Raw genomic sequence first — 60948 nt, forward strand, 5'->3', positions numbered from 1 at the left:
ATCAGGTAATGCAACTTCACCACCAGTCATTCAAACTTGGCCACGACACAATGCAACTTCACCACGACAAAATGCAACATCACCACGATCCAATATAACTTCAACACCAGTCATTGTAACTTAATCGCCACTCAATGCAACATCACCTATAGACCATACAACATCCTCACCAGTCAGCATGCTCAGCATCCAGGCAACACGGCCCACCTCCCACCACCATATAGTACTAAAAGGATAGAGACTGAACCGGAGCGACAGCCCGGCCCCCCGCTATTCATTTCAGTGGAAGTTGCTCAGTGGCGTTTTGAAGCATCCAGAAGAACCGTCTACTACCGCGTTTATTTCCTCGTCATAACTCGGTCCGCCTGCAGTCCCCGCTCTTACCACTAGGATTATATTTGTTTGGTGACGTTGATTAATAATTAGGTTTTATTCATCGCAGCCAGCTGGGTTAATGAGACTCAGTGCAACATGACGAAAACCTGACGCTTCTTCAGCTGTGATAATCCGATTGATTTTATAAAATATTTAAGCATATGGCAACTTGGCAAGTTAACTGGTGGTTAGTAGCTCGTTTGGTGTGAAAACCAGAGGGAAACCAGCGGTAGCAAGGCAAGCAAGCAAGTCTCACACCATTCACTGTTCTCTCTACTGTACTGCCTGCGCGCAGTGCAGGACTGCGGGGCAGCCTGCATGATGCTCTGGACTCGTACACACATGCCGGACGGACATGATCTGTTCCGTCTGTGTTTCATGGCCGCCTCAGGCTCAATGCTTTTCCAATGGAAGTCACGTGGTTTGACATGTGTGTACGAGGCCTCTGAGTCTGAAATGCCAGTGCGATGCAACCCCCGTCTCCAGTCCTCCTCCTGTCACAAGTGAATCACCTAGCGCAGCCCTCTTTTTTTTTTTTTTTTTAAGATATGTTTTGCGGCTTACACCTTTTATTGGTTTTTTTTTAAGGACAGACAGTAGGCTGACAGGAAACGGGAGAGAGATGGGGGAAGACATGCAGTAAAGGCCGTGTCGGGCTCGGGAGTCGAACCCGCGGCACACTGCGACTGGATTACCAGTCGGGTGCCCAGACGGTTACGCCACCGCCTGGGCCTAGCGCAGCCCTCTTCATAATAAATACATACACATTCACATTACACAAATATCAGAATTGCTATTTTTATTATAATAACACAAAAAAGAAAGAAAAAATAACAATCGCCAATGTGCCATAATCACCACCTATACTATCATACTAGCCCAGGTAAAACAAATGAAACATTAGTCAAAATAACTTTACCACTAATAATATCATTGAAATGGAGAAAAGTGTGTGTGTGTGTGTGTGTGTGTGTGTGTGTGTGTGTGTGTGTGTGTGTGTGTGTGTGTGTGTGTGTGTGTGTGTGTGTGTGTGTGTGTGTGTGTGTGTGTGTGTGTGTGTGTGTGTGTGTGTGTGTGTGTGTGTTAGCTAAAGCTGAAGGATCTGCTCAATTAATACATGAATGATTTAGTTCCTGTATGGTTATGCCATTACATATTTTTGGGGAAAACAAGCGTATATGTTACCCATTGTTTTTCCTGACACTCTCTCTTATAACACATTTATAAATCAAGGCTTTCCTCGGATTACCTGAAAAACACTACTACTCAAAACTAATGATCTGCAGTACACACAAAACAGCATTCTGGATGAGTAGATGATTGTTCAGAGACTTGAGAAGTTTTTCTGCATTTCTTTGAGACAGGATGTGCCAATTTTTTATGTTATACAGGTTAAAAAGGCATGCAGTTGTTAAAGGAGCATAGTCAAGTGAATACAAAAATAATAATAAAAGTACTACTGTATAATTTTTTGTCACTTATAGAGCTGCATGACTATGGCAAAACGTAATATGGGTCCATAATAAGATCAATTATTAAAATTATTATTTGTTAACAAACAAAATCTTATCATGCAAAAGTATTATTCGTTGACTAAAGAATTCCTGTGAACACATCATCTATTGTTGCCAGTGGTAAGAATTGTTGACTCAACTGATTAAACTCAATCACAATGTGCCTTTGTAATGACATTTTTCTTGTTATCAATTATTGAAGTATTGACATGAACGTTTTATTTTTACAGTGGTTTTGCCACCAACTGTAACGACCGCTCCCCCAACTGCTGTAATGACCGCTCCCCCAACTGCTGTAATGACCGCTCCCCCAACTGCTGTAATGACCGCTCCCCCAACTGTTCCAATGACCACTCCCTCCACTGCAACTGCACCACCAGGTAATACAACTTCACCACCAGGTAATACAACTTCACCACCAGTCAATGCAACAATGTATAGAGCTGCATGACTATGGCAAAACGTAATATGGGTCCATAATAAGATCAATTATTAAAATTATTATTTGTTAAACAAAATCTTATCATGCAAAAGTATTATTCGTTGACTAAAGAATTCCTGTGAACACATCATCTATTGTTGCCAGTGGTAAGAATTGTTGACTCAACTGATTAAACACAATCACAATGTGCCTTTGTAATGAAATTTTTCTTGTTATCAATTATTGAAGTATTGACATGAACGTTTTATTTTTACAGTGGTTTTGCCACCATATGTAACGACCGCTCCCCCAACTGTTCCAACGACCACTCCCTCCACTGCAACTGCACCACCAGGTAATACAACTTCACCACCAGGTAATACAACTTCACCACCAGTCAATGCAACAATGTAAATCGGTACACACTATACTCCGACATGCACATTTGTCTGGTTAACACTTTCTTTTACCTGTGCAGGAACAACAGCTAATGCCTGTAGCTAGGCATGTAACGATTCACTCAACTCACGATATGATTCGTATCACGATACGATTTTTCACGATATTAAAAAAAATATATAGAGATTTTTTATTTAACTACATTGCAAAAGAAGTAGCATTACTTTTGACAGTGCAGAAACATAATTGCTTTCCTTGATGAGCATCAACGACCATCACCTGGGCACAGTCACAGACACACACAGCTCCCCTCTACAGTGCTCTACTACTGAAAGTGACTATCATTTCTCTTCAAAAGCACTTGAATATGATGGAATATGACTAAAGCTCACATTTCACATCACACTAGCCCCCCCCCCCTAAAAAAAACAAAGGTTTTAAACTTTTAATCAATATAAACTATGCCACATAGATGCCTTCATCATTACTGATGATAGTGCTGTCATATAAATCTATGTATCCATCAAAGCTGTAGCATTACCTTCAACCCATAGCACTTAAATGTAGGGTAAGGGATATTTTAGGGTAAAACCAAAAGCTTTTTTTTCCTTAAATCATCAAAGTTCTATTCTGATAGTAATAATTGCGGGTATGTAGGGGTAGCTACATCTTTAATAAGCAAGAAATCCCTTTTCAGGTGGTTTGCAAATGTCTGCCAATCAGGAGAGGGTACCCATTTATCAGCTTCAATTTAACCTTCCAATTTCCTTCAAAGTTCATTTCTTTGAGTCATCACTTCCAATTTCGTCGTTAATCCTGCATCCTGTATGCGTTTTCTCTCCTGATTGGAAATGCATTTTTTGTTTAGAGCTGGACAAACAGGGGCGACATCTGTTAGTGAATAAACACCTGTATATAGCGATGATTCTTATCAGAATATAGAGCAATTTAACACTTATTTGAACAAAAAGAAAATCACTTGTCCACGTTTAAAATAATCTCTCAATGGTCAGCAGACATTAATGAAAAAAACACTGGAATATGGTGAAAAAGATCAAGTGCTATGGAAGCTTTCTATGTTATATGTGGGGGTCCTGCTTCATCTCTCTCAGGTAAAGCGTCCTTGACCAGAGAAACGTTGAAGACTCCTGACCAATAGACTATTGGATCTACTAACAAAAATATATATTCAAATAATTTGACCACTTGTGTTGTGAATAGGCTTGGAATTCTGCCAATCATGTTGCCTGTGTTGCTTTTAGGGATAAGTAAGTACATTATTGACAGTACTGGAAATGTAACTAAATTCTGTGGCTATTCGTATATTTTCTTTTCATTTATTATAATTATAATAAGTCATTTTATCCTTACATGTTACATGATTGACATACACCTTTATTTGTATGTCAATAGTCATATTTTTTGGAATTGAAATAATTAAGAAATATAATATATTCTACATTTGGCACAGTTTTTTGTGTTTCCTGAAAACCTTGAAAAAATGACATGGGCAATTAGTTTAATAAGGTGACGCAATGCAACTTCACCACCAGTCAATGCAACTTTACCACCAGTCAATGCAACTTTACCACCAGTCAATGCAACATCCCCACAAGTCACTGCAGGTACTAGTCCGGGTAAAACAAACAAACATTAGTCAAATTAACTCACCAGAAATTGCTTTGAATGAATCAGTACTCAGTATAACTATAATATCTGAAAAAGACTGGAGCGGACAAAGGGATATGCATATGCAAGAGTACAGTGACAAATACCCCTATGATTATTCTGTGTTGAACAAGCACATTCAATTATAATACTTATTATTATAACTTTATAAATAATATAGTTTTTCCATCAGGTAATGCAACTTCACCACCAGTCATTCAAACTTGGCCACGACACAATGCAACTTCACCACGACAAAATGCAACATCACCACGATCCAATATAACTTCAACACCAGTCATTGTAACTTAATCGCCACTCAATGCAACATCACCTATAGACCATACAACATCCTCACCAGTCAGCATGCTCAGCATCCAGGCAACACGGCCCACCTCCCACCACCATATAGTACTAAAAGGATAGAGACTGAACCGGAGCGACAGCCCGGCCCCCCGCTATTCATTTCAGTGGAAGTTGCTCAGTGGCGTTTTGAAGCATCCAGAAGAACCGTCTACTACCGCGTTTATTTCCTCGTCATAACTCGGTCCGCCTGCAGTCCCCGCTCTTACCACTAGGATTATATTTGTTTGGTGACGTTGATTAATAATTAGGTTTTATTCATCGCAGCCAGCTGGGTTAATGAGACTCAGTGCAACATGACGAAAACCTGACGCTTCTTCAGCTGTGATAATCCGATTGATTTTATAAAATATTTAAGCATATGGCAACTTGGCAAGTTAACTGGTGGTTAGTAGCTCGTTTGGTGTGAAAACCAGAGGGAAACCAGCGGTAGCAAGGCAAGCAAGCAAGTCTCACACCATTCACTGTTCTCTCTACTGTACTGCCTGCGCGCAGTGCAGGACTGCGGGGCAGCCTGCATGCTGCTCTGGACTCGTACACACATGCCGGACGGACATGATCTGTTCCGTCTGTGTTTCATGGCCGCCTCAGGCTCAATGCTTTTCCAATGGAAGTCACGTGGTTTGACATGTGTGTACGAGGCCTCTGAGTCTGAAATGCCAGTGCGATGCAACCCCCGTCTCCAGTCCTCCTCCTGTCACAAGTGAATCACCTAGCGCAGCCCTCTTTTTTTTTTTTTTTTTTAAGATATGTTTTGCGGCTTACACCTTTTATTGGTTTTTTTTTAAGGACAGACAGTAGGCTGACAGGAAACGGGAGAGAGATGGGGGAAGACATGCAGTAAAGGCCGTGTCGGGCTCGGGAGTCAAACCCGCGGCACACTGCGACTGGATTACCAGTCGGGTGCCCAGACGGTTACGCCACCGCCTGGGCCTAGCGCAGCCCTCTTCATAATAAATACATACACATTCACATTACACAAATATCAGAATTGCTATTTTTATTATAATAACACAAAAAAGAAAGAAAAAATAACAATCGCCAATGTGCCATAATCACCACCTATACTATCATACTAGCCCAGGTAAAACAAATGAAACATTAGTCAAAATAACTTTACCACTAATAATATCATTGAAATGGAGAAAAGTGTGTGTGTGTGTGTGTGTGTGTGTGTGTGTGTGTGTGTGTGTGTGTGTGTGTGTGTGTGTGTGTGTGTGTGTGTGTGTGTGTGTGTGTGTGTGTGTGTGTGTGTGTGTGTGTGTGTGTGTGTGTGTGTGTGTGTGTGTTAGCTAAAGCTGAAGGATCTGCTCAATTAATACATGAATGATTTAGTTCCTGTATGGTTATGCCATTACATATTTTTGGGGAAAACAAGCGTATATGTTACCCATTGTTTTTCCTGACACTCTCTCTTATAACACATTTATAAATCAAGGCTTTCCTCGGATTACCTGAAAAACACTACTACTCAAAACTAATGATCTGCAGTACACACAAAACAGCATTCTGGATGAGTAGATGATTGTTCAGAGACTTGAGAAGTTTTTCTGCATTTCTTTGAGACAGGATGTGCCAATTTTTTATGTTATACAGGTTAAAAAGGCATGCAGTTGTTAAAGGAGCATAGTCAAGTGAATACAAAAATAATAATAAAAGTACTACTGTATAATTTTTTGTCACTTATAGAGCTGCATGACTATGGCAAAACGTAATATGGGTCCATAATAAAATCAATTATTAAAATTATTATTTGTTAACAAACAAAATCTTATCATGCAAAAGTATTATTCGTTGACTAAAGAATTCCTGTGAACACATCATCTATTGTTGCCAGTGGTAAGAATTGTTGACTCAACTGATTAAACTCAATCACAATGTGCCTTTGTAATGACATTTTTCTTGTTATCAATTATTGAAGTATTGACATGAACGTTTTATTTTTACAGTGGTTTTGCCACCAACTGTAACGACCGCTCCCCCAACTGCTGTAATGACCGCTCCCCCAACTGCTGTAATGACCGCTCCCCCAACTGCTGTAATGACCGCTCCCCCAACTGTTCCAATGACCACTCCCTCCACTGCAACTGCACCACCAGGTAATACAACTTCACCACCAGGTAATACAACTTCACCACCAGTCAATGCAACAATGTATAGAGCTGCATGACTATGGCAAAACGTAATATGGGTCCATAATAAGATCAATTATTAAAATTATTATTTGTTAACAAACAAAATCTTATCATGCAAAAGTATTATTCGTTGACTAAAGAATTCCTGTGAACACATCATCTATTGTTGCCAGTGGTAAGAATTGTTGACTCAACTGATTAAACACAATCACAATGTGCCTTTGTAATGACATTTTTCTTGTTATCAATTATTGAAGTATTGACATGAACGTTTTATTTTTACAGTGGTTTTGCCACCATATGTAACGACCGCTCCCCCAACTGTTCCAACGACCACTCCCTCCACTGCAACTGCACCACCAGGTAATACAACTTCACCACCAGGTAATACAACTTCACCACCAGTCAATGCAACAATGTAAATCGGTACACACTATACTCCGACATGCACATTTTTCTGGTTAACACTTTCTTTTACCTGTGCAGGAACAACAGCTAATGCCTGTAGCTAGGCATGTAACGATTCACTCAACTCACGATATGATTCGTATCACGATACGATTTTTCACGATATTAAAAAATATATATAGAGATTTTTTATTTAACTACATTGCAAAAGAAGTAGCATTACTTTTGACAGTGCAGAAACATAATTGCTTTCCTTGATGAGCATCAACGACCATCACCTGGGCACAGTCACAGACACACACAGCTCCCCTCTACAGTGCTCTACTACTGAAAGTGACTATCATTTCTCTTCAAAAGCACTTGAATATGATGGAATATGACTAAAGCTCACATTTCACATCACACTAGCCCCCCCCCCCCCCCCCTAAAAAAAACAAAGGTTTTAAACTTTTAATCAATATAAACTATGCCACATAGATGCCTTCATCATTACTGATGATAGTGCTGTCATATAAATCTATGTATCCATCAAAGCTGTAGCATTACCTTCAACCCATAGCACTTAAATGTAGGGTAAGGGATATTTTAGGGTAAAACCAAAAGCTTTTTTTTCCTTAAATCATCAAAGTTCTATTCTGATAGTAATAATTGCGGGTATGTAGGGGTAGCTACATCTTTAATAAGCAAGGAAATCCCTTTTCAGGTGGTTTGCAAATGTCTGCCAATCAGGAGAGGGTACCCATTTATCAGCTTCAATTTAACCTTCCAATTTCCTTCAAAGTTCATTTCTTTGAGTCATCACTTCCAATTTCGTCGTTAATCCTGCATCCTGTATGCGTTTTCTCTCCTGATTGGAAATGCATTTTTTGTTTAGAGCTGGACAAACAGGGGCGACATCTGTTAGTGAATAAACACCTGTATATAGCGATGATTCTTATCAGAATATAGAGCAATTTAACACTTATTTGAACAAAAAGAAAATCACTTGTCCACGTTTAAAATAATCTCTCAATGGTCAGCAGACATTCATGAAAAAAACACTGGAATATGGTGAAAAAGATCAAGTGCTATGGAAGCTTTCTATGTTATATGTGGGGGTCCTGCTTCATCTCTCTCAGGTAAAGCGTCCTTGACCAGAGAAACGTTGAAGACTCCTGACCAATAGACTATTGGATCTACTAACAAAAATATATATTCAAATAATTTGACCACTTGTGTTGTGAATAGGCTTGGAATTCTGCCAATCATGTTGCCTGTGTTGCTTTTAGGGATAAGTAAGTACATTATTGACAGTACTGGAAATGTAACTAAATTCTGTGGCTATTCGTATATTTTCTTTTCATTTATTATAATTATAATAAGTCATTTTATCCTTACATGTTACATGATTGACATACACCTTTATTTGTATGTCAATAGTCATATTTTTTGGAATTGAAATAATTAAGAAATATAATATATTCTACATTTGGCACAGTTTTTTGTGTTTCCTGAAAACCTTGAAAAAATGACATGGGCAATTAGTTTAATAAGGTGACGCAATGCAACTTCACCACCAGTCAATGCAACTTTACCACCAGTCAATGCAACATCCCCACAAGTCACTGCAGGTACTAGTCCGGGTAAAACAAACAAACATTAGTCAAATTAACTCACCAGAAATTGCTTTGAATGAATCAGTACTCAGTATAACTATAATATCTGAAAAAGACTGGAGCGGACAAAGGGATATGCATATGCAAGAGTACAGTGACAAATACCCCTATGATTATTCTGTGTTGAACAAGCACATTCAATTATAATACTTATTATTATAACTTTATAAATAATATAGTTTTTCCATCAGGTAATGCAACTTCACCACCAGTCATTCAAACTTGGCCACGACACAATGCAACTTCACCACGACAAAATGCAACATCACCACGATCCAATATAACTTCAACACCAGTCATTGTAACTTAATCGCCACTCAATGCAACATCACCTATAGACCATACAACATCCTCACCAGTCAGCATGCTCAGCATCCAGGCAACACGGCCCACCTCCCACCACCATATAGTACTAAAAGGATAGAGACTGAACCGGAGCGACAGCCCGGCCCCCCGCTATTCATTTCAGTGGAAGTTGCTCAGTGGCGTTTTGAAGCATCCAGAAGAACCGTCTACTACCGCGTTTATTTCCTCGTCATAACTCGGTCCGCCTGCAGTCCCCGCTCTTACCACTAGGATTATATTTGTTTGGTGACGTTGATTAATAATTAGGTTTTATTCATCGCAGCCAGCTGGGTTAATGAGACTCAGTGCAACATGACGAAAACCTGACGCTTCTTCAGCTGTGATAATCCGATTGATTTTATAAAATATTTAAGCATATGGCAACTTGGCAAGTTAACTGGTGGTTAGTAGCTCGTTTGGTGTGAAAACCAGAGGGAAACCAGCGGTAGCAAGGCAAGCAAGCAAGTCTCACACCATTCACTGTTCTCTCTACTGTACTGCCTGCGCGCAGTGCAGGACTGCGGGGCAGCCTGCATGCTGCTCTGGACTCGTACACACATGCCGGACGGACATGATCTGTTCCGTCTGTGTTTCATGGCCGCCTCAGGCTCAATGCTTTTCCAATGGAAGTCACGTGGTTTGACATGTGTGTACGAGGCCTCTGAGTCTGAAATGCCAGTGCGATGCAACCCCCGTCTCCAGTCCTCCTCCTGTCACAAGTGAATCACCTAGCGCAGCCCTCTTTTTTTTTTTTTTTTTAAGATATGTTTTGCGGCTTACACCTTTTATTGGTTTTTTTTAAGGACAGACAGTAGGCTGACAGGAAACGGGAGAGAGATGGGGGAAGACATGCAGTAAAGGCCGTGTCGGGCTCGGGAGTCGAACCCGCGGCACACTGCGACTGGATTACCAGTCGGGTGCCCAGACGGTTACGCCACCGCCTGGGCCTAGCGCAGCCCTCTTCATAATAAATACATACACATTCACATTACACAAATATCAGAATTGCTATTTTTATTATAATAACACAAAAAAGAAAGAAAAAATAACAATCACGGAAAATCACAGAGCCTGAGGCTCTGCCCGACTAATTAGCATAATTAGTCGGGCCGGGCCTGGTCGGGTTCGGGCAGACTTTGAGAACTTTACCCCAAATACTGTACAAAATGAAAATTAGTCCATGCACCACTTTGTGTGTCTGTGTTTGTACCACGAGAAATGATTTCATTGGCTCTGCACAGAATGTGATGTATGATGATGTATGACGATAAGAGCGCCCCTCACTTCACACACGTTTGATTTATTTTTGAGGGGCGCTAGTCCCTCCTATATACAGGTTTAATGTTTGTTTTTAGTTCAATGTTTATTTTAAAACCCCATTGACAATGGAGAGAAAATGTACGTCATCTTGTCCCTAACACAAACATTAAATGCCATTAACATCACAGCTGCTGTTGAAGGTGGGATTCGTCTGATGAATGGACGGGACTATTGTTCTGGCAGAGTGGAGATCTATTTCTTTGGACAGTGGGGGACGGTGTGTGACGATAACTGGGACCGGAATGATGCCCAGGTGGTGTGTAGACAGATGGGCTGTGGCAGCGTTCTGTCAGAAGCACTCAGTGCTACTTTTGGACAGGGCAGTGGGCCCATCTGGTTGGATGATGTCCACTGTGACGGCAGTGAATCAAGGCTCTCAGAGTGCAGCCATCCAGCGTTGGGGTCCCACAACTGTGGTCACCATGAAGATGCTGGTGTTTACTGTGACGGTAAATATGTAGCATTATCAACTGCTGTGTTCCTCTGTGTTTTACCATTTGTTAGAATTGCATTGACCTCAATGTATACAAGATTGTTGTCCCTGCACACTGTATAGTGTTGTTAGATTGTGCCATAATCACCACCTATACTATCATACTAGCCCAGGTAAAACAAATGAAACATTAGTCAAAATAACTTTACCACTAATAATATCATTGAAATGGAGAAAAGTGTGTGTGTGTGTGTGTGTGTGTGTGTGTGTGTGTGTGTGTGTGTGTGTGTGTGTGCAACACAATGCAACTTCACCACAACAAAATGCAACATCACCACGATCCAATATAACTTCAACACCAGTCATTGTAACTTAATCGCCACTCAATGCAACATCACCTATAGACCATACAACATCCTCACCAGTCAGCATGCTCAGCATCCAGGCAACACGGCCCACCTCCCACCACCATATAGTACTAAAAGGATAGAGACTGAACCGGAGCGACAGCCCGGCCCCCCGCTATTCATTTCAGTGGAAGTTGCTCAGTGGCGTTTTGAAGCATCCAGAAGAACCGTCTACTACCGCGTTTATTTCCTCGTCATAACTCGGCCCGCCTGCAGTCCCCGCTCTTACCACTAGGATTATATTTGTTTGGTGACGTTGATTAATAATTAGGTTTTATTCATCGCAGCCAGCTGGGTTAATGAGACTCAGTGCAACATGACGAAAACCTGACGCTTCTTCAGCTGTGATAATCCGATTGATTTTATAAAATATTTAAGCATATGGCAACTTGGCAAGTTAACTGGTGGTTAGTAGCTCGTTTGGTGTGAAAACCAGAGGGAAACCAGCGGTAGCAAGGCAAGCAAGCAAGTCTCACACCATTCACTGTTCTCTCTACTGTACTGCCTGCGCGCAGTGCAGGACTGCGGGGCAGCCTGCATGCTGCTCTGGACTCGTACACACATGCCGGACGGACATGATCTGTTCCGTCTGTGTTTCATGGCCGCCTCAGGCTCAATGCTTTTCCAATGGAAGTCACGTGGTTTGACATGTGTGTACGAGGCCTCTGAGTCTGAAATGCCAGTGCGATGCAACCCCCGTCTCCAGTCCTCCTCCTGTCACAAGTGAATCACCTAGCGCAGCCCTCTTTTTTTTTTTTTTTTTTATGATATGTTTTGCGGCTTACACCTTTTATTGGTTTTTTTTAAGGACAGACAGTAGGCTGACAGGAAACGGGAGAGAGATGGGGGAAGACATGCAGTAAAGGCCGTGTCGGGCTCGGGAGTCGAACCCGCGGCACACTGCGACTGGATTACCAGTCGGGTGCCCAGACGGTTACGCCACCGCCTGGGCCTAGCGCAGCCCTCTTCATAATAAATACATACACATTCACATTACACAAATATCAGAATTGCTATTTTTATTATAATAACACAAAAAAGAAAGAAAAAATAACAATCACGGAAAATCACAGAGCCTGAGGCTCTGCCCGACTAATTAGCATAATTAGTCGGGCCGGGCCTGGTCGGGTTCGGGCAGACTTTGAGAACTTTACCCCAAATACTGTACAAAATGAAAATTAGTCCATGCACCACTTTGTGTGTCTGTGTTTGTACCACGAGAAATGATTTCATTGGCTCTGCACAGAATGTGATGTATGATGATGTATGACGATAAGAGCGCCCCTCACTTCACACACGTTTGATTTATTTTTGAGGGGCGCTAGTCCCTCCTATATACAGGTTTAATGTTTGTTTTTAGTTCAATGTTTATTTTAAAACCCCATTGACAATGGAGAGAAAATGTACGTCATCTTGTCCCTAACACAAACATTAAATGCCATTAACATCACAGCTGCTGTTGAAGGTGGGATTCGTCTGATGAATGGACGGGACTATTGTTCTGGCAGAGTGGAGATCTATTTCTTTGGACAGTGGGGGACGGTGTGTGACGATAACTGGGACCGGAATGATGCCCAGGTGGTGTGTAGACAGATGGGCTGTGGCAGCGTTCTGTCAGAAGCACTCAGTGCTACTTTTGGACAGGGCAGTGGGCCCATCTGGTTGGATGATGTCCACTGTGACGGCAGTGAATCAAGGCTCTCAGAGTGCAGCCATCCAGGGTTGGGGTTCCACAACTGTGGTCACAATGAAGATGCTGGTGTTTACTGTGACGGTAAATATGTAGCATTATCAACTGCTGTGTTCCTCTGTGTTTTACCATTTGTTAGAATTGCATTGACCTCAATGTATACAAGATTGTTGTCCCTGCACACTGTATAGTGTTGTTAGATTGTGCCATAATCACCACCTATACTATCATACTAGCCCAGGTAAAACAAATGAAACATTAGTCAAAATAACTTTACCACTAATAATATCATTGAAATGGAGAAAAGTGTGTGTGTGTGTGTGTGTGTGTGTGTGTGTGTGTGTGTGTGTGTGTGTGTGTGTGTGTGTGTGTGTGTGCAACACAATGCAACTTCACCACAACAAAATGCAACATCACCACGATCCAATATAACTTCAACACCAGTCATTGTAACTTAATCGCCACTCAATGCAACATCACCTATAGACCATACAACATCCTCACCAGTCAGCATGCTCAGCATCCAGGCAACACGGCCCACCTCCCACCACCATATAGTACTAAAAGGATAGAGACTGAACCGGAGCGACAGCCCGGCCCCCCGCTATTCATTTCAGTGGAAGTTGCTCAGTGGCGTTTTGAAGCATCCAGAAGAACCGTCTACTACCGCGTTTATTTCCTCGTCATAACTCGGCCCGCCTGCAGTCCCCGCTCTTACCACTAGGATTATATTTGTTTGGTGACGTTGATTAATAATTAGGTTTTATTCATCGCAGCCAGCTGGGTTAATGAGACTCAGTGCAACATGACGAAAACCTGACGCTTCTTCAGCTGTGATAATCCGATTGATTTTATAAAATATTTAAGCATATGGCAACTTGGCAAGTTAACTGGTGGTTAGTAGCTCGTTTGGTGTGAAAACCAGAGGGAAACCAGCGGTAGCAAGGCAAGCAAGCAAGTCTCACACCATTCACTGTTCTCTCTACTGTACTGCCTGCGCGCAGTGCAGGACTGCGGGGCAGCCTGCATGCTGCTCTGGACTCGTACACACATGCCGGACGGACATGATCTGTTCCGTCTGTGTTTCATGGCCGCCTCAGGCTCAATGCTTTTCCAATGGAAGTCACGTGGTTTGACATGTGTGTACGAGGCCTCTGAGTCTGAAATGCCAGTGCGATGCAACCCCCGTCTCCAGTCCTCCTCCTGTCACAAGTGAATCACCTAGCGCAGCCCTCTTTTTTATTTATTTTTTTATGATATGTTTTGCGGCTTACACCTTTTATTGGTTTTTTTTAAGGACAGACAGTAGGCTGACAGGAAACGGGAGAGAGATGGGGGAAGACATGCAGTAAAGGCCGTGTCGGGCTCGGGAGTCGAACCCGCGGCACACTGCGACTGGATTACCAGTCGGGTGCCCAGACGGTTACGCCACCGCCTGGGCCTAGCGCAGCCCTCTTCATAATAAATACATACACATTCACATTACACAAATATCAGAATTGCTATTTTTATTATAATAACACAAAAAAGAAAGAAAAAATAACAATCGCCAATGTGCCATAATCACCACCTATACTATCATACTAGCCCAGGTAAAACAAATGAAACATTAGTCAAAATAACTTTACCACTAATAATATCATTGAAATGGAGAAAAGTGTGTGTGTGTGTGTGTGTGTGTGTGTGTGTGTGTGTGTGTGTGTGTGTGTGTGTGTGTGTGTGTGTGTGTGTGTGTGTGTGTGTGTGTGTGTGTGTGTGTGTGTGTGTGTGTGTGTGTGTGTGTGTGTGTGTGTGTGTGTGTGTGTTAGCTAAAGCTGAAGGATCTGCTCAATTAATACATGAATGATTTAGTTCCTGTATGGTTATGCCATTACATATTTTTGGGGAAAACAAGCGTATATGTTACCCATTGTTTTTCCTGACACTCTCTCTTATAACACATTTATAAATCAAGGCTTTCCTCGGATTACCTGAAAAACACTACTACTCAAAACTAATGATCTGCAGTACACACAAAACAGCATTCTGGATGAGTAGATGATTGTTCAGAGACTTGAGAAGTTTTTCTGCATTTCTTTGAGACCGGATGCGCCAATTTTTTATGTTATACAGGTTAAAAAGGCATGCAGTTGTTAAAGGAGCATAGTCAAGTGAATACAAAAATAATAATAAAAGTACTACTGTATAATTTTTGGTCACTTATAGAGCTGCATGACTATGGCAAAACGTAATATGGGTCCATAATAAGATCAATTATTAAAATTATTATTTGTTAACAAACAAAATCTTATCATGCAAAAGTATTATTCGTTGACTAAAGAATTCCTGTGAACACATCATCTATTGTTGCCAGTGGTAAGAATTGTTGACTCAACTGATTAAACACAATCACAATGTGCCTTTGTAATGACATTTTTCTTGTTATCAATTATTGAAGTATTGACATGAACGTTTTATTTTTACAGTGGTTTTGCCACCAACTGTAACGACCGCTCCCCCAACTGCTGTAATGACCGCTCCCCCAACTGCTGTAATGACCGCTCCCCCAACTGTTCCAATGACCACTCCCTCCACTGCAACTGCACCACCAGGTAATACAACTTCACCACCAGGTAATACAACTTCACCACCAGTCAATGCAACAATGTAAATCGGTACACACTATACTCCGACATGCACATTTTTCTGGTTAACACTTTCTTTTACCTGTGCAGGAACAACAGCTAATGCCTGTAGCTAGGCATGTAACGATTCACTCAACTCACGATATGATTCGTATCACGATACGATTTTTCACGATATTAAAAAATATATATAGAGATTTTTTATTTAACTACATTGCAAAAGAAGTAGCATTACTTTTGACAGTGCAGAAACATAATTGCTTTCCTTGATGAGCATCAACGACCATCACCTGGGCACAGTCACAGACACACACAGCTCCCCTCTACAGTGCTCTACTACTGAAAGTGACTATCATTTCTCTTCAAAAGCACTTGAATATGATGGAATATGACTAAAGCTCACATTTCACATCACACTAGCCCCCCCCCCCCCTAAAAAAAACAAAGGTTTTAAACTTTTAATCAATATAAACTATGCCACATAGATGCCTTCATCATTACTGATGATAGTGCTGTCATATAAATCTATGTATCCATCAAAGCTGTAGCATTACCTTCAACCCATAGCACTTAAATGTAGGGTAAGGGATATTTTAGGGTAAAACCAAAAGCTTTTTTTTCCTTAAATCATCAAAGTTCTATTCTGATAGTAATAATTGCGGGTATGTAGGGGTAGCTACATCTTTAATAAGCAAGAAATCCCTTTTCAGGTGGTTTGCAAATGTCTGCCAATCAGGAGAGGGTACCCATTTATCAGCTTCAATTTAACCTTCCAATTTCCTTCAAAGTTCATTTCTTTGAGTCATCACTTCCAATTTCATCGTTAATCCTGCATCCTGTATGCGTTTTCTCTCCTGATTGGAAATGCATTTTTTGTTTAGAGCTGGACAAACAGGGGCGACATCTGTTAGTGAATAAACACCTGTATATAGCGATGATTCTTATCAGAATATAGAGCAATTTAACACTTATTTGAACAAAAAGAAAATCACTTGTCCACGTTTAAAATAATCTCTCAATGGTCAGCAGACATTAATGAAAAAAACACTGGAATATGGTGAAAAAGATCAAGTGCTATGGAAGCTTTCTATGTTATATGTGGGGGTCCTGCTTCATCTCTCTCAGGTAAAGCGTCCTTGACCAGAGAAACGTTGAAGACTCCTGACCAATAGACTATTGGATCTACTAACAAAAATATATATTCAAATAATTTGACCACTTGTGTTGTGAATAGGCTTGGAATTCTGCCAATCATGTTGCCTGTGTTGCTTTTAGGGATAAGTAAGTACATTATTGACAGTACTGGAAATGTAACTAAATTCTGTGGCTATTCGTATATTTTCTTTTCATTTATTATAATTATAATAAGTCATTTTATCCTTACATGTTACATGATTGACATACACCTTTATTTGTATGTCAATAGTCATATTTTTTGGAATTGAAATAATTAAGAAATATAATATATTCTACATTTGGCACAGTTTTTTGTGTTTCCTGAAAACCTTGAAAAAATGACATGGGCAATTAGTTTAATAAGGTGACGCAATGCAACTTCACCACCAGTCAATGCAACTTTACCACCAGTCAATGCAACATCCCCACAAGTCACTGCAGGTACTAGTCCGGGTAAAACAAACAAACATTAGTCAAATTAACTCACCAGAAATTGCTTTGAATGAATCAGTACTCAGTATAACTATAATATCTGAAAAAGACTGGAGCGGACAAAGGGATATGCATATGCAAGAGTACAGTGACAAATACCCCTATGATTATTCTGTGTTGAACAAGCACATTCAATTATAATACTTATTATTATAACTTTATAAATAATATAGTTTTTCCATCAGGTAATGCAACTTCACCACCAGTCATTCAAACTTGGCCACGACACAATGCAACTTCACCACGACAAAATGCAACATCACCACGATCCAATATAACTTCAACACCAGTTATTGTAACTTAATCGCCACTCAATGCAACATCACCTATAGACCATACAACATCCTCACCAGTCAGCATGCTCAGCATCCAGGCAACACGGCCCACCTCCCACCACCATATAGTACTAAAAGGATAGAGACTGAACCGGAGCGACAGCCCGGCCCCCCGCTATTCATTTCAGTGGAAGTTGCTCAGTGGCGTTTTGAAGCATCCAGAAGAACCGTCTACTACCGCGTTTATTTCCTCGTCATAACTCGGTCCGCCTGCAGTCCCCGCTCTTACCACTAGGATTATATTTGTTTGGTGACGTTGATTAATAATTAGGTTTTATTCATCGCAGCCAGCTGGGTTAATGAGACTCAGTGCAACATGACGAAAACCTGACGCTTCTTCAGCTGTGATAATCCGATTGATTTTATAAAATATTTAAGCATATGGCAACTTAGCAAGTTAACTGGTGGTTAGTAGCTCGTTTGGTGTGAAAACCAGAGGGAAACCAGCGGTAGCAAGGCAAGCAAGCAAGTCTCACACCATTCACTGTTCTCTCTACTGTACTGCCTGCGCGCAGTGCAGGACTGCGGGGCAGCCTGCATGCTGCTCTGGACTCGTACACACATGCCGGACGGACATGATCTGTTCCGTCTGTGTTTCATGGCCGCCTCAGGCTCAATGCTTTTCCAATGGAAGTCACGTGGTTTGACATGTGTGTACGAGGCCTCTGAGTCTGAAATGCCAGTGCGATGCAACCCCCGTCTCCAGTCCTCCTCCTGTCACAAGTGAATCACCTAGCGCAGCCCTCTTTTTTTTTTTTTTTTTTAAGATATGTTTTGCGGCTTACACCTTTTATTGGTTTTTTTTAAGGACAGACAGTAGGCTGACAGGAAACGGGAGAGAGATGGGGGAAGACATGCAGTAAAGGCCGTGTCGGGCTCGGGAGTCGAACCCGCGGCACACTGCGACTGGATTACCAGTCGGGTGCCCAGACGGTTGCGCCACCGCCTGGGCCTAGCGCAGCCCTCTTCATAATAAATACATACACATTCACATTACACAAATATCAGAATTGCTATTTTTATTATAATAACACAAAAAAGAAAGAAAAAAATAACAATCGCCAATGTGCCATAATCACCACCTATACTATCATACTAGCCCAGGTAAAACAAATGAAACATTAGTCAAAATAACTTTACCACTAATAATATCATTGAAATGGAGAAAAGTGTGTGTGTGTGTGTGTGTGTGTGTGTGTGTGTGTGTGTGTGTGTGTGTGTGTGTGTGTGTGTGTGTGTGTGTGTGTGTGTGTGTGTGTGTGTGTGTGTGTGTGTGTGTGTGTGTGTGTGTGTGTGTGTGTGTGTGTGTGTGTGTGTGTTAGCTAAAGCTGAAGGATCTGCTCAATGAATACATGAATGATTTAGTTCCTGTATGGTTATGCCATTACATATTTTTGGGGAAAACAAGCGTATATGTTACCCATTGTTTTTCCTGACACTCTCTCTTATAACACATTTATAAATCAAGGCTTTCCTCGGATTACCTGAAAAACACTACTACTCAAAACTAATGATCTGCAGTACACACAAAACAGCATTCTGGATGAGTAGATGATTGTTCAGAGACTTGAGAAGTTTTTCTGCATTTCTTTGAGACAGGATGCGCCAATTTTTTATGTTATACAGGTTAAAAAGGCATGCAGTTGTTAAAGGAGCATAGTCAAGTGAATACAAAAATAATAATAAAAGTACTACTGTATAATTTTTTGTCACTTATAGAGCTGCATGACTATGGCAAAACGTAATATGGGTCCATAATAAGATAAATTATTAAAATTATTATTTGTTAACAAACAAAATCTTATCATGCAAAAGTATTATTCGTTGACTAAAGAATTCCTGTGAACACATCATCTATTGTTGCCAGTGGTAAGAATTGTTGACTCAACTGATTAAACACAATCACAATGTGCCTTTGTAATGACATTTTTCTTGTTATCAATTATTGAAGTATTGACATGAACGTTTTATTTTTACAGTGGTTTTGCCACCATATGTAACGACCGCTCCCCCAACTGTTCCAACGACCACTCCCTCCACTGCAACTGCACCACTAGGTAATACAACTTCACCACCAGGTAATACAACTTCACCACCAGTCAATGCAACAATGTAAATCGGTACACACTATACTCCGACATGCACATTTTTCTGGTTAACACTTTATTTTACCTGTGCAGGAACAACAGCTAATGCCTGTAGCTAGGCATGTAACGATTCACTCAACTCACGATATGATTCGTATCACGATACGATTTTTCACGATATGAAAAAATATATATAGAGATTTTTTATTTAACTACATTGCAAAAGAAGTAGCATTACTTTTGACAGTGCAGAAACATAATTGCTTTCCTTGATGAGCATCAACGACCATCACCTGGGCACAGTCACAGACACACACAGCTCCCCTCTACAGTGCTCTACTACTGAAAGTGACTATCATTTCTCTTCAAAAGCACTTGAATATGATGGAATATGACTAAAGCTCACATTTCACATCACACTAGCCCCCCCCCCCCTAAAAAAAACAAAGGTTTTAAACTTTTAATCAATATAAACTATGCCACATAGATGCCTTCATCATTACTGATGATAGTGCTGTCATATAAATCTATGTATCCATCAAAGCTGTAGCATTACCTTCAACCCATAGCACTTAAATGTAGGGTAAGGGATATTTTAGGGTAAAACCAAAAGCTTTTTTTCCCTTAAATCATCAAAGTTCTATTCTGATAGTAATAATTGCGGGTATGTAGGGGTAGCTACATCTTTAATAAGCAAGAAATCCCTTTTCAGGTGGTTTGCAAATTCAGAGACTTGAGAAGTTTTTCTGGATTTCTTTGAGACAGGATGCGCCAATTTTCTATGTTATACAGGTTAAAAAGGCATGCAGTCGTTAAAGGAGCATAGTCAAGTGAATACAAAAATAATAATAAAAGTACTACTGTATAATTTTTTGTCACTTATAGAGCTGCATGACTATGGCAAAACGTAATATGGGTCCATAATAAGATCAGTTATTAAAATTATTAAAATTAAATTATTATCTTATCATGCAAAATTATTATTCTTTGACTAAAGAATTCCTGTGAACACATCATCTATTGTTGCCAGTGGTATGAAGTGTTGACTCAACCGATTAAACACAATCACAATGTGCCTTTGTAATGACATTTTTCTTGTTATCAATTATTGAAGTATTGACATGAACGTTTTATTTTTACAGTGGTTTTGCCACCAACTGTAACGACCGCTCCCCCAACTGTTCCAACGACCACTCCCTCCACTGCAACTTCACCACCAGGTAATACAACTTCACCACCAGGTAATTCACTCAACTCACGATACGATTCGTATTTCACGATATTAAAAAATATATATAGAGATTTTTCATTTAACTACATTGCAAAAGAAGTAGCATTACTTTTGACAGTGCAGAAACATAATTGCCTTCCTTGATGAGCATCAACGACCATCACCTGGACACAGTCACAGACACACACAGCTCCCCTCTACATGCTCTACTACTGAAAGTGACTATCATTTCTCTTCAAAAGCACTTGAATATGATGGAATATGACTAAAGCTCCCCCCCTAAAAAAAACAAAGGTTTTTCCTTTTTTTTTTTAATCGATTTTTTTTATGTCAATGAATCGATTCGAATCAATTCATATCATCGGGATTAATATAGATATATATCGATATAGGATATATCGTTACATGCCTACCTGTAGCTGTTCTGTAGCTGTAGGGGTGCTCAGCAGAGCACACATCTCCACCAGAAGGAATGCCCTACCTAAATATTTCTTTCTGTATGGAGCATGTGTTTTGAGGTTGTGTACGTGTATAAAAAGGCAATGGGTGGAATTATGTTTGCATCACCAGTCAGTTAATTTATGCAATTTGAAAGTTGATGGGCTGAACTTTACAAGTCCTTTGCAAGAGGTAGTAAGCTCAGTAATGCTATTGACATTTAGTCAATCCTAGTATTATGGAAACCTCTGTCATCAAAACCTGTCTGTTCTGTCTGGCTTGAGCAATTGATCAGAGTCTGCACACAGGCATTGACCACATGTAAGCTGTTTATTATCGTTTTTTGTGTAAACACCGGAGATTCTGAATTCAGCCTATGGGTTTTCAACGAAGCAAGCTGTGGAATGATCAAACTGTGCATGTGTGGACTGTGGAGTTACTGCTGCCGAGTGCCGGCCAGGCGGCCACTGCCATACAGAGAATTCCACAACACATCCTGCAAACGTATAAAGGATTTTCATTTATGGCCCTTTTCTCTACGTTTTTATCCCACGATTTTTGCAACCCATTTTATGTGTCAATCATCTAATGTAATCCTGGGTGCTACACTCCCTCTGCCAACCTGGGGACTGACGCGGGGGAGTTTCCCCGGTTGGACGTAGCGCGTGGATGGAACACGTTATTCCAACCAGTTCCTTTCCCCTCCATCAGGCGCCCCGGCTGGCCAGGGGGAGGCAGTATAGAGACCAGGATTTCATTTATGGCCCTTGTCCACACACACGTTTTATGAGTGGGAGGACGCTTTGGATAACATCTTCATACATTAGCACTAGTCTAGCATGCAGATTCACACATGAAATGTTCAAATGTTGAGTTATTTTTACTTTACTGCAGTCCTTCCAATTTTCTGTTACTTCTACTCCACTACATCTCAATGATCTCATAAGCAAATATTATACTTTTACTACACTACAATTATTTGAAAACTTACATTACCTACTATAGCCCTATATAGATTTTGGACATTTTAAAATAGCGGATCTACAAGCTCACAATGCATCGCAATATTTTGTAGATCTGATATTTTCAAAAGATTGTAATAGATTTTATACATTTAAAAACTTGTGAAATGGGACATTCTGTACTTTAAGTACTTTTGTACTTTTACTCAAGTAAATTTTGATTACCACACTTTTACTTTTAACAGGCGTTTCTACATTACAGTATTGATACTTTTATTTATTTTTTTAAAGAAAAAAAAGTAGTACTTTATCCACCACTGGAACTAGTTCAGCCTTGTAGTTTGAGAGATTCACTGCAGACACACAGGGGTGGTGAAAATAAATATACATATGTAGGCCTATTGAACACCTGGTCCTAGACATGGAAATGTAGGGTTGATCCTACAGTATACTGTACTGTCACTCATGGAGAAATGTGTGTGTGTGTGTGTGTGTGTGTGTGTGTGTGTGTGTGTGTGTGTGTGTGTGTGTGTGTGTGTGTGTGTGTGTGTGTGTGTGTGTGTGTGTGTGTGTGTGTGTGTGTGTGTGTGTGTGTGTGTGTGTGTGTGTGTGTGTGTGTGTGTGTGTGTGTGCGCGGTTTGTCTGTGTGACTATCAAGAAGCTATATTTATCGTCTTGTTTAATCATCCTCAGCGCTGACAGCCCTTGTTCATGCACGAGTCAAGATCTCCAGCTATGGAGAGTTGACTGAAGATGAAATCGCATCTCATATTGAAGAGGTTTGCTCATTATCCTCTCTGTGTGTGTGTGTGTGTGTGTGTGTGCGTGCGTGCGTGCGTGCGTGCGTGCGTGCGTGCGTGCGTGCGTGCGTGCGTGCGTCTTCCTAGCTGTTATAATTGTCATTAGCTAAAGCTGAAGGATCTGCTCAATGAATACATGAATTATTTAATTCCTGTATATGGCTATGCCATTACATATTTTTGGGGGAAACAAGCATATGTTACCCATTGTTTTTCCAGACATTTTTTAAGTACATTCAGTTGATTGAACGGTGTTCCATAATGATTGTTCTATGCCATGAAGATCGTTCTGTCTTTATTCTGTTCTTCTCTCTCTCTCTCTCTCTCTCTCTCTCTCTCTCTCTCTCTCTCTCTCAGTTTTTTAAACAGATCAGTGGGAATACTTTGGGTCCGCTCAAGGTGACTGTGAAGAGAGTCATCAGGAAGAGGAAAACATGAACTTAATCACCAAACTTCAGCTTCATCTAAATGTTAATGTTTGCTTTTGTTTGATAAAAGATGATTAGTACTTTACCTAGCAGTCAAAGGTAAAGTTATGGGGGACTTTGGCGACTTTTTCCGTGACTGACAAGAACGACTTTGACGACTTTTGGGGATTTTAAGTTAGATCGCTAGTTCGGGTGAATTATAAACAGATTGCGGGACCATCCGTTTGCGGGCGGGTGGCGTTGGATAAACAGGTTCAGGTATCACAGCACTATCAACATCACATATTTCAAAGCTGTCTGTTTATTGTGTTTTCATCCTCCTCGGTGTCGGAAAATGCTTTTGTGCTCTTTTTTTTTTTAATCAGTCAGTCAGTCAATCAACATGAACTCAAAGTTTGTTTGCTCACCTCTGATCAAAGGTGTGCCTTCGTATGAAACTATTGTGACACTGCACTCAAATAAAATCCTGGCATGCCTTCATTAATCAGTAATCACTCATCATACATATATATCTGTTTGGAGTCAAGTTGTTCCAGTGTTCTGTTGGCAAACTGGACTAGTGTGTTTTTATCCTCGACGTTTCTGTGAGAACCATCTGATGCACAGTTCTGTTGTTCCGTTTATTACAGTCAGTCAGTCAGTCAGTCAGTCAGCCAGCCAGCCAGCCAGCCAGCCAGCCAGCCAGCCAGCCAGTCAGTCAGTCAGCCAGCCAGCCAGCCAGCCAGCCAGCCAGCCAGCCAGTCAGTCAGTCAGTCAGCCAGCCAGCCAGCCAGCCAGCCAGCCAGCCAGCCAGCCAATATGAACTCAGATTTAAGTAGTGGGCTCACGGTGCTATCACCTCATTCTGAGCCATTATGGAGGGTGGGGGATTTATTATGACTGACATAAGATATGATTTGGCAGATGATTTATTTTCCAGATACGTACCTATACAATTATGCCAAATCCAGCACTTTCAAAAAGAGGTGATAATCCCTGAGACCGTCGATGCAAATTATTGATGTGCAAAGATTTATACTCAGGATTATCTCCACAGGGTAAATAAAAGCAAATTAGGAGAAAAATATATATAAGGTATTGAATTTCTGATGAGGAAATGTGTAAAACACAAGGCACTGGAATCAATTCAATAATGTGGAGGTAGTTCTGCTCTGAGTTCTGTGTAGTTCAATAACCTCCTAAATGAAACCACGTCAGCTAAAGAGAACAACCATGCTGCAATTAGTGTGCCAGGCCACAAGGAGGCGAACTACACTCACCTGAACCTGCCCCCAAAATGCAACCATATTGGCAGTGGCAGGATATTGATATTTTGGCTACTTAGCCAAGGGGGTTGGTAGGGTGGGGACAAAATAATACTTCAGAAGCAAGAAGGCATTCACATGTCGCTGCAACAAGCCCCCCCCCCCCCCCCCCCCCCCCCTTCCAGGGGTCATCAACATTTCTGTAGATAGTCAAACGTGTGTGACTTTTTTATTTTATGGAAAATATTATATATATATATATTTATTACATACATACATAGGCTATAAAACTCCACAATCATAATCAATGGAAACCAAACCCTCGGGGGCTTCCCATACAGGAGACCTGGGTTTGAATCCTGGGTGCTATAGGCCACAATCAGGGGTGCCCACACTTTTTAGACTTGCGAGCTACTTTCAAAATGACCAGCTCAACCAGATCTACCCACCAAAAATATTATCCCATTGCCGAAAATGGAATTGGTAGGGTGTTTTTGTATAACTTTGTAATACTGATGTTTGTGCGAAACGGCGAAACACTTGAAAACAAAGTATTGCATTTTGGGTTTTGAGCTTCCCTTTTTGATGTCTATTAATCAAGTGAAGTCACCTTAATTCAAGTGGCAGATGCCAAAAATATTTTTTAAATAATTTAAATAATATTTTAGGTGCATGTCATGTGGTCTACCTACACAGCCTGTGTGATCTACTGGCCCCTACATGAATGCTGCTGAACCAGTATCGGTATGAGTCTTTGAACATTTGTGCCACCCAGACAGCCCTTCCATGCATTAATGTTATGTGATATTGCAGATAATTATACAATTATCTTTGTACATATACAACAAAGGCTAGTTAGTCCACTTAATTTGTAACCATGCAGTAGGTCAAGTCAAAATACTTTCCTGTGACAGTGCTACTGTACGTATAAAAAGGCAACCAGTCAGTCAATTTATGCAATTTGAAAGTTGATGGGCTGAACTTTACAAGTCCTTTGCAAGAGGTAGAATGCTCAGTAATGCTATTGACATTCTGCACACAGGCATTGACCTCATGTAAGCTGTTTATTATCGTTTTTTTGTGTAAACACCGGAGATTCTGAATTCGGCCTATGGGTTTTCAGCGAAGCAAGCTGTGGAATAACATCTTCATACATTAGCACTATAGTCTAGCATGCAGATTCACACATTAAATGTTCAAATTTTGAGTTATTTTTACTTTACTGCAGTCCTTCCACTTTTCTGTTACTTCTACTCCACTACATCTCAATGATCTCATAAGCAAATATTAAATTATATCACCACCAGTCATTCAAACTTCACCACAACACAATGCAACTTCACCACCAGTCATTCAAACTTCACCACGACACAATGCAACTTTACCACCAGTCATTGCATTATATTTTAGGTGCATGTCATGTGGTCTACCTACACAGCCTGTGTGATCTACTGGCCCCTACATGAATGCTGCTGAACCAGTATGAGTCTTTGAACATTTCATCTCACTCTCTCTCTCTCCCTCTCTCTCCCTCTCTCTCTCTCTCTCTCTCTCTCTCTCTCTCTCTCTCCCTCTCTCTCCCTCTCTCTCTCTCTCTCTCTCTCTCTCTCAGCTGGAATATAAACACCTGCTGCCGCATGCTTCCATTATCAGGCCTGTCTGTCAGAGGCACAGAGATGTCTTCTCCTCTGCTGTTTACCGTCTGGCTTTGCTTGTTGGTCATGATGGGACCAATCACAACGGGTAGGTGATGTAGCCTAAATGCCATTCATTATGCATTGTACCTGTGTTGTATTTACTTAGTAACCCATTTATTTTGTGTTTGTTTGTGCGTGTAATCCAAAATGAGAAAATAGGCTATATGAGCCTATACATTCTAGGTATAGGAACACAGTGCTCTTGTGTGGTACTATGATACAAAAAGCTGTCATGCATGTTCATATGATGATGCATGCCTGACAATTCAGGGCTTTATAGACTAATGTAGGCGAGGAGAATAATTTAAATTACATTATTGTTTTTACAGGGTGGCAATAATAGACTAGATAATCTAATATTGGAGACATATGTCTTTTAGTTATTTCCTAGTCAGTACACCAGGATTAATATAGTTAACTAAAACTAAAAAGGAAAATGTATTTTGTTTAACTCAAACTGAAACTAAATTAAACAAAATAAAAAATAAAGGCTAGAATGAACAATGATGCATGCACAACCAGCAAAAGCTAAATAGAATTGCATGTACAAAGTTGTATTTCCCCCTCTCTGTGGTTGCTATAAATGTACTGGTTTAATATAACTATTATATACTACTAGATACTACTGTATCATTCTTTTGTCATTGTTATAGAGCTGCATGACTATGGCTAAACTTAATATGGGTCCATAATAAGATCAGTTATTAAAATTATTATTTGTTAAACTAAATCTTATCATGCAAAATTATTATTCTATAAAAATAAATAAGGTTTTCCCATTCAGACACATAGCAGCCTCTTTTGAAAATCACCAGATCTGCCCCGATTTCTCATATCATGCGATCGTGATACAACCAGTTTTACAAAACCAGTTTTGCCGCCAACTCAAGCACCCAGTGCAAGAGCCTACAGCGACAAATACCCCTATGATTATAATGTGTTGAAAAAGCACATTCAATTACAATCTTTATTATTATAACTTTAGAAATATAAGAAACACCGGTAATCATAACTTCACAATTTAATGTAACTTCACCTATAGTCCATACAACATCCCCACCAGTCACTGCAGCTTCTAGTCCAGGTAACACACACAAACCCTAATTAGTCCAATTAACTTTACCACTAATTGCTTTGAATGAATCAGTATTCAGTTTAGCTATAATATCTGAATATAACTGCAGCTACAGCCACTACTGCAGCTGCAGCCACCACTGCTGCTGCCACAACTGCAGCTGCTGCCACCACTGCTGCTGCCACAACTGCAGCTGCAGCCACTACTGCTGCCACCACTGCTGCTGCCACCACTGCAGCTGCAGCCACTACTGCTGCCACCACTGCTGCTGCCACAGCTGCAGCCACTGCTGCTGCCACAACTGCAGCTGCTGCCACCACTGCTGCCACCACTGCTGCTGCCACAGCTGCAGCCACTGCTGCTGCCACCACTGCAGCTGCAGCCACTACTGCTGCCACCACTGCTGCTGCCACAGCTGCAGCCACTGCTGCTGCCACAACTGCAGCTGCAGCCACTACTGCTGCCACCACTGCTGCCACAACTGCAGCTGCAGCCACTGCTGCTGCCACAACTGCAGCTGCTGCCACCACTGCAGCTGCAGCCACCACTGCTGCTGCCACCACTGCAGCCACTACTGCTGCCACCACTGCAGCTGCAGCCACCACTGCTGCTGCCACCACTGCAGCTGCTGCCACCACTGCTGCTGCCACAACTGCAGCTGCAGCCACTACTGCTGCCACTACTGCAGCTGCAGCCACCACTGCTGCTGCCACCACTGCAGCTGCTGCCACCACTGCTGCTGCCACCACTGCAGCTGCAGCCACCACTGCTGCTGCCACCACTGCAGCTGCAGCCACTACTGCTGCCACCACTGCAGCTGCTGCCACCACTGCTGCTGCCACAACTGCAGCTGCAGCCACTACTGCTGCCACTACTGCAGCTGCAGCCACCACTGCTGCTGCCACCACTGCCGCTGCCACAACTGCTGCTGCCACCACTGCAGCTGCCACTACTGCAGCTGCTGCCACAACTGCTGCTGCCACAACTGCAGCTGCTGCAACTTCATCACCAGTCAATGCAACTTCATCACCAGTCATTGCAACTTCATCACCAGTCATTGCAGCTTCACCTATTGTCCATACAACAAACCTACCTGTCACTGCAGCTACTACCCCAGGTTAAACAACTGCACTATTAGTGAAAATAACTTCACCGCTAATCACTTTGAACATATAATTTACTGTTCAGCTATAATAACTCAATTTAACTGTAACTAACTGTTTCTACCCATCGTGCTTCATATGTAGCTACAACACCTGCACCACCAGCAATGCCAAAGGTCGTGTTAGAATTCAAACTAATGCAAACCTTCACATCAGACCTTGCAAACACATCCTCAGTCGCATTCCAGATCTTAGCAAACGAAGTAGCTTCAGCGGTACGTACCATTATGATGATCCAACACCTACCAATACATTCTCCATAACTTCAGCGATTCCTCCTATCATGCATATTACTATTGTATTGATCTCTGGCAAATGTATAATTATGATGATTAAAAATAACCATACTTTATGGAAATGTTTTGCTTTCATTGTAAAATCACCAAATAACTAAACAAGTTAAAATTAAAAGATTTTTAACAAATGGCTGCCTCCACCTTTCAAAATGTTCTCTAGAACATTGTTATTAATTAATCAAATGTAAATCTATTAATCATGAACCATGAAATTAACTTGGTGGGATAATAATAATTATTTTACAGTTCCTGTGTAATTTTATTTCTGTAATAATTTCAATGACTGAATTTCTGTTTACAGATGGACAACATCTATAGGGCAGAGTTTTCTCATTTCAATCGCACTGTTATAAATGGCTTCAGGTATGCACCAATGGAGTTATACTGTATTAAGTTTTTATGTTTTTAGTACATAATTATTAACATATCATTGATTTGTACCTTTAATGTGCCATACTCATAAATAACATAAATGTTATAATTAATAATAATGAATCACCTTTACAGCTCAGGATCAGTGAATGTGGAGGCTGAATTAATATTCAACCAAGAGGCAAATGCACCCAATGCCTCTTCTGTGGCTAGTACTCTTGTTCAGGCTGCATCCAGCTCTAATTTCTCCCTTCCTGTGAACACGTCAACTATTGTTGTCACGGGTAAGAATTTTCGACTCAACCGATAATAGCTCACAGTGTGGCTCTTTAATGACCTGTTTAATGGTATTTTTTCTTCCTTGTTATTAATTATATATCATGGCCTGCATTGATATTGATATGAAAGTTTTATTTTTACAGTGGTTTTGCCGCCAACTCAAGCACCCACTACAGCAGCACCTTTAACAACAATCACCACAGATTCACCAGCAGGTACAATTTCATCAAAGCAAATTGAAACTGTACTTCCAATGTATAAAACATCTAATGAACTAACTGGAGTGGACAAAGGGATATGCAAGAGTACAGTGACATACCCCTATGGTTATAATGTGTTGAAAAAGCACATTAAATTATTATTTATTATAACTAATATCAGAATCACCAGTAATAAGTTAATGTAACCTTTCCATCAGGCAATATACAACTTCACCTCCAGTCATTCCAACTTCACCACAACACAATGCAACTTCACCACCAGTCAATACAACTTCACTTATAGTTCTTACATCCCCACCAGTCACTGCAGCTACTAGCCCAGGTGAAACAAATGAAATATTAGTCAAAATAACTTTACCACTAATAATAACATTGAATGATTATGTACTCAGTTTAGCTATAATATCTGAATATAACTGGAGTGGGATAAGGGATATGCAAGAGTAAAGTGACAAATGCCCATATTATTATAATGTGTTGAAAAAGCACATTCAATTATAATCTTTATTATTATAATTTTAGAAATATAAGAAACGCCGGTAATCATGACTTCACAATGAAATGTAACTTCACCTATAGTCCATACAACATCCCCACCAGTCACTGCAGCTTCTAGTCCAGGTAACACACACAAACCCTAATTAGTCCAATTAACTTTACCACTAATTGCTTTGAATGAATCAGTATTCAGTTTAGCTATAATATCTGAATATAACTGCAGCTACAGCCACTACTGCAGCTGCAGCCACCACTGCTGCTGCCACAACTGCAGCTGCTGCCACCACTGCTGCTGCCACAACTGCAGCTGCAGCCACTACTGCTGCCACCACTGCTGCTGCCACCACTGCAGCTGCAGCCACTACTGCTGCCACCACTGCTGCTGCCACCACTGCAGCTGCAGCCACTACTGCTGCCACCACTGCAGCTGCAGCCACCACTGCTGCTGCCACCACTGCAGCTGCTGCCACCACTGCTGCTGCCACAACTGCAGCTGCAGCCACTACTGCTGCCACTACTGCAGCTGCAGCCACCACTGCTGCTGCCACAACTGCAGCTGCTGCCACCACTGCTGCCACCACTGCTGCTGCCACAGCTGCAGCCACTGCTGCTGCCACCACTGCAGCTGCAGCCACTACTGCTGCCACCACTGCTGCTGCCACAGCTGCAGCCACTGCTGCTGCCACAACTGCAGCTGCAGCCACTACTGCTGCCACCACTGCTGCCACAACTGCAGCTGCAGCCACTGCTGCTGCCACAACTGCAGCTGCTGCCACCACTGCTGCTGCCACCACTGCAGCTGCAGCCACCACTGCTGCTGCCACCACTGCAGCTGCAGCCACTACTGCTGCCACCACTGCAGCTGCAGCCACCACTGCTGCTGCCACCACTGCAGCTGCTGCCACCACTGCTGCTGCCACAACTGCAGCTGCAGCCACTACTGCTGCCACTACTGCAGCTGCAGCCACCACTGCTGCTGCCACCACTGCAGCTGCTGCCACCACTGCTGCTGCCACCACTGCAGCTGCAGCCACCACTGCTGCTGCCACCACTGCAGCTGCAGCCACTACTGCTGCCACCACTGCAGCTGCTGCCACCACTGCTGCTGCCACAACTGCAGCTGCAGCCACTACTGCTGCCACTACTGCAGCTGCAGCCACCACTGCTGCTGCCACCACTGCCGCTGCCACAACTGCTGCTGCCACCACTGCAGCTGCCACTACTGCAGCTGCTGCCACAACTGCTGCTGCCACAACTGCAGCTGCTGCAACTTCATCACCAGTCAATGCAACTTCATCACCAGTCATTGCAACTTCATCACCAGTCATTGCAACTTCATCACCAGTCATTGCAACTTCATCACCAGTCATTGCAACTTCATCACCAGTCATTGCAACTTCATCACCAGTCATTGCAACTTCATCACCAGTCAATGCAACTTCATCACCAGTCATTGCAACTTCATCACCAGTCAATGCAACTTCATCACCATTCATTGCAACTTCATCACCAGTCATTGCAACTTCATCACCAGTCAATGCAACTTCATCACCAGTCATTGCAACTGCATCACCAGTCAATGCAACTTCACCTATAGTCCATACAACATCCCTACCTGTCACTGCAGGCACTACCCCAGGTAAAACAAATGAATTGTCAAAATAACTTTACCACTAATAACTTTAAATTAATCACCATTCAGTTTAGCTATAATATCTGAATATAACTACAGAGGACAAAGACTATAGTGACAAATTCCCCTCCGACTATAATGTGTTGAAAAGGCTAATTCAATTGTAATCTTTATTATTGTAACTTTAGAAATAAGAAACACCGGTAATCATGACTTCACAATTGAATGTAACCTTTCCAACAGGTAATGCAACTTTCCCACCAGTCACTCAAACTTCGTCACGACACAATGCAACTTCTCCACCAGTTAATGCAACTTCACCACGACAAAATACAACATCACCACGACCCAATATAACTTCAACACCAGTCATTGTAACTTCACCTATAGTCCATACAACATCCCCACCAGTCACTGCAGCTTCTAGTCCAGGTAACACAAACAAACCCTAATTTGTCCAATTAACTTTACCACTAATTGCTTTGAATGAATCAGTATTCAGTTTAGCAATAATATCTGAATATAACTGGAGAAGACAAGGGGATATGCACAATTATAATCTTTATGAATATAAAGATAAGAAACACCGGTAATCATAACTTCACAATGTAATGTAACCTTTCCATCAGGCAATACAACTTCACCTCCAGTCATTCCAACTTCACCACAACACAATGCAACCTCAACACCAGTCAATACAACTTCACCTATAGTCCTTACATCCCCACCAGTCACTGCAGCTACTAGCCCAGGTGAAACAAATGAAATATTAGTCAAAATAACTTTACCACTAATAATAACATTGAATGATTATGTACTCAGTTTAGCTATAATATCTGAATATAACTGGAGTGGACAAAGGGATATGCAAGAGTAAAGTGACAAATGCCCATATTATTATAATGTGTTGAAAAAGAACATTCAATTATAATCTTTATTATTATAATTTTAGAAATATAAGAAACGCCGGTAATCATGACTTCACAATGAAATGTAACCTTTTCATCAGGTAATGCAACTTCACCACCAGTCATTCAAACTTCGCCACAACACAATGCAACTTCAGCTTCAGTTAATGCGACGTCACCGCGACCCAATATAACTTCAACACCAGTCACTGTAACTTCATCACCAGTCAATGCAACTTCACCTATAGTGCATACAACATCCCTACCTGTCACTGCAGGTATACACTAACAAATGAATAGTCAAAATTACTTTACAGCTAATAACTTTGAATTAATCACCATTCACTTTAGCTATAATATCTGAATATAACTACAGGACAAAGACAATTCCACTCCGACTATAATGTGTTGAAAAAGAACATTCCATTATAACCTTTATTAATATAACTTTAGAAATATAAGAAACACCGGTAAACATGACTTCACAATTGAATGTAACCTTTCCAACAGGTAATGCAACTTCATCACCAGTCATTGCAACTTCATCACCAGTCATTGCAACTTCATCACCAGTCAATGCAACTTCATCACCCGTCATTGCAACTTCATCACCAGTCAATGCAACTTCATCACCAGTCATTGCAACTTCATCACCAGTCAATGCAACTTCATCACCAGTCATTGCAACTTCATCACCAGTCATTGCAACTTCATCACCAGTCAATGCAACTTCACCTATAGTCCATACAACATCCCTACCTGTCACTGCAGGTACTACCCCAGGTAAAACAAATGAATAGTCAAAATAACTTTACCACTAATAACTTTAAATTAATCACCATTCAGTTTAGCTATAATATCTGAATATAACTACAGAGGACAAAAACTATAGTGACAAATTCCCCTCCGACTATAATGTGTTGAAAAGGCTAATTCAATTGTAATCTTTATTATTGTAACTTTAGGAATAAGAAACACCGGTAATCATGACTTCACAATTGAATGTAACCTTTCCAACAGTCATTCAAACTTCGCCACGACACAATGCAACTTTACCACCAGTCAATGCAACATCCCTACCTGTCACTGCAGGTACTACCCCAGGTATAAAAAATGAATAGTCAAAAGAACTTAACAACTTTTAATTAATCACCATTCAGTTTAGGTATACACTAACAAATTAATAGTCAAAATTACTTTACAGCTAATAACTTTGAATTAATCACCATTCACTTTGCTATAATATCTGAATATAACTGCAGGACAAAGACAATTCCACTCCGACTATAATGTGTTGAAAAAGAACATTCCATTATAACCTTTATTAATATAACTTTAGAAATATAAGAAACACCGGTAAACATGACTTCACAATTGAATGTAACCTTTCCAACAGGTAATGCAACTTCATCACCAGTCAATGCAACTTCATCACCAGTCATTGCAACTTCATCACCAGTCATTGCAACTTCATCACCAGTCAATGCAACTTCATCACCAGTCATTGCAACTTCATCACCAGTCATTGCAACTTCATCACCAGTCAATGCAACTTCACCTATAGTCCATACAACATCCCTACCTGTCACTGCAGGTACTACCCCAGGTAAAACAAATGAATAGTCAAAATAACTTTACCACTAATAACTTTAAATTAATCACCATTCAGTTTAGCTATAATATCTGAATATAACTACAGGACAAAGACTATACTGACAAATTCCCCTCCGACTATAATGTGTTGAAAAGGCTAATTCAATTGTAATCTTTAATATTGTAACTTTAGGAATAAGAAACACCGGTAATCATGACTTCACAATTGAATGTAACATTTCCAACAGTCATTCAAACTTCGCCACGACACAATGCAACTTTACCACCAGTCAATGCAACATCCCTACCTGTCACTGCAGGTACTACCCCAGGTATAAAAAATGAATAGTCAAAAGAACTTAACAACTTTTAATTAATCACCATTCAGTTTAGGTATACACTAACAAATTAATAGTCAAAATTACTTTACAGCTAATAACTTTGAATTAATCACCATTCACTTTAGCTATAATATCTGAATATAACTACAGGACAAAGACAATTCCACTCCGACTATAATGTGTTGAAAAAGAACATTCCATTATAACCTTTATTAATATAACTTTAGAAATATAAGAAACACCGGTAAACATGACTTCACAATTGAATGTAACCTTTCCAACAGGTAATGCAACTTCATCACCAGTCATTGCAACTTCATCACCAGTCATTGCAACTTCATCACCAGTCAATGCAACTTCATCACCAGTCATTGCAACTTCATCACCAGTCATTGCAACTTCATCACCAGTCAATGCAACTTCATCACCAGTCATTGCAACTTCATCACCAGTCATTGCAACTTCATCACCAGTCAATGCAACTTCATCACCAGTCATTGCAACTTCATCACCAGTCATTGCAACTTCATCACCAGTCAATGCAACTTCACCTATAGTCCATACAACATCCCTACCTGTCACTGCAGGTACTACCCCAGGTAAAACAAATGAATAGTCAAAATAACTTTACCACTAATAACTTTAAATTAATCACCATTCAGTTTAGCTATAATATCTGAATATAACTACAGAGGACAAAGACTATAGTGACAAATTCCCCTCCGACTATAATGTGTTGAAAAGGCTAATTCAATTGTAATCTTTAATATTGTAACTTTAGGAATAAGAAACACCGGTAATCATGACTTCACAATTGAATGTAACATTTCCAACAGTCATTCAAACTTCGCCACGACACAATGCAACTTTACCACCAGTCAATGCAACATCCCTACCTGTCACTGCAGGTACTACCCCAGGTATAAAAAAATGAATAGTCAAAAGAACTTAACAACTTTTAATTAATCACCATTCAGTTTAGGTATACACTAACAAATTAATAGTCAAAATTACTTTACAGCTAATAACTTTGAATTAATCACCATTCACTTTAGCTATAATATCTGAATATAACTACAGGACAAAGACAATTCCACTCCGACTATAATGTGTTGAAAAAGAACATTCCATTATAACCTTTATTAATATAACTTTAGAAATATAAGAAACACCGGTAAACATGACTTCACAATTGAATGTAACCTTTCCAACAGGTAATGCAACTTCACCACCAGTCATTGCAACTTCATCACCAGTCAATGCAACTTCATCACCAGTCATTGCAACTTCATCACCAGTCATTGCAACTTCATCACCAGTCAATGCAACTTCATCACCAGTCATTGCAACTTCATCACCAGTCAATGCAACTTCATCACCAGTCATTGCAACTTCATCACCAGTCATTGCAACTTCATCACCAGTCAATGCAACTTCATCACCAGTCATTGCAACTTCATCACCAGTCAATGCAACTTCACCTATAGTCCATACAACATCCCTACCTGTCACTGCAGGTACTACCCCAGGTAAAACAAACGAATAGTCAAAATAACTTTACCACTAATAACTTTAAATTAATCACCATTCAGTTTAGCTATAATATCTGAATATAACTACAGAGGACAAAGACTATAGTGACAAATTCCCCTCCGACTATAATGTGTTGAAAAGGCTAATTCAATTGTAATCTTTATTATTGTAACTTTAGAAATAAGAAACACCGGTAATCATGACTTCACAATTGAATGTAACCTTTCCAACAGGTAATACAACTTCACCACCAGTCATTCAAACTTCGCCAAGACACAATGCAACTTTACCACCAGTCAATGCAACATCCCTACCTGTCACTGCAGGTACTACCCCAGGTATAAAAAATGTATAGTCAAAAGAACTTAACAACTTTTAATTAATCACCATTCAGTTTACGTAGCTATAATATCTGAATATAATAATCTGAATACAATTTAATGTAACCTTTACATCAGGTAATGCAACTTCACCACCAGTCATTCAAACTTCGCCACGACACAATTCAACATCACCACAACCCAATATAACTTCAACACCAGTCATTGTAACGTCATCTATAGTCCATACAACATCCTCACCAGTCACTGCAGCTACTAGTCCAGGTATCTATTCTATATTGGAGAAGTTGTACCCAACACATGGCAAGAAACCCAAAGCCACAACAGCTACGTCGCTATTGCAACACCCACAACACCATTTTACACACTACACCCACACACCCTCACATTGCAGTGACGTCACACACTTACCTTCGCAGTGTTGCAACGCTATCTCCTCCTATCGCGCCGAACGCCAAAACTCGACACCACCCGCCAAACACAACCAACAACCAAAAATGCCTCCCATCCACACTCACGCCGCCAATGCATTTGTTTACTACAAACATTATCGCTCGAAGCACCCACACCCCCGGAACACTGTTGCCCTTTCACCACGCTAAATTCGCCAGGTCTATGCAAGTCAGCACAAATTACATGTGAGAAAATGCATTCACAAGCCCACAAATGCCATTCAAATGCCATTCAACACACACTACGACTCGCTTACAATTCGCGAACCTGGCAACACTGTCCTGTCTTCTAATAGGCCCACACTAGCTCTCAGAATCTGATTCTGATCTCCCGCAGGAGAAGAGAAACGAGGAAGGGGAGAGGAATTGTAGCCTCACATTTTGCTTATTCCTTCTAAATCTCTGTATATAAACCACTCAGCGAATCTCTTAGTTACATCAACATTGTTCTTTGTCAGAAGTTGGTTTGTATTCACGATTACACAGATCGCATTGGGCTATTTCCATGGGCGGAGCTTGAGGGGGTTCAGGGGGTGCACTGCACCCCCTGGCAAAAAAAAAAATATATATATATATATATATATATATTTTTTTAAACTTAACTTCTGGCTTCTGACTGTAGTTTGTAATCATCTCTCTTATCATGATATGATGACTCTCTGTATGGCTGTAGTGCATGTGTGTATGTGTGTGAGCTGCTGTACTACCTAAATAACTCATTTTTAGGGGTTAGGGCATTGTAAAAACGCTAAAATAATAAAATAAAGCGTGCGCGCGGGTGTCGTTGGCCAAGCAGTCGCACCCCCAGGCGTCAAGTTCAAGCTCCGCCTATGGCTATTTCGCCTGCAAGCCATACTGCAGAGTACTTTTGATTGCGCACACACACATACACACACACACGCACGCCTGGCTTGCACACACACACACACACACACACACAGGAATAGCCATGCAGGCTATACGTGGCGCCAGCAAGACAGGACGTTATAATCTTGAGTTTCATTAAATAACTCTGTCTTTCTCTGCACGCGCACGTGCGCACACAACATTATTCAAGTGAAATGCATAACGCCAATATTGGGCTAATATAGGCTACCAATATGTGGCTAGCCTACAGGGATTTACCCACGGAATGAATATATATATATATATTAATCTATACCAGGGCTGCCCACACTTTATTTTACTTCAGAGCTACTTTCAAAACAACCAGCTCATATACCCACCAAATAAAACGAAGAGGTTTCTTTAGAAACCAAGGTTTTGTAAGTAGAGTGAGCGAAATACTTCACTCTATGGGATGTTTCCCTTTGCGGAGCAAAAGGGCAGAAACTTCATTCATGAACTCCCCAGGGCATATGCTCCTAAAATATGCCCTGTTGGTTTAAGAGCGATGACGTAGATGCCCTGCTTCTCGAAGCATCTAGGCTGCGTCTACGTCACAGCGCGCTCATTCGAACACTTTTCCTTCTGCCGGGCCAAGACAGAAGGGTGTTTCGAGTGAAGTATTTCGCTCACTCTACTTACAAAACCTTGGTTTCTAAAGAAACCTCTTCGTTTTGTTAAGTATTCGTTCACGAAATACTTCACTCTATGGGACCTTATGAACTCCCGTGTCTTGAAAATAGTCAAGTGTGTTCAGGGCTATATAAAGTAACCTAATGAGGGCTGGGCAACCTCTGGTTGATAGCCCGGTCCCGGTGGAGAATGGTAGTAGCCTCGGGCTGATATACATTCTCAGTGTAGATGCTTCATGTAGGCCTGGTATATCCAGGGCATCTAGACTTATGTGATTACACATGGTTTAATGGCCTAATAGGTCCATTATGGTGCGGCAGCCCCCAACACTGCGTGCGCCACAGAGGGCGCTGCCACGTCTAGGTTATAGTATGTGGCAAATGTTGAGGGAGAGGACCAGCTCGCTGCGGTACAGACCTCTTGGATTGGGACACCCTTACAGAGTGCCCAGGATGCTGCCATGCCTCTTGTGGAGTGAGCCCTCAGCGCCTGTGGGGGCTCCACTCCCTGACTAGTATAAGCCAGGCGGATGGTCTGCACTATCCAATTGGAGATGCTGACCGTTGTGACAGGCTTTCCTTTGGTCCTGGTACCCCAGGATACGAATAGTTGATTCCCTATCCTGAAGGGGGCCGTCCTGTCCACGTATGCTCGTAAAGCTCTCACTGGACAGAGACAGTTTAACCTCCTGTCTTCATTAGAAGCAAAAGGAGGGGGGTGGAAAGCCTGTAGGTCCACTGGAACGCACACGGAGAGAGCGTTCTTGGGGATGAAGGCTGGGTTGGGCTTGATAGTGACCTTGGTTGACCTGTCATCGAACCTCATGCACTCTGGCGAGGTCGAGAGGGCGTGTAGGTCGCTGACCCTTTTAGCAGTTGTCAAGGCAACTAGGAGGGCTACCTTCAGTGTCAGGTTCTTCAAACTAACTGTCGTCAGTGGTTCGAAGGGATCCTTGGTTAAGGCCTCCAGGACTAGGGTTAGATCCCAGGAGGGGACCAGGGATCTGTTGATCCTGTGTTCCCTTCGTACGCCCTTAACGAACTGCCTAACTAGGGGGTGTTTCCATACCGTCTCGTTTTCAAACCCCACATGGCAGACTGAGATTGCTGCCAAGTTGTTTTTGACCGAGGAGAGACCTAGTCCCCTGTCTAGGAACTCTTGTAGGAAAGTCAAAATGTCCACTACTGACGCTCGGTAGGGGACCACTTGAGTAGGCCGTGTTGAGCACCACTGCTCAAAGACGTGCCATGCCGTATCATAGCGGGCCCTTGTTGATGGAGCCCTTGCCCTCTGAATTGTGGCTATGACATTCGGAGGGAGGCCTACGTCGGACAACATCACCCTCTCACGGGCCAAACCCATAGGTCTAGGTCCTGGGGGCGAGGGTGAAAAATCTCCCGACCTGCTTGAGTGAGGAGATCCACTCGTAGAGGGAGTTGCCAAGGTTGGTCGTAGAGGAGGTGAGTTATCTCCGACCTCCAGACCCCCCAGGCTGGGGCTACTAGTAGCATTGTCAGACCCTGAGTCCTCACTCTGTCCAGAGTGGGGGGAATGAGGGTCAGTGGGGGAAATGCGTAGAGTAGGCCTTTGGGCCATCGGTGTGACAGGGCGTCTAGTCCCAGCGTCGATGGCCCCTCTATCGAGAAGAAGAGGGGGCACGTCGTGTTCCCTTCTGTGGCGAATAGGTCCACTTCGGGTGTCCCGTACTTGCTCCAGATCTGTGTGACCACCTGTGGGTGTAGAGACCAGTCTGAGTAGCGGAGAGGTCCTCTGGACAGCAGGTCTGCTCCTGTGTTCAGAATACCGGGGACGTGACATGCTGTGATGGACAGAAGCCGAGAGTCGCTCCATAGAATGAGCTCTCGAGCTAACTGATGAAGACGGGGGGACCTGAGACCGCCTTGTTTGTTTATGTAACACATCGTCGTTGTGTTGTCTGTTCTCACCAGCACGTGACAACCCTGTATGAGCGGTTCGAATTGCCTCAGAGCGAGGAAAACCGCCATCAGTTCCAAATAGTTGATGTGGGAGGAGCGTAGGTGCTCTGACCACACCCCCCTGGTTGTGGCACCCTCCAGCGTGGCTCCCCAGCCTGTCATGCTTGCGTCTGTGGTGACCACTTTCCTGATCAGAGGTCTCCCCATGGGGACTCCTTCTGAAAGGATCCGTCTGTTTATCCACCATTGTAGGGCTAGTATGCAGTGTGACGTCACTTCTACCCGTTGGTGGCGACGGTACATAGGTACACGCAGAGAGTTCATCCATAGCTGGAATGGTCTCATGTGTAGCCTGGCCAGGCGGATTAAATGGATTGAGGAAGCCATTAGCCCCGCCATCCTGAGACATATGTGGAAAGGAATCGAGCGTCCTTTCTTGAAAGACGTTGCCGATTGTATCATTGCGTCTATTCTCTCTCGGCTCAGGCGAGCTCTGTAAGAGACTGAGTCTAGCGTTATACCGATGAAGTCTATTGACTGTGTCGGCGTTAACATGCTCTTCTCGTAATTGATTTGAAATCCGAGAGAGCGGAGGTGGCTGAGCACTATGTGTGTGTGTGACAGCGCCTCTTGTTGAGAGTCTGCGGATAGGAGCCAATCGTCTATATAGGTTGCTAGACGAAGACCCTGTTGTCGCAGTGGGGCTATCGCCGCTGCTGTACATTTCACAAAGACTCTCGGACTCAGGGACATTCCGAAGGGAAGTACTGTGTATTCGTATACTTTCCCCTTGAACCCGAAGCGCAGAAATTTTCTGTGCGGTGGGTATATTGGAACGTGAAAGTATGCGTCCTGTAAGTCTATTGACGTGAACCAGTCCCCTCTGCGGATTGATCGCAGTAGGACTGGTGGCGTCAACATTTTGAAGCGGAAGGTTTTTAAATAGCGGTTGAGAGCTCTGAGATCCAAAATGGGTCTGAGCCCTCCGCCTTTCTTTTTCACCAGGAAGTAGCGGGAGTAAAACCCGTTCATTGCCTGGTTGTGAGAAACCTCCGTGATGGCACCTTTTTGCAGGAGGAATTTGATCTCCTCCTGTAAGATGCCTGCTTCCTGTCCCCTCGCTTGAGAGAATAAGATCCTCTCGAAAGTGGGCGGTTTCGACACGAACTGGAGCCTGTATCCGGTCGCTATAGTGCGCATGATCCATGATGATGCTTTGCACTCCCGCCATTTTGACAGATGACGTGACAGGGGATTCCCCGTGTGTGGGGGGAGACCCGCCTGTATTGTGACGTCTCTCTGTGGCCTGTGGGTACATGAAGACGGTTTGCCTAGGGGAAGACTCACCTTGTGTGGAATGTCTCCCTCTAGTGGATTCTTCGGGTAGTGAAGACATTTTTTGGCGTGGTGGTCCCGGCCTGTAACAGCTTGTGCTGTTACAGTATGGGTTATCTCTCCCATGGCTGGGCTTGTGCCCTTCAGAGTTCGTTGTGTTGTTTTTTGTGTTTTTTTGTTTTTTTGAAACTTTATTGAAGCAAAAACAATGACACTTTGTGAATTGCACATAACAACATTTTGGTACGTGTGTACACTGCTGCCCGTGGCAGTCTGTACACTCGTCCTTAAGCGCTTTAACGCCGGCTCGGAGGCGAGGTCCGTGACCACTGCCTCCGGCCTTGAACTCTGTGGGAGAGAACGGGGGGGTGAGGCTAGGACCCCCCTCTGGGACCTGCCATGTAGGTCACTTCCGCTTCCCAGCGCCTCGGCCCCTGGACGCTCCTCCTCTGGGCTTGTAGGGCGGGGGGGAGCGGCGATGGTCGGTGCGTGGACCCTGCGGTGGACGCTGTCTGTCCCCGGAGTAGTCCCTCGGGGGCCCGGGTGGGTCCTTGCTGGACGTCCTGGGCTTCCATGGGGCACGCTTGCCCCTGCCGCGGCCCGGTGGAGCCTTGGCAGCCAGTGGCTGAAGAGCCTTCATCGTTTTGGTGGAGGTCTCTGCCTGCTGGATGGAGACCGACATGTCTTCGAGAACCCCATGGAAGAGGCTCTCGTGTGATATGTTCTTCCCCACCATGTCCCTCTTCACTGAATCGGGGAGAGGGGCGAGGTTCACCCACCTCATCCGCTCCTGGAGGATGGAGGCCACCAGAGCTGCTCCAGTGTGCTTGGTGACATCATACTGGAGCTGGGCCAGCTCGTGTACGAGGCGGCACATCTCAGCCAGTTCTTCTGGGGTGGGTGTGTTGCCCATTTCTAGCAGGAGAGCCCTCATGGATCCATGCAGAAGGCTTCCTGCGTTGAGCCCCCTGGCGACGTAGGTCATGTGGTCATACAGCCACCTGTTGACCTTAGACCCTTCTTTATCTGCCGCACTGGAGAAGACTGGGTCTTTGTCCTGTGGGATCACAGTTGGGGCTTGGGGGTTAGCCAGGTAGGAGGCCATGGCTCTGTCCATGGAGGGCATTTTGAGCAGGTTGAGCTTCTCCATGCCCTTCATTTCGGTGGCCGCCCTTTTGCCATGGCGGTGGATGGCCTCTACCCTGACTACAGGGCTGGTCCAGGCTTTGCTGAGCAAGGTCTCAAAGCCTGAGGCCTGAGGAATGGCCTGCTTCTTTGGTACAGGAGGGGGGACGTACTCATCACTGCGTCCATCCCATTTCACCGTCTCGCTGGGGATCTCCTCCCAGGCGTGGTCACAGCGGATAGCAGCCCTTTTGTAGATCTCCATCAAGGTTGAATTATCCTTGGGGAGAACAAAGCGAGGCTGAGGTGGGGGTGTTACCTGTCTGTCGACGGGGGGAGGAACTTCCTCTACCTCGTCGTCTTCACTATCCTGGAAAGGGCGGCGAGTGTACTCGTCTGCCTCTGACGAGTCGTTCTCTTGATAGTTGCCCTCGTCTAAGACTTCATAGCGCTCGTCGCCTCTCTCCTGGAAGGAGGGGAGTTCGTCGTAGTCGATTTCCCCTTCTTCAGCGGCAGCCCAGCGGGTTGCCATGGTAGTAGAGACCGCAGTGCGGAGACGAGGCTTCGCTATCGGCCTGGCGGAGCGCTCCTCTGGTGTACTCACTTGACGAGGTATCAGAGGGCGAGAGCCGCTCTTAGGTCTGGCTCCGTCAGCTTCGTAGCGGGCTGCGGAGGCCCTGTCTGCCGCTGCTTGGGAGGAGACCGTGGCTGTAGCGCGGCTACGGGGGGCCGGTATAGGCCGCCCCTGTCGCTCTTGAGTGGAGCCTCTGGCTGTGCGAGGCGGAGCTGGGGTATAGTCCAGCTTCTGCCTCGGTCCATAGTGCTCGTGCTCGCGGTCGTCGAGTGTGTACTGCTTGTAGAACTCATCGACGCGCCTCAGCCTACCTCGTAGGTGGGTGTAGTCCATACTTCTGCATTTTTCGCAACCAAATAGGTCGTTGTAATTGAGAAGCGCATTGCGTGCATGATCCACGCCGAGGCAGTACAGACATACTTCGTGTCTGTCGGTGCCGGACATCTTGTTGCCGCATCCCGCCACAGTGCACCTCTTCTGTGGCTCGAGAATGATGCCTCTTCGGCGTCGTCTAGCTGCGGCGGCGGTCTCCCTCACCGGGGAAGACATGCTTGTAGCTTTCCGTCGAGAGGGGGACCAGGAATTAGCTAACTTGTGAAAGGGCTTTGTGGCCACGAACGTGAAGAAAGCTAATTTGTTACGGGCTTCTAGGCCGTGTAGCTTAGGTGAAAGCTAGACTAGCGAAAAACGGGCTTACCGGCCTCGTAAAGCACCAGGTAGCTTATCGTATAGTCTCTAGGTGAAAAACTAGACTAGCGAAAACTGGCTTACAGGCCCAGTAAAACACCGGCTAGTTTAACGTTGAAGGTGCTATGCTAGCGCTAAGCTAGTGAGTAACACTACGAGAGCGAGCTAGCTCGCTAGAAAAGGTAGCACCTTCGTGAGACTGAGGCTATGTTAACCGTAGCGGGCTTGTTGGCCCCGAGACGAGAAAGATAGCAAAATAGAAGGTAGCGCCTTGCTAAGCTAACCGCTAAGCGGCGCTAGCTGTAAGCTAGTTGTTACCCCCCTATTTCTGAATTGGCGGTCTTTTCGAAATGTTCTGGTAATAGAACTTACGAACCGTCTAGGAGCTTTGTTTCTGCAGAGTTTTTGCGAAAGATTCTGTCGGAAGAAAAGTCCAAGTATCAGGGAACCTCACGGTACTCGAGTTGCACTCTTGTCCGATTTATAAGGTATTAATTGCCCTAAACACTTGACTTAGTAACAGAAGTCTGTCCTTTCAGCTCGGCAGAGGAAAAGCGAATGAGCGCGGCCTGAACTCATATACCCACCAAATAAAACTATCATCCCATTGCAGAAAATAGTTACAAAATGTAATTGAGGCTACATACAGTGGTGTCCCTTTCGTCTGTACCAGGCTGACTTCTATAGGTTTTGAAAGGTACCTTTCTTTTATTTTCACACACACACACACACACACACACACACACACACACACACACACACACACACACACACACACACACACACACACACACAAAATGTCATGTCAAAGGTACCTCTGGAAGCCACACCTCTGATGGGTCGGGTTTAGTCTTAAGGTGTGTGTTTTTTTCACCCACTGTGTAATACAATGAATGGACGGTAGGTGGCAGTAGGAGGCCAGAGAAACTATAAGACAAACGCACATGGAATGGGAAATAGAGCGGGGGAAATGGAAATGGTAGGGTTTTTATTTTTGGTATTTGACTTTGCTACTGATGATTGTACGCAACAACAACTATTGCATTGTGTGTTTGAGCTGACAGGCCCTTTTTTATGTCAATCAATCAAGTCATCTCAGGTCATCTCAAGCGGCAGATGCAAAAATAGTTTTTTATATTAAAATTATATATATTTTTAGGGCCATGTCATGTGCTCTACCTGCAAAGCCTTTGTGATCTATAACTTTTGGGCACTGCTTAACGTCAGATATGGGGTTTTGTCGGCCAGCGCCAAAAATGCTCCCCGACAGCATAATCGGAGCAAATAACGGGCAGTGTGTATGAGCCATAACGTGTTGACTACACTACACTACACTAATAAGGACACATAATAATAACTAATAACCCATCCGTTACTACATGTGGAGTCAACTCCCGCAATTTCCTTCTTCCCATAGTGCGCGGCAACGTAACTCTGGGATGAGCGGCCGCAAAGCGGCCGCGAAATTCTAGTAACAAACAAACCATTAGTCAAAATAAGATAATTTGAAAGAGTACAGTGACAAATACATACTCTATACTAAAAGTGCCCTAAATTAAAATCTTTAGTATAATAACTTCAGAAATATAAGAAACACAAGTAGTCATATCTTACCAATGTGATCTAACCTTTCCATTAGGTGATACGACTTCACCTCCAGTCATTCCAACTTCCCCACGACACAATGCAACTTCACCTCCAGTCATTCCAACTTCCCCACGACACAATGCAACTTCACCACCAGTCAATACAACTTCACCTATAGTCCTTACATCCCCACCAGTCACTGCAAATGTATGTAAATACATACACATTCACATTACACAAATATCAGAATTGCTATTTTTATTATAATAACACAAAAAAGAAAGAAAAAATAACAATCGCGGAAAATCACAGAGCCTGAGGCTCTGCCCGACTAATTAGCATAATTCGTCGGGCCGGGCCTGGTCGGGTTCGGGCAGACTTTGAGAACTTTACCCCAAATACTGTACAAAATGAAAATTAGTCCATGCACCACTTTGTGTGTCTGTGTTTGTACCACGAGAAATGATTTCATTGGCTCTGCACAGAATGTGATGTATGATGATGTATGACGATAAGAGCGCCCCTCACTTCACACACGTTTGATTTATTTTTGAGGGGCGCTAGTCCCTCCTATATACAGGTTTAATGTTTGTTTTTAGTTCAATGTTTATTTTAAAACCCCATTGACAATGGAGAGAAAATGTACGTCATCTTGTCCCTAACACAAACATTAAATGCCATTAACATCACAGCTGCTGTTGAAGGTGGGATTCGTCTGATGAATGGAGGGGACTATTGTTCTGGCAGAGTGGAGATCTATTTCTTTGGACAGTGGGGGACGGTGTGTGACGATTACTGGGACCGGAATGATGCCCAGGTGGTGTGTACACAGATGGGCTGTGGCAGCGTTCTGTCAGAAGCACTCAGTGGTACTTTTGGACGGGGCAGTGGGCCCATCTGGTTGGATGATGTCCACTGTGACGGCAGTGAATCAAGGCTCTCAGAGTGCAGCCATCTAGGGTTGGGGTCCCACAACTGTCAGCACGAAGAAGATGCTGGTGTTTACTGTGACGGTAAATATGTAGCATTATCAACTGCTGTGTTCCTCTGTGTTTTACCATTTGTTAGAATTGCATTGACCTCAATGTATACAAGATTGTTGTCCCTGCACACTGTATAGTGTTGTTTGATTGTGCCATAATCACCACCTATACTATCATACTAGCCCAGGTAAAACAAATGAAACATTAGTCAAAAGAACTTTACCACTAATAATATCATTGAATGCATACGTATACGTACTCAATTTAGCTATATATATACTATATATATATACAATTTATCCTGTACAGCATGTTGTGCCTCGTCTGGCCTAGTCTTTATAAATATAAAGATAAGAAACACCGGTAATCATAACTTCACAATGTAATGTAACCTTTCCATCAGGCAATGCAACTTCACCATCAGTTATTGCAACTTCACCACCAGTCAATGCAACTTCACCATCAGTTATTGCAACTTCACCACCAGTCAATGCAACTTCACCACCAGGTAACACATTTCATCACCACTCAACACAACTTCACCAACACAACTACCTTGATTCTATTGCAATACAAATTGCCCTTGTAATCTAATTCTATCACCAGGCATTGCATTGACTCCATTGCAACTACTTCTACATCATTTGATAAAACAATTCTGAAATTCCCTAAAAGATCACTTGGCAGAAAATAGCGGATCTGCAGCTTGTAGATCAGCTATTTTTGGGGCACGACCCCACAATCTTTAGCTACTGAAGATGCGGCGTACGGCACAACATGGATTTCTACACAAAGGACAGATTCTTGATTTCATTTTTGATTTTTACCTGCCGTATAAGTGGACTCTAACTCCATTAGACCCTAAACACATACTAACTCACATTAGACCCTGAACACATATAGAACACATACCCGTATAGACCCCATATAGAACACATACTAACTAGACCCTAGACAGACACGGTGAAAAGAAGACCTCCTGGCAGAGACAAAAAACATTCTGGCCCCAGACATACTGTAAATAAATGTTTGTAGGGTTGATCCTATACTGTACTCTCATAGCCTGGGCACCATTACATTTCGGGTTCATGAACCGGTCGGGAGTGGACAATGGGATATGCAAGGGTATCAACATACATACCCCTATGATTATAATGTGTTGAAAAATCACATTCAATTATAATCTTTATTATTATAACTTTAAAAATATAAGAAACACCAGTAATCATAACTTCACAATTTCATATAAACTTTCCATCAGGTAAAGCAACATCACCACAACTAAAAGTACACTCAATTATGATCTTTAGTATAATAACTTCAGCAATATAAGAAACACAAGTAGTCATATCTTAACAATGTGATCTAACCTTTCCATTAGGTAATACAACTTCACGACAAAGAGTATTGATATTGATATGAAAGTTTTATTTTTACAGTGGTTTTGCCGCCAACTCAAGCACCCACTACAGCAGCACCTTTAACAATCACCACAGATTCACCAACAGGTACAATTTCATCAAAGCAAATTGAAACTGTACTTCCAATGTATAAAACATCTAATGAATTAACTGGAGACACCAAAGTGCGCGTCCTGTCTTTGACACACATTAAAATGTGAACACATTATCAAGTGTAAAAGTTGAATAGAAACAGCAGAATACAACAAACAAAAGATGTACATGATTCCTTTCTTCTTCTACATCTTTTAACAGAGTGCATTCCTGGGGCGGCAGCAGATATTGCATTCTTAATGGATGGCTCAGGAAGTGTTTCCTCTGGTGATTTCATCAGAATGAAGACTTTTGTTAAAAGTATGATTCGCTCACTACTGAACCTGGGACAAGTTACACAGGTAGGTGTAGCATAAATCAAGTCAAATTACAAGTTAAAAAGGATTTTGTTTTCTTACAAACTGCCACTGGGCCATTTTCTATGCTGCTGAAAACATGCTAATCTGCTGATGGAAAAGGGCCCAGTATGAGGGAGAGAAATGGGAATATGATTAACTGATATGATGATTGATCATACAACCTTTTCCAGGCTTGATTCTCAACCATCACATTCTCTGTAATTGCAGAATACTATATATTTCAGTGAGATCATGTAATGTTGTTCTGTGTGTTTACAGTTTGCAGTTGCCCAATACTCACGATCCACCATCATCCACTATCATTTTGATACTTTTTCCACCTCAGGATCTTGGGAATCTCAAATTGATAGTATTAGTCAACAAGGTGGTGGGACTTATACAGCTCAAGCAATCCAATATGTTGTGTAAGTGCCTTAATCTTGATATTGTACCACAAATGTCAAACATTTTACGAATTTGCAGTTACATTTTCTCTCTTTTATTCCGACAGCCAAGATGTATTTGTAGGAAATAGAGGATCGAGACCAAATGTGAACAAGTTCCTGATAGTTATTTGTGATGGATCGTCTGGTGATCGAAGCGACTTACCTAATGCTGCTTCCCTAGCTGCAAGGGAGGGCATTATTCTATTTGCCATTGGGGTAAGTTGTCAGATTCACTCATCTTGAAAAAGTGTGTGTGTGTGTGTGTGTGTGTGTGTGTGTGTGTGTGTGTGTGTGTGTGTGTGTGTGTGTGTGTGTGTGTGTGTGTGTGTGTGTGTGTGTGTGTGTGTGTGTGTGTGTGTGTGTGTGTGTGTGTGTGTGTGTGTGTGTGTGTGTGCGCGCGCGTGTGTGCAATTGTGCATGTGTATGTACGTGCGTATGGTTCTTACTAATACTATTTTGTTAGACACATTGAGGCATATTGAGTGCGTCAACTAACAAAATAATAGTATCTTATGTACAAGATAAAGACACCTCGACCTTGAGGATTACATTTAACTCCGTTTTGAATGTACGAATGTACGTTTTGTATGTATGAGTATCAATCTCGAGATGAGCCTACAATTATTCACCAACAATAACCTATAATTTATGCTGTATCTCGGTATCCTTAGGTTGGAAGTGCTTTTAATAATGCTCAAACAAGAGCAGAGTTGGACATTATTGCTACCGATCCATCGAAGCACGTGTTTCAAGTGACTGACTTTGGGGCTCTTGATGAAATCCTGGAAACTGTGGAGAACAACATCTGTCCAGGTATAATTCAAAAGCCTACGCCCTGCGTCCTCCAGCATGGCGGTGTTCAGCCCAAACCAGACCAATGGGTCGCCATGCAACTCCTTGCAACCAACCGGTTTGCGAGTAGACGCATGTGGAGGCATGTAGACTTATGTAGTTGGAAGCAACCATGATTGAATTGAACAACTTATACGCCACCATGCGCCGCCGTGCAACAGGCCATATCACACCACTGGGACGAACGCTAAGTCAGAAATGAGAGTTTTTGCATCTGGCTAATGGTGTAAGTGTACTGGGGAAATGAGCGTCCTGTTGTTGAGAGATCTGTGTATAAGTCAACAATATTGTCGGAACACAACCTGACAGAAATCAAGAAGGGTCATATCAGTCTCCCTACTTATATCCTACAAGATCTCCTTCCACACAGCTGATTCAAATTAATTGAATGAAAGACTGACAACAGGCCATGCCCATCATTCACGCAAGGCCTCATGGGCCATTGGAAACTTCTAGGTGATCTAATCTTACGAGGCAGCGAGAGTTTTGCACATACAGTAATGTAGTTTCTTGAGAACTTTGGGAGGTTGCGCCATACTTACTTAATCCTCCTCTGCTTCCATCTCAACCTATCCTGTACAGCATGTTGTGCCTCGTCTGGCCTAGTCTTTACAAATATAAAGATAAGAAACACCGGTAATCATAACTTCACAATGTAATGTAACCTTTCCATCAGGCAATGCAACTTCACCACCAGTCAATGCAACTTCACCACCAGTCAATGCAACTTCACCACCAGGTAACACATTTCATCACCACTCAACACAACTTCACCAACACAACTACCTCGATTCTATTGCAATACAAATTGCAATCTAATTCTATCACCAGGCATTGCATTGACTCCATTGCAACTACTTCTACATCATTTGATAAAACAATTCTGAAATTCCCTAAAAGATCACTTGGCAGAAAATAGCGGATCTGCAGCTTGTAGATCAGCTATTTTTGGGGCACGACCCCACAATCTTTAGCTACTGAAGATGCGGCGTACGGCACAACATGGATTTCTACACAAAGGACAGATTCTTGATTTCATTTTTGATTTTTACCTGCCGTATAAGTGGACTCTAACTCCATTAGACCCTAAACACATACTAACTCACATTAGACCCTGAACACATATAGAACACATACCCGTATAGACCCCATATAGAACACATACTAACTAGACCTTAGACAGACACGGTGAAAAGAAGACCTCCTGGCAGAGACAAAAAACATTCTGGCCCCAGACATACTGTAAATAAATGTTTGTAGGGTTGATCCTATACTGTACTCTCATAGCCTGGGCACCATTACATTTCGGGTTCATGAACCGGTCGGGAGTGGACAATGGGATATGCAAGGGTATCAACATACATACCCCTATGATTATAATGTGTTGAAAAATCACATTCAATTATAATCTTTATTATTATAACTTTAAAAATATAAGAAACACCAGTAATCATAACTTCACAATTTCATGTAAACTTTCCATCAGGTAAAGCAACATCACCACAACTAAAAGTACACTCAATTATGATCTTTAGTATAATAACTTCAGCAATATAAGAAACACAAGTAGTCATATCTTAACAATGTGATCTAACCTTTCCATTAGGTAATGCAACTTCACGACAAAGAGTACTAGCATTGATATTGCATTGATATTGATATGAAAGTTTTATTTTTACAGTGGTTTTGCCGCCAACTCAAGCACGCACTACAGCAGCACCTTTAACAACAAACACCACAGATTCACCAGCAGGTACAATTTCATCAAAGCAAATTGAAACTGTACTTCCAATGTATAAAACATCTAATGAATTAACTGGAGACACCAAAGTGCGCGTCCTGTCTTTGACACACATTAAAATGTGAACACATTATCAAGTGTAAAAGTTGAATAGAAACAGCAGAATACAACAAACAAAAGATGTACATGATTCCTTTCTTCTTCTACATCTTTTAACAGAGTGCATTCCTGGGGCGGCAGCAGATATTGCATTCTTAATGGATGGCTCAGGAAGTGTTTCCTCTGGTGATTTCATCAGAATGAAGACTTTTGTTAAAAGTATGATTCGCTCACTACTGAACCTGGGACAAGTTACACAGGTAGGTGTAGCATAAATCAAGTCAAATTACAAGTTAAAAAGGATTTTGTTTTCTTACAAACTGCCACTGGGCCATTTTCTATGCTGCTGAAAACATGCTAATCTGCTGATGGAAAAGGGCCCAGTATGAGGGAGAGAAATATGATTAACTGATATGATGATTGATCATACAACCTTTTCCAGGCTTGATTCTCAACCATCACATTCTCTGTAATTGCAGAATATATTTCAGTGAGATCATGTAATGTTGTTCTGTGTGTTTACAGTTTGCAGTTGCCCAATACGCATCGTCCACCATCATCCACTATCATTTTGATACTTTTTCCACCTCAGGATCTTGGGAATCTCAAATTGATAGTATTAGTCAACAAGGTGGTGGGACTCATACAGCTCAAGCAATCGAAAATGTTGTGTAAGTGCCTTAATCTTGACAACATATTGTACCACAAATGTCAAACATTTTACGAATTTGCAGTTACATTTTCTCTCTTTTATTCCGACAGCCAAGATGTATTTGTAGGAAATAGAGGATCGAGACCAAATGTGAACAAGTTCCTGATAGTTATTTGTGATGGATCGTCTGGTGATCGAAGCGACTTACCTAATGCTGCTTCCCTAGCTGCAAGGGAGGGCATTATTCTATTTGCCATTGGGGTAAGTTGTCAGATTCACTCATCTTGAAAAAGTGTGTGTGTGTGTGTGTGTGTGTGTGTGTGTGTGTGTGTGTGTGTGTGTGTGTGTGTGTGTGTGTGTGTGTGTGTGTGTGTGTGTGTGTGTGTGTGTGTGTGTGTGTGTGTGTGTGTGTGTGTGTGCGCTGTGTCGTGTGGTGAGTGTGCGCGTGTGTGCAATTGTGCATGTGTATGTACGTGCGTATGGTTCTTACTAATACTATTGAGGCATATTGAGTGCGTCAACTAACAAAATAATAGTATCTTATGTACAAGATAAAGACACCTCGACCTTGAGGATTACATTTAACTCCGTTTTGAATGTACGAATGTACGTTTTGTATGTATGAGTATCAATCTCGAGATGAGCCTACAATTATTCACCAACAATAACCTATAATTTATGCTGTATCTCGGTATCCTTAGGTTGGAAGTGCTTTTAATAATGCTCAAACGAGAGCAGAGTTGGACATTATTGCTACCGATCCATCGAAGCACGTGTTTCAAGTGACTGACTTTGGGGCTCTTGATGAAATCCTGGAAACTGTGGAGAACAACATCTGTCCAGGTATAATTCAAAAGCCTACGCCCTGCGTCCTCCAGCATGGCGGTGTTCAGCCCAAACCAGACCAATGGGTCGCCTGCAACTCCTTGCAACCAAACAGTTTGCGAGTAGACGCATGTGGAGGCATGTAGACTCATGTAGTTGGAAGCAACCATGATTGAATTGAACAACTTATACGCCACCATGCGCCGCCGTGCAACAGGCCATATCACACCACTGGGACGAACGCTAAGTCAGAAATGAGAGTTTTTGCATCTGGCTAATGGTGTAAGTGTACTGGGGAAATGAGCGTCCTGTTGTTGAGAGATCTGTGTATAAGTCAACAATATTGTCAGAACACAACCTGACAGAAATCAAGAAGGGTCATATCAGTCTCCCTACTTATATCCTACAAGATCTCCTTCCACACAGCTGATTCAAATTAATTGAATGAAAGACTGACAACAGGCCATGCCCATCATTCACGCAAGGCCTCATGGGCCATTGGAAACTTTTAGGTGATCTAATCTTACGAGGCAGCGAGAGTTTTGCACATACAGTACTGTAGTTTCTTGAGAACTTTGGGAGGTTGCGCCATACTTACTTAATCCTCCTCTGCTTCCATCTCAACCTATCCTGTACAGCATGTTGTGCCTCGTCTGGCCTAGTCTTTATAAATATAAAGATAAGAAACACCGGTAATCATAACTTCACAATGTAATTAGGGCCGGGACTAATTGCGATTAATTACGATTAATTAACTACAGAAAAATGTATGCATTAAAAAAATTAACGCATTTTAATCGCACAATTTTTTTCACCGCGGACCGTTGTCACTGGACAGTTTTCAGACGGACCTGCGCACCAAGTGTCCGTGTCCTCTTCAGACAATAACACCACCAGACACTGCAGACAGTTCACCAGACTGGGGGAAGCCGCTGAGATCACTTTGCTTGTCTCCGTGGATTGGAAATAGGATTTAAAAGGCTATCCGATGGTAGCGTGGATTACAGCACAGTTGTGTGCAATTATTCAATAAAGAATTATTACCCCTATTACTACAAAAACAATGTTTTATTGCTTAAACTTATGTATTCACTATTCATTGATTCACTAGTATACCAAAATCCATTTGAAAGAATTGCTTTCTCACTGTTCTCGGGTCAAATAATGATATGCGATTAATCTAGATTAATTAATCGCAAGTCCCAGCTCTAAATGTAATGTAACCTTTCCATCAGGCAATGCAACTTCACCACCAGTCAATGCAACTTCACCACCAGTCAATGCAACTTCACCATCAGTTATTGCAACTTCACCACCAGTCAATACAACTTCACCACCAGGTAACACATTTCATCACCACTCAACACAACTTCACCAACACAACTACCTTGATTCTATTGCAATACAAATTGCCCTTGTAATCTAATTATATCACCAGGCATTGCATTGACTCCATTGCAACTACTTCTACATCATTTGATAAAACAATTCTGAAATTCCCTAAAAGATCACTTGGCAGAAAATAGCGGATCTGCAGCTTGTAGATCAGCTATTTTTGGGGCACGACCCCACAATCTTTAGCTACTGAAGATGCGGTGTACGGCACAACATGGATTTCTACACAAAGGACAGATTCTTGATTTCATTTTTGATTTTTACCTGCCGTATAAGTGGACTCTAACTCCATTAGACCCTAAACACATACTAACTCACATTAGACCCTGAACATGCACATATAGAACACATACCCGTATAGACCCCATATAGAACACATACTAACTAGACCCTAGACAGACACGGTGAAAAGAAGACCTCCTGGCAGAGACAAAAAACATTCTGGCCCCAGACATACTGTAAATAAATGTTTGTAGGGTTGATCCTATACTGTACTCTCATAGCCTGGGCACCATTACATTTCGGGTTCATGAACCGGTCGGGAGCGGATGATATCGCCACGTCATGTTGTAGTATTGTTTTGTAGTCATCAATCTTCCGGAACTTCCTTTTCCCTCAAACCGATTTTTCTCAATAAAAGCTACAGGCTACGAGAGCTTTTATTGTTATTCTTCCGGTTTGAGGGGAAAAGGAAGTTCAGTTTGATTGTTCCTGCCTGATGACTACAAAACAATACTACAACATGACGTAACAATATCATCCGTTCCAGACCGGTCCACACCGGTTGGAACAGAGACCCAGGCTTTCTTCCGAGGCGGAAAGCCTGGTGATGCGAGGTTAGTACTGTCATGGAGAAATGTTGACTTTTCAGGTTTTGTTGCATCAACCCAACTTCCATTAAAAACTTAACCACGTCTGACTATTTGTTTCTTGAAGATGTTGCTAACCTAAATAAACTACCACAGCTAAAATGTTGCTATAGCCGACATAACCTTTTGTGTATGCTTGCATTTGTGTGGTTTGTTAGTATGTCTAAGAGAAAAATAAAATGTGTGTTTATATTCTTACTGTAATAGTAAGAAAGTACAGGATGTCTCTGTGTAGAATTCATCTTGACTATCAAGCTGCTATATTTATCGTCTTCTTTAAATCATCCCCAGAGCTGACAGCCTATGCTATTGCACAAGTAAAAATGTCCAGCTATGGAGAGTTGACTGAAGCTGATGTCGCAAAATATACTGAAGAGGTTTGCTATTGCTCATTATCCTCTGTGTGTGTGTGTGTGTGTGTGTGTGTGTGTGTGTGTGTGTGTGTGTGTGTGTGTGTGTGTGTGTGTGTGTGTGTGTGTGTGTGTGTGTGTGTGTGTGTGTGTGTGTGTGTGCGCGTGCACGTGCGTGCATCTTCCTATCTGTTGTATTTGTGATTAAAGGCTGAATGATCTGCTCAAAGAATACCATTACCATACTGTATATTAATTAATAGTTCCTCCATGAATATATACTTTTTGGGGAAAAGAACATAAATATGATTCTCTTAAGTTCATGAATTGGATTCTCTGAAGTAGAATGGATACAATTACGATGAATTTTACAAACTGAGAAATGAGTGTGGTTGCCCTAACAAGGCAACCATACTACACTTTTTACCCATGGTCTTTCAAAGACATTTCAGAGCGGTGCAGCCACTGCAATACACAGCTTTGTGTGTATGTCTGTCTGTCTGTTTTTCCGTTTGAGCACAGAATGTCACAGGAAGCCACGGGTGATTTTTTTACCCGCAGCACTGATTAGTTTTAACCCGCCACACATGTCGGGAGCCACAGGTGATGTTTTACCCGCAGCACGGGTGATTTTTAATCCGCAGCACGGGTTTGTCTGACTAATGACTGCAGGACTGTTGGTATGGCTAACCAACATATGCACGCCACGTTAGGTGACATCATCCGACGTCATCATTGTGATGAAAAGCACCGCTCACTTCACACGAGTGTGATTTGTTAAGTAGGCTACATTCAGTTTATTGAATGCTGTGCCATAGTGACCCATAATGAAACTTACCCATTCTGCAAACTGTTAATAAATACTTCAATCAATCAATCAATCAAACCCTTTATTCAGAAGTTGATATATGGTGTTGCTGTTCTTTTCTTTTTCAGTTTTTTAAACAGATAGGGAATACTTTGGGACCGCTCAAGGTGACTGTGAAGAGAGTCATCAAGAAGAAGAAAACAGGAACTTAATCACCAAACTTCAGCTTCACCTATAGCCTAAATGTTTGGTTTTGTTCCATGGTATAAAAGGTAAAGTTATGTTTTTGACTAATAGGTAAACCTATATAGCAATCTCAAGATGTCTGCTTGGGTTCAACTTCAGTTATAATTTTTTTCAGTATATTATTTTCAGTTATCAATTAATTGTATAGTTTAATTGATTAACAAAATAAATGACTTGATTATTAAATAAATATTGTGAAATGGGCCTTTCTGCATACTGATTGCTTTTACATTTGGCAGAGAATATTTTGGTGACGGTCTCTACTAGCAGAAGCTAAAATCTGTAAAAATTATAATGGTAACATCTCACCATATGAACGGAAAGAGGTTGACCTTTCGGAACTAGAACATGTCAGGGTAATGGAATAAGCTTTTATGAGTTCTGCATGTTCAATAATATTAGTTACATTTCTGCCAGGCCTGTGGAACTCCATTTTTGGGCAGTTTGGGCTGACTTCATATTAATATGATATGATGACATAAAGGTCTGACTACACACATCCATCATATCATTTTAGGCATTTAGCAGATGCTCTTAATCCAGAGCCAAGTACAGTAAGCAAGGACAACACAAGATAATACATCAAATGCATAGAAATAGTTATCTATAGTACCATAAGTAAACCAATAACCTATCATCAGTCAAACAGTAGATCTGTACATTGAAACTATATAAACACTATAGGATGCCAGGTCAATAATAATCATACAATAGAATAATGGTAAAGACCCACTTATGGAAGAAGAGCAGGAGACTGTGGACAAGGGGGTCCCTACTCTCCAGGAGAAAAACAGGAAATGACACAAACAAACAATGACTCACAAATACCGCTGCATCGCTGGGTGATGCACGGGTCGGTGATGTTGGGCCGCGCCTTTTGCTATGCCATGGAAACGGCTCTTGTAACGCCACTGCTGCTGCAATTAGGCCTTCCAGAGCAGTACTATAGTCTAACTTGGTTCCCCAGCTCTATAATGGGTCTGATGTTAAGTCCTGTAATTGGCTCTCTCAGTGACCGCTGCACTCTACGATTGGGCAGGAGAAGACCCTTCATACTGGGCCTGTGTGTGGGCGTGCTGCTGGGTGTAGCACTGTTTCTAAATGGCTCACTGATAGGTCTGTCTATCGGCGACACCCCCGGTAGCCAGCCAATCGGCATCGCCCTTACTGTTCTGGGCGTGGTGGTACTGGACTTCTGCGCCGACGCGACTGAGGGACCAATCAGATCTTACCTTCTAGATGTTGCCAGTGCTGAGGAGCAAGGTATGGCTCTAAATATCCACTCTTTTGCTGCTGGGATTGGCGGCGCTGTGGGCTACTTGTTAGCTGGTCTAGACTGGACTGACACAGCTTTGGGCCGTGCATTCAAGTACCAGGAACAGATCCTATTCCTCTTTACTGCCACCATCTTCATCGTCGCTGTCATACTGCACATGTTCAGTATTCCTGAGCAACCTTTCAAACCATCCCACCAGGCGAAGGCCATAACAGACGGGGACCCCTGCAGCCAATCCTCCTTAAAGCCCAATGGCCCTGACCCAACTAGAGAGGAGGACGCCTTCGCTCATGAAGAGAACCCTGTGGATCTCGTGTTGGAGGTGGACGTCCCTGATGTGGAGTGTGCATTGAGTAACCATCACTCTGCCTTAGACATACCAGATACAGCCAAACAATTAGATCCTGATCGTGACCCTAACTCAAATAATCTCCTCCCTGAGTCACATTGCTTGCCCGCAGAGTCACAGCACGAGATGGAGGAGGTCTTCTCATCAACGAACCACGTCAATTATGACTCCTCTCCTACTCTTCCTCGCCTTGTACCAGCACCACCTCCTCCTCCTTGTGACACCTCTCCCCCTACCGGTGAGATGGTAGAATCGGAGCCCACAGTCCCACTGAAGCCTCCCCAGATGAATGACCAGACGGATGGCCAGACGGGTGACCGATTTGACTCCGCTGACAGCCTTGCCCTGTTGGAACAGAGTAAGGAGTCAAAAGATGGAGTCAAAGATGTGTCTATTTCTGGTCATTCCCATCCAGTGAGAGGCCTCCACGGCTCTGCTGAGCAAGGGAACCTCCCCTTCAGCACGTCAACCTCACTCCTATCACACCCACAAATGGACAACCAACAACATTCCTTCATCCCCCCGATCTCTGGACAAGTGATATCACAGGTCTACCCCTCCTCCCACAGCCCTGATGAGCCATGTGAGATCCAACAGAATGCAGACAGCAGGACGTGTCCGTCATCCGATGACTCAGACCTGGAGGGCAGGCCAGCGGGGCGCACAACCGTACGGCTGCTCTGGCTCTCAATGTTCAAGATGCCAAGCCAACTGTGGAGGTTATGTCTGTGTCACCTCATTACATGGTTCTCTGTCCTAGCTGAGGGTTTGTTCTATACCGACTTCATGGGACAAGTTATCTACCATGGAGACCCCACGGCACCAGCTAATTCCATTGAGCTCCAGAACTACCATAAAGGGGTGCAGATGGGCTGCTGGGGACTCTCGGTCTATGCTGCTTCTGCCGCCGTCAGCTCTGCCCTCCTTCAGAAGTATTTGGATAATTTTCACCTGAGCATCAAGGTCATCTACATGCTGGGAACCCTGGGGTTCTCCATAGGAACTGCTGTAATGGCGATCTTCCCCAATGTCTACATTGCCATGGCGATGATCAGTAGCATGGGTGTCATGGACATGACCATCTCCTACTGTCCTTATGCTTTACTGGGTCAATACCATGAAATCGAAGAGTTCATTCAGCACAGCCCTGAGAACACTAGAAGAGGCTTCGGTATTGACTGTGCCATCTTATCCTGCCAGGTCTATATCAGTCAGCTCTTGGTAGCGTCGGCCCTGAGCGCCATGATAGATGCAGTGGGGAGTGTGCGTGTCATTCCCATTGTGGTCTCTGTCGCATCATTCCTGGGATTTCTCACTAGCTGTTTCCTAGTTATTTACCCAAACAGGCAGAGAAGCTCAGAATACTCTGTGTGAGAAAACCCTGATGGAAAAGCGCTTAAGGCTGGAAAACCAGCCTTATATTTCCTGGCAGTTTGAGGACATCTCCACATACTCCTCGCATGATATAATCGAAGCGCGCGTGTGTGTGTGTGTGTGTGTGTGTGTGTGTGTGTGTGTGTGTGTGTGTGTGTGTGTGTGTGTGTGTGTGTGTGTGTGTGTGTGTGTGTGTGTGTGTGTGTGTGTGTGTGTGTGTGTGTGTGTGTGTGTGTGTGTGTGTGTGTGTGTGTGTGTGTGTGTGTGTGTGTGTGTGTGTGTGTGTGTGTGTGTGGGAGAGGGAGAGGGAGAGGGAGAGGGAGAGGGAGAGGGAGAGGGAGAGGGAGAGATAGAGAGAGGTTTCAGAGCAGTATAAGGGCTGCACCTGTAACCTGTTTGTTTTTGTTGCACAATGCTTCTGCCAACCTCTACATTAGCTTCCGAGTAGCCACTTTTATGTATATGCACCCCTTATTTTGGTTAAAAGTCAAACTAAAATAAGTTTTTATTCCATTTTTTATAAAATAGTTAATTCAAATCGTCCTCACGGGAGGCCTTGAACACTGAACCTATAGCTGAATTTACTACTGAAGTCCCTGCATAACAGCTTGAACCCTTCCTGCATGCATGGTCAATATATGTTTTGATCTATCAATCAATAAAGTTATGCTTTGTGATGTCTGTCACATTCCACATTGTCAAAGGTTCACTTTTGG

The 60948-nt window shown here is 42.5% G+C and overlaps 2 protein-coding genes across 4 annotated transcripts; both read left to right on the top strand.

Moving 5' to 3' along the window:
- The first annotated feature begins 26577 nt into the window (after nucleotides 1-26577).
- On the top strand, nucleotides 26578-57413 carry LOC310860517 (uncharacterized protein). Of its 3 annotated transcripts, none has more exons than XM_083767468.1 (8): nucleotides 26578-26693; nucleotides 28970-29100; nucleotides 29483-29544; nucleotides 29689-29837; nucleotides 29976-30047; nucleotides 50925-50987; nucleotides 56121-56206; nucleotides 57116-57413. In XM_083767468.1, exons 1-8 carry the CDS (start codon nucleotides 26588-26590, stop codon nucleotides 57197-57199), a joined length of 753 nt encoding a protein of 250 aa, XP_083623594.1. In that variant the 5' UTR covers nucleotides 26578-26587; the 3' UTR covers nucleotides 57200-57413. The 3 variants fall into 3 exon arrangements, 2 of the variants coding, with proteins under 2 accessions (XP_083623594.1, XP_083623595.1); XM_083767469.1 differs by lacking the exon at nucleotides 26578-26693 and adding an exon at nucleotides 28718-28839; XR_014569387.1 differs by lacking the exons at nucleotides 26578-26693; nucleotides 50925-50987; nucleotides 56121-56206; nucleotides 57116-57413 and adding exons at nucleotides 28712-28839; nucleotides 46168-46272.
- Nucleotides 57414-58078: 665 nt separating this feature from the next.
- Nucleotides 58079-60232, top strand: LOC310860875 (solute carrier family 45 member 4-like; the record flags this gene model as incomplete). Its single annotated transcript, XM_083768064.1, has 1 exon — nucleotides 58079-60232. One exon carries the CDS (start codon nucleotides 58079-58081, stop codon nucleotides 60230-60232), a length of 2154 nt encoding a protein of 717 aa, XP_083624190.1.
- Between the last annotated feature and the right edge of the window lie 716 nt (nucleotides 60233-60948).

Source organism: Protomyctophum parallelum, assembly GCF_964188405.1.
Source record: "Protomyctophum parallelum genome assembly, chromosome: 6".
NCBI classification, from domain to species: Eukaryota; Metazoa; Chordata; class Actinopteri; order Myctophiformes; family Myctophidae; genus Protomyctophum; species Protomyctophum parallelum.

Coding starts and splice junctions, on each gene's coding strand:
- LOC310860517 (XM_083767468.1), top strand. CDS start 26,588: ATGCTTCCATTATCAGGCCTGTCTGTCAGAGGCACAGAGATGTCTTCT. Junction 26,694..28,969: donor GATGGGACCAATCACAACGG/GTAGGTGATGTA, acceptor CTTCATATGTAG/CTACAACACCTGCACCACCA. Junction 30,048..50,924: donor CACCACAGATTCACCAGCAG/GTACAATTTCAT, acceptor CCTTTCCATCAG/GCAATGCAACTTCACCACCA.